General features: G+C 43.2%; 1 protein-coding gene across 1 annotated transcript; it reads right to left on the reverse strand.

Moving 5' to 3' along the window:
* Nucleotides 1-37,723: 37,723 nt before the first annotated feature.
* On the reverse strand, nt 37,724-44,881 carry GDF15 (growth differentiation factor 15). Its single transcript, XM_040322668.1, has 2 exons — nt 44,465-44,881; nt 37,724-40,132 (listed from the first exon to the last, which is right to left on the reverse strand). The coding sequence occupies exons 1-2, from the start codon at nt 44,760-44,762 to the stop codon at nt 39,330-39,332; spliced, it is 1,101 nt and encodes a 366-aa protein (XP_040178602.1). The 5' UTR covers nt 44,763-44,881; the 3' UTR covers nt 37,724-39,329.
* Nucleotides 44,882-72,089: the final 27,208 nt, after the last annotated feature.

A 72,089-nucleotide genomic window follows, 5' to 3' on the forward strand; every position in this document is an offset into this window, starting at 1 on the left:
AAAATAATCCACGTTTTTTTGTTCCAGGTGTAATACACACAGTTAATCCATAAGAAACTACAGCCTGCCCAAACAGGCTTGATATCTGTAGTGCAAATCTTTACCTTTTTTATTTTCTTCAATCTACGAAATAAGACATTTTCATTTTTACTTCGAGGTGCAATGTGCTTGCTCTTTATTATCCAATAAAGGCTTCAAAAATGTAATGTAACCTTTTTTATTTTTAATCTAACACAAAAAAAGATGCATTTTTTTAATTCAATGTGCAATGTGCTTGCTCTCTCCCTCAGAAATTGTAGCCTATGTAACAAAGGCTTCTAAGGTGTCCCACAAATCTGTGCATTTTTTTATTTATTGAAAAAAATATAGACAATTTTTTTCTTTCCACATATACTATGTCTGCTCAATCTAAAATTGTGGCCTGGCAAAAAAGGCCTACAAGCTGGGGTGCTAAATGTAAAAATTGTGGTTTTTGCAGTCTCTAAATCAAATAATAAAAAGACAATATCTGTGCTAGATGCAAACAAGATATAAAGAAATTCACTAAAAACACCCAAGTCAGTAAACCAGCCACCAGCAGAAAAAAAAACGATATAGAAAGTTTTTATAGCAAAGTATACAAATACTGCAGCAGTGGTAATGAGACTCCTCCAATGCAGTCATTATAAAAAAAAAAGTCTTTCAACATTGTGTCTTTAATAAAAGTCCCAAGTATGTAGCTTCATCACTCCACTCCAATCAAAATAGATTTTCCGCAGTCGGGGTGAGAATGAGGCTTCTGTGAATACCAAACCAGATACCTTCACCCAGGGCTGTATCTTGGCCTAGGCCAACAAGGCCTAGGCCTAGGGCGGCACCTTGCGGGGGGCGCCAAAAAAGCCGCCCCCACGAAAAAAGCTCCCCCCGAGTCCCGGCTACTGCGGCCACCTCCCGCAAATACAGCCCCCGGCATCGGCCAGCTAGGTGTGCGGCACTTGCTAACATTATGGGCAGGGATCGGTGCTTGCAGTGTTAGCGGCCGCCGCAGAGTGTTTTTCTTTTTTTTTGCTGATGATGACGGTTGCTCTCCTAGGCTGTACTGTATGGGTCTGTGTAACTCTGGCCGGGGAGTGGCTCCGACCAATCCACCTGACTCCTGCTGCGGAGTGATCTCTGAGGGAGGGCATGGGCTCCTGTACAGTGTCAGCAACGCGGGTCGCGGGCCTCGAGGCGGGGGAGGAAGGAACTGGAAGCCATCACAAGCTGCCCAAGGAGCCGACTGACTGACTGACTCTGAGTGAAGTAGCCAGAGAGTAAGTCATGAAGGGGAGGATTGTTGTTCTTCTGACTGAGGGAGCACGGACAGTCACAGGACTCAGGGAGGGACTGGTCTGGGACTGCGGGTCAGTGCAGGAGAAAAAGCACAGAGCCAAGGAGGAGGAGGAAAGAAGGTGCTGCTGCAGATCTGGATACCTACCTAAGTGTTTTAGCATGTGCAATGATAATGATTGCATCTATATTCTGCAATCATCAGTACAGGCCAGGGCCTTGCTAATTGAAGTGGTGATTAACTCATTCAGGAAAACATGGGCAAGTCTGTTTTATGCAGTGCCAAGCAAAGCAAATGCTTCCCTGTAAAGTTTGGAAGTTTGCAGGGAAGCATTTGCTTTGGCACTGCATAAAACAGACTTGCAGCTTCTGCAAACCTGCACAGTGATGCAGCAGCCCATGTTTTCCTGAATTAGTTCATCATCACCACTTCAATTAGCAGGGCCCTGGCCTGCACTGATGATTGCAGAATGCAGATGCAATCATTATCATTGCACATGCTAAAACACTTAGGTAGGTAGGTACCCAGATCTGCAGCAGCACCTTCTTTCCTCCTCCTCCTTGGCTCTGTGCTTTTTCTCCTATGCTGCGACAGCCACTGCACTGACCTGCAGTCCCAGACCAGTCCCTCCCTGAGTCCTTCACTATATTTTGAAAATGTCTGCCCCAGTCTTGGTTCGTGCCTATCCCTGAGTATGGGCCCGGGGGTTGGGAGCGACTGACACCCCCATAAAACGGCAGGTGACTGGCCAGACCGGGCGCACGTAATTGAACTGGTGGAGGCAGAGCCTAATGCTCCACCTACCCTCCTCCTCGTGGCACCCTTACAGTACATATTCTGCCTGGTTCTGGTCTCTCTGTGACGATAGGAGGAGGAGAAAGAGGAGGACAACTGTAACCCCCAGGCGGCGGCCAGGACAGCAGGTACAACAATTACTATTACTTTTGTGCGTGTGCCAAGCAGAATACAAAGTGCTAAACGTGGATAATATATAAAAACCATATTGCAATTAAGTGCTCCGTGCATGATACAAACTCATTAAAAATGAGTTTGCATTGATTTCAATATGTGCAAAGGGCTCCATGCTATAATGAAAACCTAACTAATATACACTAATAAGCTGTTATATTATGAAACTGATGAGGCGGCACTCTTAGGCTGCACTGGTGGGCACTGATAGGCTGCACTTGTGGGCCCCGATTAGGCTGGACTCATAAGCTACACTGATAGGGCAGGTCTTAATCAGGAATGGGTGTGGCCTTGACAGGAAGGGGTGGGTCGTATTTAAATTAGGGGGTACATTCGTTTAGTCAGGCCTAGGGCAGCACAAAACCTAAATACACCTCTGCCTTCACCACAATTAAAATAAAGGCTTACCAGTAAGTTCGACCTCAAAGCCTAAAGGTCACTATGGTACCATACCCACACAGGATTTAGGATTAGGAATGGAATACAGCCACTGCTTTGATGCAACATGCCCATTTAGTCATTATGGTGCAAATCTGTAATAGTTTTTTGTCTTTGTACCATTGTCCGTTCTGTCTGTCATGTTGCATGTTTTTTCAATGTCCAATTGATCATTGTACTCAATTGTCCATTTCCCTCTAGATAATTATTTGATCACTGTACTTTACTATACTTATATATTCTCAACATTTTATTAATTAATACATTTTGTATATTTATACCTTGAATATCTCCTGACCAATCACTTCCTGTTGCTCATAGTAACTTCTTTTGGCCTGTCCTTGGCCGCCCTCCTTCTCTTCTCCCCTCCTCCCCCATTTCTTAACATACTGTATAGCCAGGTTACAGCAACAGAACCCATGTGGGTTTACCCCCTAATCGGGGCACATTACTCTCCATTTGATTATTTCATGGTCATCTTGCGCCATCCCTATCCCCACCATTCCCCTTTTCATTTTACCAAATCTGTAATACATTTACATCTTCATTCTCCTGATATTTGTTTTTTTTTTATTTCCGGATGTGTTTGCTCTCTCTCTCTTAGAAATTGATGCCTATCCATGAAAAGGCTCAAAGCGTGTGCTGTAAATCTGTGCATTTTTTTGTCTTTTAAATTCAAAACAAATAGACACTATTTTTCCCATATTCAATATACCTGTTCATTCTCACTAGTAAAATGCAATTGACCTCCAACTAAACTGCATTCACCTGCTTAAGGTTGCTATTGCATTGTGGAGACCTATGTGTAGAGACAAATGCACATTAACACAAGCCCTAATAAGAATTTTAACACATTTTTTAACACATTTTTTAGTTAGGTAAAACAGTCATTATATATATTATATATTCACACACACATACATACACATAGTATAATTAGCCTATTCATTTTTTTAATTTGTACTCTCCTATATTAAGATGTCCTTATTTGATCCTCTGTAATTTGCTATTAAAAATCACTGTACCGCTGTACCTATTTTTACTTAATGGTGTATGAATAAGGAATTCCTCATTTGCAATAAACAGATGTAAGTATCTGGCATGAACACACTTGGCTCATCTGTTTATTTCACATGATATTTGACTAGCAGTCAGAGACATCCCAGAAATACTCCAAATATAGCACAGTTCTTAGGCAATAATTATTACGATATTTGAAGAGCATACCTCTCTTTTCCAGTAGCTGTTGTTCCTAAAAATACAAATACCATATATATACACATTTAAAAAGTCAGATCTTTTTTTAAAACACATTTAATGATAAAACATTGGTTACCCTTAATACAATGAGCATGCTACTGAAAATATTACTTTTCTGACAAACCAAATCCACATTTGCACTTAGGTGGATACCACTAATTAGCTTTTTTTTTCATTAGTTTATGTTTTTCCATAAAAGTAGAACATCCTAAAATCATAGCATGCATAGATTCATTAACATTTTTCAACCAAAACTTTGTTTGTTTTTTAAATAGAATATGAATGGGTCAACCCCTGATCAAGTTTTTTTTTCCTGCCTGTGTCCCACTGAAGAAATTACTTTCACTTCCTGTACTGGAGATGCAACCAAAAAAATTAAAATATTAACACTTTTAGATATTGCAAGTTTTCAAAAGACATGTCTCTTTATTAGCTATGGTGTCCTTTCCAAATGTCCATTCAAAGCAGCATCAAAGACTACATCACCTGCCATACTAAGGGGGTGGTATATTTACTCTATTGTAAGTGTGGTCTCCAGTATGTGGGGAGGACCACATGTACATTGGGGATTAGAGTGGGTGAACATTTGGCCAATATTAGAAAAGGCTTTGTGGGACACAGCTTATCAAAACACTTTAAAAATAAGCTTTTTGAAGTGTGAAACGTAGTGGATCTTCGACCTCAAATGTTATCGCCCATGGGGGCTTAACGTAGAATGGGATATCAACTCATTTATTAATAACAACTTAATTAGATTATACACATCTTGTGGGAACGTTGAGGCCTAGATCCCTGGTGTTTTGCTTTTTACCACAGAAAAGTCCTGTCAGAAGTGTTTATTTGTTTATACTTTTGCTTATCTATTTTGTTTTTTCCTTGCCATATAGTGAATTACAGGGTAGTGAAGTTAAAATATTTATGCCCTAATCAGAGTATTGCTACAGGTAAACTTGTTTTGAGGTTATCTCTTATATTTCTATAAACATCACAAGGTAGAATCATAAGGTAGTGAAATAAAAATATATATGCCCTAAGTAGAGCATTATAACTGGTAAACTTTTTTCCGAGGGGAGGTCATCTCTCGATATATTTTTTTTTTTTTTTTTCATTCAAATTTAAGTTTATTTTCAATAAAAGTACATACATTTGTACTATAACAGCAGTATACAAGTCAGTAATACACAGAAAATAATAAATCAAATGCATTGCTTTACATATTAGATGGTCCTGTCGTAGAAACTGTCTATCATATACAGCCATATCATATGCTCATCACCATACGGTGAGAGTATAACAGTTTGTAATAGCTAAGAAGAAAAGCTAGGTTTAACCAATAATTTATAATTAAATAAATAAAAGGATATTTCCATATACTATATAATTCCTTAGGGTTATTGTTGTCACACAATAAAAAACCCCATGTGTGTACTGGATCTAATTTCATGGAACGAATAAAGGATAGGATTTCTGGAGAACAATGACCTCTCTGACACCCCTACTGGGAACTGTCTGTGCCCAAGAGGTTAAGTAAACCTTTCAATCCCCCCTCCCTCCCTCCAATAATTATCACTAATACCCACCGGTATCTGTAAATATATATTCTCAAAACCCTTAACATACCTAACATCCCCAAAAGTTTGGTGGAATCTTTTAACAACCTAAACATAGGCTAATACAAATGTTTATATATATCTTTTTTTTTTTTTTCTAAACATAACACTCTGAGAATGAGAAATAACAAGGATTTTATCCTCGTATAAAAGACAAAAATATCAAATCAAAGAACAATCAATGAAAAGAAGAGAGAAAAAAAAAAGACAGAAGACAAAAAGAGGAGCAAAAAAGAAAGTACGAAGAAGATCAGGGGAAAGTAAAAGGAAAAAGAAATGGCAGCCTGCCTGCCAACGAACAACATCGTCCTAAGGATATAAATATCATCACAGCCTTTATGGGGTAAAAGATATTCCCATAAATTTCATCCACGGTTCCCATATTTCATGGAAAAGAGTAGACATATCCAACATGGAACAGACCCTCTTTTCTTGTTCCATAATCCATGTAACCTTTTGTTTCATATACCGGATGGAGACAGTAGACTTTTTCCACGCAGCTGCGATTGTGATCCTGGCACCTGTCAGAATGTATAGGATGAGTTTTCTAGTAACCTTGGAGGTTTGGGGTAACATCCCGTGAAGTAAAGCAATAGTGGGGGATTGATGCAAATTACAGCCTGTGACACGTCTTATTATGTTGAACACCTTATTCCAGTATCCACGTATTTTGGGACATTCCCACCATATATGTACCATAGACCCCAATCCCTGACAACCTCTGAAGCATAGGGGCGAAGTTGACAGATACATGGAAGCCAGTTTAACGGGAACTAAATACCACCTAGTATAAATTTTTACATTAGCCTCTACAAGGGATATATTCACATATCCTTTAATGGATCTAGTATAATTACTACACCAGTCAGATAAATCCCAATTGTTATTAAGTTCCCTTTCCCAGGCCAGCATATGAGGTAATTTGGTGCAGTTATTAGCAAGCGATTGATATATGATTGAAATATTCCCCTTCCTGATCAAACCCTGATCACAATTACTTTCATAAGGTGTCAATAGTCCAGAGATCGAGTCACTATCCCATAGGCTTTGTGCATAGTCATGTAGTTGAGAAAATCTTAATTTTTCCGAGACAGGAAGACCTAGCTTGTCAATGAAGTGTTGTTCAGGAAGTGGACCCGAGCGTGTAAAAAAGCGGCCTATACGATACAACCCTTTGTCATGCCACCATTTGAAAGAATCTATTTCAATTTTAGAAACAAAGAGTGGGTCTAGAAAAACACTCGATAAAGGTCTGCCTTTAGAAATTAGAGAGGGATTGTTTTTAAGTGAATCCCATAAAACTAAGGTTTGAGAAAGAGTCGGAGATAAAATAGAAGGCCTATTCTTGGTAGGACTCCACATTAACTCCTCTATCGTTAGATTCGGGGTCGCCTGCTCTTCTATATCTAACCAGTCAGGGCGTTCATGTTTAAGAAAAGTTTCCGATAACTGTGCCAATCTTGCTGATTGATAGTACCATAATAAGTTGGGTACCCCCAGACCACCCTGTTCAGGCAAGTTATAGAGAGTGCGAGATGGAAGGCGTGGACCCTTATTGTTCCAAATAAACTTGATAATCTTTCCTTGAAAAGATTTTAGATGACTTTTAATTATCGGTATGGGTAATGATCTAAAAAGATACAAAAGCCTAGGGAGAAGAGTCATCTTAACCGAGTTAATTCTACCAATCCAACCTATATTCTGAGTCCCCCAATCTTTCAAATCTTTCTCAAGTTTTCTATACATAGGTGGATAATTGGCCAAATACAAATTTTGGATGTTGGGGGTCAAATAGATACCCAGGTATTTGATATAAGAGGTGTCCCATTTGAATCCATAATTTTCCTTCAGTAGAGAAACCGTGGATTCAGAGAGAGAAACATTGAGGGCCCTAGACTTGGCCATATTCACAGTTAGACCTGAAACCATAGAAAATTTGTCTAAAAGAGAATATATTTCCGGTAGGGATGTATCTGGAGCGGTCAAAAACAGTAAAAGGTCATCTGCAAATAAGGCACATTTATGCTCCATTTTGGCACATCTAACTCCCCTGATGTTTGTGTTTTCACGAATAGCTATAGCCAGGGATTCCATAACTATTGCAAACACCGGGGGAGACAGAGGACAACCCTGCCTAGTACCCCTATGAATCTCAATAGGTTCCGAAAAAATACCCTGAAAGCGTATATTAGCTTTAGGATGAGAGTAAAGTGCAGATAAGACTCCAAGAAATTTCGTGCCAAACCCCCAACGTTTCATCACTTCGAACATGAATGGCCATGATACTGAGTCAAATGCTTTCTGAAGATCAATAGAAAGAAGCATTCCCCTTTGATTAGTATCACCAGTCCAACCCGAGTTCAAAATAGAGATCAGATCCACAGCCCTCCTAACCTGATCAGGACCTTGCCTTCCAGCGATGAAGCCTACTTGATCTTTACTAACATACTGGCCAATGAAAGAGGACATTCTATTGGCCATTATCTTAGTGAGTATCTTAAGATCGTTATTAATGAGAGATATAGGTCTATAGTTTTCCACCAGGCTATGGTCTTTTTCTGGCTTAGGGATAACCGAAATATAAGCCAAATTAAGTTGCCTGTCTATGGGAACTCCACCGGTCATGTGGTTGAAAAATCTAACCATGTAGGGTGTTAAAATGCTCGAATATGTTTTATAATAAGCACTTGAAAATCCATCAGGGCCCGGGGCTTTATCTAATTTTAGGTTTTTAATTACTAACAATACTTCTTCAGCTGATATGGGAGACTCCATCATTTCTCTATGTATTTCAGTCAATTGAGGAAGATTCAAATTGTCCAGAAAATCATCCATTCCCTCTGAAGAAGAATCATCAGTGGATGCATAAAGCTTAGAAAAAAAATCATGAAAGGCCTCCATTATCTTCCTAGGATTCAGGGTAAGAGAACCATCAGTCATCCTTATTTTAGGGAGAGACCGTGATTGAAATCTAGGTGAGAGTTTATGAGCTAGCATCGGGCCTATTTTATCTTTAAATTTATAGAAATTAGCTCCAGTCCATTTCATGTCTTCCCCTGCTTTAGTGGTAAGTACCAAGTTTAGGGCAGATCTAGCTGCATCAAGTGCCTGAGTAGGAAAGTTAAGAGGATCAGATTTATGTTTTTTACGGAGCTCTAGATAGTTGTTTTCCAGCTTCCTTATGTCCATGTTTCTTTGTTTCTTGAGGCCAGCGGCCACTTGTATAATTTTGCCTCTGATAGAAGCCTTGTGGGCAGCCCACAGAGTTTCAGGGGACACATCTCCTGTATCATTATGCTTAAAGTATTCTAGAAGAGATCGCTCAATATCCTTCATTAGGACAGGGTCCTTCAAAATAGACTTATTTAGTGTCCAATGAGACACTTTAGGAGAAGTGTCCTCTCTCCTCAGTGACAATAGAACCATCGAGTGATCTGACCAAGAAACATCAACTATATGAGACTTAATGGCAGCTGGGACGTGATGGTTAGAGATTAATATATGATCTGTACGAGAATAAGAGTGGTGAGGGTTAGAGTAGTGAGTATAGTCCTTAATTTTGGGGTTCAACTCCCTCCAGATGTCAGTTAATCTAGACTGATGTAGAATGCGTGCTACTTGCAGACTAAGTTTAGTCGGTCTGACGATTCCATTGACAGAAGGTTTGGACTTATCCAATCCCGTGTCAAAAGCTAGGTTAGAGTCTCCACCCATAAGAATGATCCCCTCCATAAATGGTCGGAGGGTATCAAGCATCTGTGAGAAAAACTTTTTCTGACCTCTGTTAGGAGCATAATAAGAAATAAATGTGTACAGTCTGCCATCAAGGCTACCTTGTAACAATAGAAACCTACCTTCCGGATCTCCAAATTCTTTAGTCAGGTTAAAATTACAATACCTAGAAAACAAAATGGCCACACCCTTAGTTTTGTTTTCTGCTTTAGCTAGGTAAAACAATGGAAAGTGGGCATGCATAAAGGAAGGGTTGTATCGTCTAGGAAAGTGGGTTTCTTGAAGGAAAACCACATCTACACGGAGAGACTTGTATACTTGAAAGGCTTTGCGCCTCTTAACAGGAGAATTCAACCCCTGAGTGTTGTGAGTAACAACACTAAGGGGTTTAGATACATCATTCGATCCAGCCATAAGTCTTGTCAACATCTATGAACATGCAGGACCGTACAGATATCATCAGTAGTCTCGCAAATACGAACAATGGCAGGCAGGCTGAAAAAATGAAGAGAGTATGAAGAAGAAAGAAAAAGAAATGAAAAGGAGAGATAAAAAGAGAAAAATAAAAAAACATATAGCACAATAAACTATTAGATCGTGCAAGGTCAATTCGTGACCCAGAATGGGGGAAGAGAATGATTCTCCTTCCCTCATTCAAACAAGAAATTTTTGCATAGTCCCAGAAAAGGACTATATTCTTACCCATTGGGTCGACAAAGTGTCGACACAAGAGGTAAGTTGAGGTTCAATACCTCACCGTCGTCAGTTGCCGACAGATTAAACATTACACCTTAAAACAAATTTAAGAAAAAAGGCATGTGAATCATAGGATGACCAAAAAACAATAGGAGAATAATCTAAAGAAAAACGGCATTAAACTAGACATGCAATCCCGGAGTCTTCTTTTTTAAAAAGCTTCCGGGATAAAAATTCATCTGAATTAAAGATTAAGAGATACGTCCTGGGTAAGTCTATTCAATATCAGGGTGCTTGGTCACCTCCAATTTTCCTGTATTTGACCTTGTTCCAAGGATTTTGAGTCGGACTAGTAGGTGTGTTCCTCTTGGCAGATGGAAGTTGAGGCGGATTAGTGTCCATGACAGGATCAAGAGATATAATTTTCAGATCAGACAGAAGTCGTTCACCTTCTTGGAAACTATGTATTATATGGTTTCTACCATTATAATTGAATTTTAAGGCGAAGGGGAAAGCCCATTTATACTTGATGTCTTTGTTGATAAGGGCAGACAATAACGGTTTCATTGCTCTTCTTTTCTGAATGGTATATGGTGAAATGTCAGAAAATATTTGTATTTTAGTACCTTGGTATTGAAGATTCTCCTGTTGTCTGGACCGTTTCATAATGTCCTCTTTGGTGGAGAAATAATGAGGCTTGACCACCACATCCCTGGGCAAACCATCTCTTCTCAGTGGACCTAATGATCTATGAGCCCTATCAATTTCCAATTTTATATCAGGCACAGATGGAAGGAGGATTCTCATAATGTCTCGTATTGCTGAATGAACGTCCATAATGGACTCAGGAAGACCCCTAACCCTGAAGTTTTCTCTTCTTGACCTGTTTTCCAAATCGTCAATCTTAGCCTGAGCGGCCTCCAGTTGTTCTTGTAGGAAATGGATATGATCATCATGTTGTTCAGTTTTAGAAACGTTAGTGTCCAATTTATGCTCAACTGAATCAATCCTGTTGCCAAGACATTGGAAGTCTGCCCTAATATCTTTAGTAATTTTCTCAGCCGTGTGAGCTAAACCCCTTTCCAGCATTTCAGATATCCTGTTATAGAGATCAGCAACATTGAAAGAAACTTCTGGGGCAGTTTCAACGTTAGCAGTTACTTGTATAGGGTCATGTGAGGGAGAAACCATAGGAATCCCGTGATCAGTCATTGTAGGTATTATTCCCTCCCTTACTACAGATGAAAATAAAGCTGAAGATGTAGTAGAACCTAAGGGAGGAGGTGATGAGGAGGGTGTCACATGAGACGAGAAATGTTCAGTAAACTTAGGATCCACCACAGGCACCTGAGGGCTTGTATGAGGAGGGGTGTCCATATCAAAAAGACTCTCCTTGATAATTGAGTTCTTATTTTTTTTGCCCTGTTTCCCCTTCATATATAATAAGTGTTATAGTGAATTCGTATCAGCAGAGGTAGAGTTGCTCTATATTGTAAAATCAACAGTTCACTCCTATATCAGCTCCTATAGGCATAACAGTCTTATAACCACCATCATACAGTGGGTATTACTTATGTGAACAGACCAAGCCCAGATTTGAGCCTTTACAGTAAGTATTGTGAAAAGATCAGCATCATAAAAATGCCTCAAATTACATATCATGCAGGTGTTATATTAGCGGATTGGTTTGTAGCTTTTGTCGACTAACATCGGACGGTGTGTAGGAACACCTCAGCAAGTTTCCATAGCAGGGACAATCATAGGATAATTCCACACTGTAAAACACAGACCCTGGGCATCGTATTCAGTTGGTAACCAACCTTCGACTACTGTTATTAGATTATCATTGCAGTCAGGTAGCCAGTGAACTAAGAATTACCTCAGTTTAGAGAAAAAATAAATATAATAAGAATTCCAAATAGTATGATACAGTGGATTATGTATGTTTCAGGATGTCACGGTGACCTGTGCATAAAATTCATCCAAATACTATCAGATCCTTATAGAAATTCCACAGTATAATGGTCACAAGTCACTACACTCTGAGTTTAAATCACTGAGGCGGAATATGAGAGAAAAGTGGTTAATTGCAGTAGTTTTTGCCACAGAAAAGTGTCTATAATATTTTCAAATTAGTAAGAAATATGCAGGCTGTTAGATGGCGGCTTGCATTATATAATCTCAATGCCTTTTACAGGAGTGAGGTAATATAGAAATTGCAGAGTCCAGGATGTGCTTGGGACCGTGAGGAGAAGGCCTATTGAGATACTGTCAGGCCTTTGTAGATTTTCAGTCACTCAACTAGCCTTCTATATATCCCTCTCTTAACGTTATTTTCCAGAGGATGATTTAATGTGTAAAAAGGACAATTCCAGCAGTATATGTCACAGTATATGATTCCTACTGTAATAGACCTGCAGGCCACAAGATGGCGGTGTCACCTCTGCAGTTGTATTACATTACATACTGCGTCAGAGGGCCTCCGGTAATGAGGACGGGCGCCTCTTCTAATCACCTGACGGAGGTTTGCTCCGGGCACCCTCAGCAGAGCTTAGTGTAGCAGGCGGGAGTGAGTCAGCGACCGATTCGTCCGCCCTCCCTGTCCCACTCGATCGCGGCGTCTTCCGCGGCTTCCCAGGCCTCAAGATGGCGTCGGAGTCCCAGTGCTGGATTAGGCCTCGGTTCACACCTCAGAGAAGGTAGACACCCCGGACATCCAAAAAGGTAAGGAGCCGTACAGGGAGAGTCCCGGGTACCGGATGATAGATTTGGGGCACTGTAACGATAGAATAGGAATCAGATGGCTACCGATTCTATTAGGTCAGACGGAGCTCATCTTAAGAACGTCCTGCGCCATCCTCGTCCAGCCACGCCCCCCTCTCGATATATTTTATATACACTTTTAAGGTTTAAAGTTTTTCTTTAAAGCAGAACTCCTGGAAAAAAAACGTCCATGCCCTTGTTGCTGATCTCCTACCTTCCTAGACTATCCCATCCATCTTCTTCTGAGGTCTCTATTTCCTCCTAAACATTAATCACCTGTGATTTCCTGTTTGTAAGACCGCTGGCTGCTATTCCTCCTGTACTCTCAGACAGCACAGTCTTGGCACTTCCCACTTGTAGTTCTCTATAGCAAGCAGGGACGTCTACTTCCATCCCTGCTTGCTGTAGTGAGCAGAGGGGTCTCACAACCCTTGGTCTGTACCGCCCATGGAGGTGGTGTCCCTGTCTTCCTCCTCCCTCATCCTCTGCTCCCTGAAGCTTATTGAGATTGGCATATAGTAGATGGTTCCACCGTTATTATGATATTGATTAGTAAGTTAGCTGTGTACTTTTTTGTTTTTTTTCTCATGCCGACATTTTGTTGCCGATGTAAAGCAGCATGTCTCGGCTCTTTCTTACTTGTGCGGCTAGGGATGTGCTCATACACCATACAAGCACTGAGTGATTGCTGTTAGAAAAATCTCAAAGCTACAGCAGGAGGAGAAATATTTCTAATACTGAATTACAGCAGAGTGCAGTGTGCATAATATATACCTGTAATTATGGGTATGTGTCTACAGTTCAGTAATGATTATATCAAAGCAAGTAAGGGCAATATTTTATCTCCTGTTGTAGCTTAAGGGGGAGAGCACAAACATGCGTTGCATTTATAAGGCTGTAACCTACCTATACTGCTGCATGTTGCCGAGTAGGCATGAGCTGAACAACCCCCCCACCATTCGGTTTGCACCAGAACCTTTGAACGGAACGATCGTTCGTGCGAACTTTAGAACCCCATTGAAGTCTCGAACGTGGGACTCGAACGTTTGAAATCAAAAATGCTAATTTTAAAGTCTAATATGCAAGTTTTTGTCGTAAAACGGGTTTGGGGACCCGGGTCTTGCCCCAGGGAACATGTATCAATGGAAAAAAGTAAAAAAAGCAGTGATTTTAATGATGCTTAAAGTGAAAAAAAATTCCTTTAAATATCGTACCTGCTGGGTGTCTATAGTATGCATGTGAAGTGGCATGTGTTTAGAACTGTCCCTGCACAAAATGACATTACTATAAGAAAAAAGTCATTATGGATGAAAATCATTGAGAAAAAGAGCATGGGTTTCCCCCCCTCCCCCCAGGTCATTACCATCCCCTTTGGCCCTATATACTTTGAACGGCAGTATACAGGCGGTGCAAATAAGACAGGGACTGTAGGTTTGTTGTTTTGCTGTCTGTGTGCATCTGTTCAGAAGATTGCACCTCACTTTCTGTCCCAATGACAAATGTTTTTTAGAAAATGTGTTTTTTTTAGTGAAACAAGGATTGGTGATAAAGCATCAGTGGACAGGAGACACCTCTTACAGAAGAGAATTTCCCTTCCTAGGGGTAGATTTCCTCTCACTTCCTGTTGTCTCCTTCCGTTTGCAAGTAGGAGTCGTTTGTAAGTTGGATATTTGAAAGTAGGGTCCTGCCGTATATACTCTGCAGAAATTTGGGCCCTAGGTGTTGGTGTTGCCACAACACTGTAAGCCCTCACAGTTCGTCTTGGTGGGCGCTGGAACACCCTGCTGTGAACTATTATATCAAGAATTGTAATTTCATGCCATTGTCGAACAGTGGTAGAAAACTTGGGCCTTAGGTGCTGGTGCTGGCGCTGGTCCCACAACACTGTAAGTCCTCACAGTTACTCTTGGTGGGCGCAGGAATGGGCCCTGCTGTTAAATATTAGATCAAGAATTGTAATTACATGCCCCTGTTGAACAGGGGCAGAAAAATTGGGCCTTAGGCACTGGTTCCACAACACAGCAACCCCTCACAGATACTCTAGTTGGAGCGCACTAATGAGCCCTGCTGCAAAGTATTGCATCAAAAATTGTAATTACACGCCCCTGTTAAACAGGGGCAGAAAAATTGGGCCTTAGGCACCAGTGTTGGTGCCACAACACTGCAACCCCTAACAGATACTCTATTTGGAGCGCAGAAATGAGCCCTGCTGCAAAGTATTGCATCAAAATATGTAATTACACGCCACTGTTAAACAGGGGCAGAACAATTGGGCCTTAGCCACTGGTGGCGGTGCCCAGAACCAAAAATGTTCTTACAAGCTATCAGCATGATCATTGAGGAGGAAAAGGATAGTCACTCAGCATAACCGGATAGTCACTCAGCATCAGCATAGGCAGTCTTGAAGGGATCTGGCATTTAAAAAAAAATATTCAGTTACATCAGCATCAGGTGCTTGGTAACTGGTGGTGATACAAGCCTGATTCATTTTTATGAAGGTCAGTCGATCAACCAAATCGGTGGAGAGGTGCACCCTGTGATCGGTTACAAAGCCTCCAGCAGCACTGAATGTGCGTTCTGAAAGAACGCTGAATGCAGGACAAGCCAGTAGCTCAATTGCGTACTGTGCAAGCTCTGGCCAGTGATCCATCCTCAAGACCCAGTAAGCCAATGGATTTTCGGTGGGAAAGGTGTCTAAGTCTGACCTTGCCCCTAGGTATTCCCGCACCATGTAAAACAAACGCTGGCGATGGTTGCTGGAACCGGTCATACCTTGGGGCTGCGGACTAAAAAATTGTCTGAACGCATCGGTCAGACGGCCATCTTCTCCACCGCTCCTTCTGTGACTGACGGAAGCCTCAGCAGCACGTTGTCCAGGACCAGGATTTTGTAATCTCCCAGTCTCTGGGAACGCGTTGCACAGACCTTTCTGCAAGGACTCCTGAAGATGTTTCATCTTCTGCTCCCTCTGCGCCGGCAAGATAAGGTCAGCAACCTTACCCTTGTAACGTGGATCAAGGAGGGTTGCCAGCCAGTAATTATCCCTCTCCTTGATAGCACAAATACGAGGATCCTTCTGCAGGCTTTGCAGGATCAGGGAGGCCATACAGCGTAGGTTTGCTGAGGCATTCGGTGCAGAGTCCTCTGGGTCACTGAGAAAGACATGATCCGCAGCCACCTCGTCCCAGCCACGTACAAGTCCATGGGTTTCTTGGGACTGTAATTTATCCCTTAAAGACTGCTGCTGATGCTTAGTGCTAGGCTCCACCTCCATGCTGACACAATCCTCCTCCTCCTCGTCCTCTTCCTGTGTGATAGGTGGGCAAGCAGGAACACTGTCTGGATAAAGGGGGCCTTGAGAGGTAAGGAAGTCCTCCTCTTCCTCCCTCTGTTCTGCCTCAAGGGCCCTGTCCATTATTCCACGCAGCATGTGCTACAACAGGTGGATAAGAGGAACAGTGTCACTGATGCATGCACTGTCACTGCTCACCATCCTCGTGGCCTCCTCAAATGGTGACAGGACAGTGTATGCATCCCTGATCATGTCCCACTGGCGTGGGGAAAAAAAATTCTCCCCTAACCCTGTCCTGGTGCCATATTGGCACAGATACTCATTGATGGCCCTCTGCTGCGTGTGCAGCTGCTGCAGCATGGCCAACGTAGAGTTCCACCTGGTGGGCATGTCACAGATTAGGCGGTTCTTGGGCAGGTTGTATTCCTTTTGGAGGTCTGCCAGCCGAGGACTGGCATTATATGACCGTCAGAAATGCACACAACTCAGGCACCGCATGGCATCTCTTTGCCTGCGTACCTGTGTAGCCCCTTGAACGCTTACGGAGCACCGCTGGTTCAGAGGACACATCAGCACAGGAAGAGGCCACAGAGGAAGAAGAGGAGGGGGTGGAGGAAAGAGGTGTGTCACAATCACCAGTAGTAGCATTTTGGAGGCGTGGTGGCGGAAAAACCTCCAACACTACTGTACCTTGTCCTGCATCCTTCCCAGATGCCAGCAGAGTCACCCAATGCGCCGTGAAAGACAGGTAACATCCCTGTCCATGCCTGCTGGACCATGTCTTAGCGGTAATATTCGGTAATATGCACCTTACCACTGACCACCCTGTCCAGCAAAGCATGGACATTGCCTTCCACATGGCGGTAGAGAGCCGGAATCGCCTTTCGTGAGAAAAAGTGGCATTTGGGAACCTGCCACTGAGGTACCGCACATTCCACAAACTCACGGAAGGGGGCAGAATCTACCAACTGAAAAGGCAGCAGTTGAAGTGCTAGCAATTTAGCTAAGCTAGCATTCAACCGCTGGGCATGTGGATGGCTGGGAGAACTTCTTTCAGTGCTGCAGCAGCTGGGGCAGGGAAATTTGCCCGGTACAATGTGGCGTCGGTGGACCGATAGTAGATTGCCCGCAACTACAAAAAGGACTGAAGGTATAGTGGGGTTGGAGATCCCTGCAGATGAGGAGCAAGGAGAGGTCCGCTTTGTTCTTTGGTGTGGGTCTTTGAGGTACGCTTGCCAACAAACTGCATGGCAGGTCGACATATGTCTGGTCAAGCATGTGATGCCCAAGCGGGTGATGTTTTGGCCACGCGAGATAGGCTTGCGACATATGATGCAAATAGTCTCAAAAATATTCCAATTGCACACCTTCCTGGAGAGTGGCCAATAAGAAAAGAGGGTGCTGAAGCGATCACCAGCTGGGAACTGCAAAAGCGATCATGTAGATATATCAGGCAAGTGCATGACGAAGAGGTCCTGTGCGACTTCGAAACGTTGCTTTTTTGTGATCGTTTCTATGCATTAAGACATTTTTGGACGTTTTTCTAAATGATCCTCGGTGTGCTGGCGAATATATCTATATGTTGCAAATAGCCATTTGATGCACTCTTCTCAAAAAAGTCCCACACCAAAGAACTTTTGGAATAACTCAGAGAGACAGCAGCACCCTGCACATGCGGAGCTCTGCGTTGTGATGCAGTCGGTGTGCTGCCCTTAAGCTGGCCCCTGGAGGTCATCCTGCCTCATTGGAGATGTGCCTCCTCCTCTCTCCTATCAGGCACCCACGTGGAGTCAGTGAGCTCATCATCCTCTTCCTCCTCATCACTGTAGAAAACCTGGCAGTATGCTGCAGCTGGGGGAAGATTGCTGTCCTTCTTGGGCACCCTCTCCTTTTGGTCTCACACTACTGCCTTCCTATGGCTGTGTACCATCATTGGAGCCTTCAAAACGCTGCACATCCTCCTGCAGCATGTACCCAACACTGTGGTCAAAGAGTTCGGGGGACTCGTCAGGAGGACATGGTGGGGCTAGGGAAGGAGTAACTGATGCCATTGAGCAGAGGGAAGAGGCCGCGTTGGCAGCTGCTTTGCCAGACAAAGTACCCTGAGCCTGGGTGAGAGAGGATGAGGAGGATGAGGATGGCTTGGTCATCCACTCTACCAAGTGTTCGGCATGTTGCGGCTCAACACGGCCAGCTGCCAAAAAAAAAGGCGAGCGTGTCCCAAGGCCACGTACTGATGAGGATACACCGTATCCACGACCAGCAGCACTGTTGCCTCTAGACGCAGAGCCTGCTTGCATTCTTTTAAGGGCTCGTGACTCTCTGCCTCTCCTTGTTGTCCTTCCAGACATACTAATGGCCTGCAGGGAGATGTAGCTGCACAAATACTGACAATACTTGCTGATCAGTCACTGCCTGTGGTATTAATATGAGAACAACGTCAATTGTATTCTGTATTCACGTGGCTTAGGGTGCACACTGTGCAGAGGACACAGTACACCAAGTGAAAATACTTGCAGATCCCTACCTGTGACATTAATATGAGAACACCAGCAAATGTATTGACGTAGCTTTAGGTGCACACTGTGCAGAAGACACAGTACACCAAGTGAAAATACTTGCAGATCAGCCACTGCCTGTGGTAATTATATGACAACAACAGCAATTGAATTCACGTGGCTTTAGGTGCACACTGTGCAGAGGACACAGTACACCAAGTGAAAATACTTGCTGATCAGCCACTGCCTGTGGTATTAATATGACAACAACAGCAATTGTATTCATGTGGCTTTAGGTGCACACTGTGCAGAGGACACAGTACACCAAGTGAAAATACTTGCAGATCCCTGCCTGTGGTATTAATATGAGAACACCAGCAAATGTAATGACGTAGCTTTAGGTGCACACTGTGCAGAGGACACAATACACCAAGTGAAAATACTTGCTGATCAGCCACTGCCTGTGGTATTAATATGACAACAACAGCAATTGTATTCACGTGGCTTTAGGTGCACACTGTGCAGAGGACACAGTACACCAAGTGAAAATACTTGCTGATCAGCCAGTGCCTGTGGTATTAATATGACAACAACAGCAATTGTATTCATGTGGCTTTAGGTGCACACTGTGCAGAAGACACAGTACACCAAGTGAAAATACTTGCAGATCCCTGCCTGTGGTATTAATATGAGAACACCAGCAAATGGATTCACGTAGCTTTACGTGCACACTGTGCAGAGGACACAGTACACCAAGTGAAAATACTTGCAGATCCCTGCCTGTGGTATTAATATGAGAACACCAGCAAATGTATTGACATAGCTTTAGGTACACACTGTGCAGAGGACACAGTACACCAAGTGAAAATACTTGCTGATCAGCCACTGCCTGTGGTATTAATATGACAACAACAGCAATTGTATTAACGTGGCTTTAGGTGCAGACTGTGCAGAGGACACAGTACACCAAGTGAAAATACTTGCAGATCCCTGCCTGTGGTATTAATATGAGAACACCAGCAAATGTATTGACATAGCTTTAGGTGCACACTGTGCAGAGGACACAGTACACCAAGTGAAAATACTTGCTGATCAGCTACTGCCTGTGGTATTAATATGACAGCAACAGCAATTGTATTCACATGGCTTTAGGTGCACACTGTGCAGAGGACACAGTACACCAAGTGAAAATACTTGCTGATCAGCCACTGCCTGTGGTATTAATATGAGAACAACAGCAATTGTATTCACGTACTGTAGCTTTATGTGCACACTGTGCAGAGGACACAGTACACCAAGTAAAAATACTTGCTGATCAGTCACTGCCTGTGGTATTAATATGAGAACACCAGCAAATGTATTGATGTAGCTTTAGGTGCACACTGTGCAGAGGACACAGTACACCAAGTGAAAAGACTTGCAGATCCCTGCCTGTGGTATTAATATGAGAACACCAGCAATTGTATTCACATAGCTTTAGGTGCACACTGTGCAGAGGACACAGTACACCAAGTGAGAATACTTGCAGATCCCTGCCTGTGGTATTAATATGAGAACACCAGCAAATGTATTGACATAGCTTTAGGTACACACTGTGCAGAGGACACAGTACACCAAGTGAAAATACTTGCTGATCAGCCACTGCCTGTGGTATTGATATGAGAACAACAGCAATTGTATTAACGTGGCTTTAGGTGCAGACTGTGCAGAGGACACAGTACACCAAGTGAAAATACTTGCAGATCCCTGCCTGTGGTATTAATATGAGAACACCAGCAAATGTATTGACATAGCTTTAGGTGCACACTGTGCAGAGGACACAGTACACCAAGTGAAAATACTTGTTGATCAGTCACTGCCTGTGGTATTAATATGAGAACACCAGCAAACGTATTGACATATCTTTAGGTGCACACTGTGCAGAGGACACAGTACACCAAGTGAAAATACTTGCCGATCAGCCACTGCCTGTGGTATTAATATGACAACAACAGCAATTGTGTTAACGTGGCTTTAGGTGCACACTGTGCAGAGGACACAGTACACCAAGTGAAAATTCTTGCTGATCAGCCACTGCCTGTGGTATTAAAATGACAACAACAGCAATTGTATTCACGTGGCTTTAGGTGCACACTGTGCAGATGACATAGTACACCAAGTGAAAATACTTGCTGATCAGCCACTGCCTGTGGTATTAATATGACAACAACAGCAATTGTATTCACGTGGCTTTAGGTGCACACTGTGCAGAGGACACAGTACACCAAGTGAAAATTCTTGCTGATCAGCCACTGCCTGTGGTATTAAAATGACAACAACAGCAATTGTATTCACGTGACTTTAGGTACACACTGTGCAGAGGACACAGTACATCAAGTGAAAATACTTGCTGATCAGCTACTGCCTGTGGTATTAATATGAGAACAACAGCAATTGTATTCACGTATCTTTAGGTGCACACTGTGCAGAGGACACAGTACACCAAGTGAAAATACTTGCTGATCAGCCACTGCCTGTGGTATTAATATGACAACAACAGCAATTGTATTCACGTGGCTTTAGGTGCACACTGTGCAGAGGACACAGTACACCAAGTGAAAATTCTTGCTGATCAGCCACTGCCTGTGGTATTAATATGACAACAACAGCAATTGTATTCACGTGGCTGTAGGTGCACACTGTGCAGAGGACACAGTACACCAAGTGAGAATACTTGCTGATCAGCCACTGCCTGTGGTATTAATATGACAACAACAGCAATTGTATTCACGTAGCTTTTAGGTGCAGAGGACACAGCACACCAAGTGAAAATACTTGCTGATTAGTTACTGCTGGTGGTATTAATATGAGAACAGCAATTGTATTCACAAGGCTTTCGGTGCACACTGTGCAGACGACACAGTACACCAAGTGAGAATACTTGCTGATCAGCCACTGCCTGTGGTATTAATATGACAACAACAGCAATTGTATTCACGTAGCTTTAGGTGCACACTGTGCAGAGGACACAGTACACCAAGTGAAAATACTGCAGCTAGCACAATCACCTGACTGCCTGTCAGTATATTAGGAAGAGCGGATCTAGCTAAACTCAATACAGTGTAAAAATATATATACAACACCTGGGATGCATGTATATCCTCTACACACTGTAACTCTAACTGACTAGCCTGCCTGCCTGCCTGCTCTATCTAACTCAAAAAAATTACACGCTCTCTCTCTGTCTTAACCACCGCAACACACTACACAACGCCGACTTCCAGGTGCCCTTATATAGTGTGGGGCGTGTACTAAACCCCCTGAGCCATAATTGGCCAAAGCCACCCTGGCTTTGGCCAATTATGGCTCTCCGTTTTTTGCGTGCTGTGATTGGCCAAAGCATGCAAGTCACAGTGCATGCTTGGCCAATCATCAGCCAGAAATGCATTGCGATGCCACAGTGGATTATGGGCTGTGACACGCCACTCGAATTTGGCGCCAACAGCCCATAACATTCGTAATTTGACGAACGATCGAACATACGATGTTCGAGTCGAACACGAAGCTCACCCCTATTGCTGACTAGTATGGTTGGCTGGCTGCAGAATGAGGGGCGTGATTTATGTTGAAGTGGGTTGTTCACATTTACAGGCCTAGTGTACCCGCCCACATTCTCTCCAATTCCCAAAGCATGATGGGAAGTGTAGTTTGATTATGGTGTAGAGAGAGAGGAGAGGATATGATGCCATTACTGTTCTAACAGCTCCTCCTTGGCGGAATAGATGCTGCATTTTCTTAATTACAGAGATGACATCCCGAAAATTTGACTTTTCTCTTCAATGTTAAGAAATTTCACAAATGTAATAACTGTTTAGTGTTTTGTGTAGGGGAGTGTACTAATAGGGGATTTTTTGCTGATCCCAGAGTTCTGCTTTAAAGACAGTACTTTTTATATATATATGGTGTATCAGGATGGTTCTGGAAGTAGTTAAATGGCAAGTCACAGTCTATTGATTTTAATGGTACCCGTTCCCATCTATGCAACTTTGAAAATCAGCGACTTTGAAAAGGTACCTGCAATGCTTTGATGCGACTTTGATCCAGAGAGTGTAAAGTTGGATCAAAGCTGCATTCAAAGTCGCACTTTAAATCATGCAACTTTGTGGTTGCAATAGTGGAAACGTAGACTAGGCTCCACTAGTATGAATTGTCATGTGACTTTGGACACAAAGTCACATAACAAGTCACAACCCATTGATTTCAATGGCACCCGTTCCCTTCTATGCAACCTTTAAAATCAGCGACTTTGAAAAGGTACCTGCAATGCTTTTATGTGACTTTTCATGCAACTTTGATCCAGAGAGTGTAAAGTTGGATCAAAGCTGCATTCAAACTTGCACTCTAAATCGTGCAACTTTGTGGGTGCAATAGTGGAAACCTGACTTGTCATGCGACTATGTGTCCAAAGTCGCATGACAAGTAACAGCCCATTGATTTTAATGGTACCCATTCCCATTTATGCAAATTAGAAAATCAGTGACTTTGAAAGGGTACCTGCAATGCTTTTATGCGACTTTGATCCAGAGAGTGTAAAGTTTGATCAAAGCTGCACTCAAAGTCGCATTAAAGTTGCACTCTAAATCGTGCAACTTTGTGGTTGCAATAGTGGAAACGTAGACTAGGCTCCACTAGTATGAATTGTCGTGCAACTTTGGACACATAGTCGCATGACAAGTCACAGCCCACTGATTTCAATGGCATCCTTTAACATCTATGCGACTTTGAAAGTCAGCGACTTTGAAAAGGTACCTGCAATGCTTTGATGCAACTTTTATCCAGAGAGTGTAAAGTTAGATCAAAGTCATACTCCAAAGTCACACTCCAAAATCACATTCTAGCCTTAGGCTATGTTTCCACTAGTGTGACTCCAAAGCGGTGCGACTTTTAGTGCAGCTTTAATCCAACTTTACACTCTGGATCAAAGCTGCATCAAAAGTTACATCAAAGTAGTGCAGGCACCTTTTCAAAGTCGCATAGATGGGAACGTTTGCCATTGAAATCAATGGGATGTGACTTATCATGCAACTGTATGTGTCCAATGTCGAATGACAAGTCGCACTAGTGGAAACAGAGCCTTAAACTCATTACTCACATGTAGCTCCCTCAGCTGGATGTGTACCACACCATGCACACAGTGCCATCACAGTGCCACACCATGCACAGAATACCCACCATAGTGCCGCACCATGTACACAGCGACCACCACAGTAGCACACCATGCACACAGAGCCTAACACAGTGGCACACCATGCACACAGCGCCCACCACAGTGGCACACCATGCACACAGTGCCATCACAGTGCCACATCGTGTAAACAGTGAACACCACAGTGCCACACCATGCACACAGTGCCATCACAGTGCCACACCATGCACACAGTGCCACGCCGTGCACACAGTGCCCACCACAGTGCCACACCATGCACACAGTGCCATTACAGTGCCACGCCATGCACACAGTGCCACACCATGCACACAGTGCCATCACAGTGCCACACCGTGCACACAGTGCCCACCACAGTGGCACACCATGCACACAGTGCCCACCACAGTGGCACACCATGCACACAGTGCCTACCACAGTGGCACACCATGCACACAGTGCCTACCACAGTACCACGCCATGCACACAGGGCCTTCACAGTGTCACATCGTGCACACACCATGCACACAGTGCCCACCACAGTGGCACACCATGCACACAGTGCCTACCACAGTGGCACAACGTGCACACAGTGCCCTCCACAGTGGCACACCATGCACACAGTGCCTACCACAGTGGCACAACGTGCACACAGTGCCCTCCACAGTGCCACACCATGCACACAGTGCTATCACAGTGCCATGCCATGCACACAGTGCCAGCACAGTGCCATGCTATGCACACAGTGCTATCACAGTGCCACGCCGTGCACACAGTGCCATACCATGCACACAGTGCCACGCCGAGCACACAGTGCCCACCACAGTGCCACACCATGCACACAGTGCCATCACAGTGCCACACCGTGCACATAGTGCCCACCACAGTGCCACACCATGCACACAGTGCCATTACAGTGCCACACCGTGCACATAGTGTCCACCACAGTGCCACACCATGCACACAGTGCCATTACAGTGCCACACCGTGCACATAGTGCCCGCCACAGTGCCACACCATGCACACAGTGCCATCACAGTGCCACACCGTGCACACAGTGGCACACCATGCACACAGTGCCTACCACAGTGGCACACCATGCACACAGTGCCTACCACAGTACCACGCCATGCACACAGGGCCATCACAGTGTCACATCGTGCACACACCATGCACACAGTGCCCACCACAGTGGCACACCATGCACACAGTGCCTACCACAGTGGCACAACGTGCACACAGTGCCACATCGTGCACACAGTGCCACACCATGCACACAGTGCTATCACAGTGCCATGCCATGCACACAGTGCCATCACAATGCCACGCTATGCACACAGTGCTATCACAGTGCCACGCCATGCAGACAGTGCCATACCATGCACACAGTGAAATCACAGTGCCACACCATGCACACAGTGCCATCACAGTGCCACACCATGCACACAGTGCCATCACAGTGCCACACTGTGAACACGGTGACCGCCACAGAGCCATGCCATGCACTCAGTGCCATCACAGTGCCACGCCATGCACACAGTGCCATCACAGTGCCACACCATGCACACAGTGCCACACCATGCACACAGTGCCCACCACAGTGCCACACTATGTACACAGTGTCATCACAGTGCCACACTATGCACGGTGCCCACCATAGGGCCACACCATGGACACAGTGCCATCACAGTGCCACACCATGTACATAATGCCCACCACAGTGCCACACCATGCACACAGTGCCACCACAGTGCCACACCATGCACACAGTGCCCACCACAGTGCCACACCATGCACACAGTGCCCACCACAGTACCACACCATGCACACAGTGCCCACCACAGTGCCACACCATGTACACTTCACATGCAGAGCCCGCCAGGAAGTCTCAACGGCGCTGCGCTAACCACAGGCAGGGAGACATTTCCCGATCTCTGCAGCCGCACATCAGGACATGGTCTCCCTGCCTGTGATTAGAGCAGAGCCGTGCAGACTTCCTGGCGGGCTCTGCACCTGGACTGTGCAAACACGCCGGAGCTCATCCCTATTCCAAAGCATGCCCCCCCCTATCCTCTGTCTCTCAGGAGAAATTGCTCTCCAAAAAGAGGCTGTGAAGACAGGAGGAGATCTGAGAAGGAGAAGAGGGATGTGGGCGGGGTGTGTATCAGAGAAGGACAACGTTTTTAGGAAGTGAGAGGCCCCCATGCAGAATTCAGAAATAAGGAAGTAAGGTTGTCCCTGAATTACCAGAAGAAGCTGATTGTCTGGCTTTGATTGGACTTTTAAAGCTGGGCAATCAGCTATACAGAAAATAAATAAAGTCAAAGATAAAGATATTTTACATATAATTAATAGAACATTTTTAATTTTTTCCGCTTTAATGCTTGTGTTGGCCAAGGTAGTGGTTGGTCACTACTAAGTGTAGTGATTACAAAGAAAAGTTACTGTATTTGCTGGCATATAAGACTACATTTTACACTTAAAAAAAATGGCCAAAAAGCAGGGGTCGTCTTATACGCCGGGTCAGCTGCTCGGATGCCTGCTGGATGTGCGGTAATACTGTATGTAGCTTCGGCTACATACCGTATATACTGCTTAGCCAATCCCGGTAAAAGTATGTATTCAAATGAATACAGAGCCTGCTCGGATTGGAGTAACAACCTCTGCCAATCCGAGCAGGCTACATACAGTAGCCTGCTCAGATTGGCTTTGAGAGTCAGAGAGGCATGGGCTGATGTTACAGCCTCTGCCAATCCAAGCAGGCTTTGTATTCATTAATAGAATACATCGCTTGCTGTGATTGGCTCCAGCAAGGAGGAAGAAGAATATGGCTCCAGCTCCAGCAAGAATGAAGAAGAACATGGCTCTAGAAGGAAGAAATATGAAGCCTCGGAAGGGGGTCGTCTTATACGCACGGTTGCCTTATACACCGGCAAATACGGTACTTGTCACCACCAAGTGGTGATCTGAATGCTTTCCTTTCTAACTTCTTTTCAGGAACCTTTTTTTTATTTATTTTTTATGAGACTATGTACCATAAACTTAGACATAGAAGTCTTGAACAGATCATATAATAATAGTTACTTGGATTATTTCCAGCAGTTATGGGCTTTATGTGCAACTGTGCTAACAACAATTAAGTTAGACAAACAGTGGTAAGTGGTTTAACGAGTTGTTACCGAATCTTGTGATAGTTTTCTGAGGTTGATGACCAAAAGTGCATTAACATGTAGTCAAATGTGAATGTTTCAATGTGCAATACACATGTCATAAAGGAATAGATGTGTCCCGTGTACAGTATATGCATAAAAGTAAAATATACTGTTAATATAGCTGATAATGGTATATACATATTGATTAAAAACATAAAGTTACTTCCAAAAATAAAGTTTTAGAGAAAGTGGAAGTGCAGGCAGATATTATGGTGGAACCTGTACAGAATGCTCAGACTACATTGGTATGCTCCCGGGATTAGAAAACTCCATAATTCAAAAGTACCACAATGCAATATACAGCCAGGCTTGGTAACAGGATTCACAGCTACTTTCTGGGGCAATGCAAATAATGGTTTGCAATGGTGACATAGATTTAAAGTGAAGTGGTTCCACCATTGTAGTAAAGATGTGGTTCCATCCCCCAAACTCTGCTTCACTACAGGACTCAGGATCAGTGGCGGCTGATGCTCAACATTTTTTTGGGGGGGGCGCAAACAAAGAAAAAAAAAACATCAATTGCAGCCTCACTGAGCCCATCAATTGCTGCCACTGTGCCCATCAATTGTCACCACTGTGCCCATTAAACGCAGCCACTGTGCCATAAAATTGTCGCCACTGTGCCATAAAATTGTCGCCACTGTGCCATGCCATCAAACGCAGCCACTGTGCCATGCCATCAAACGCAGCCACTTTGCCATCAATTGTTGCCACTGTGCCCATCAATTGTCACCACTGTGCCATGCCATAAATTGTCGCCACTGTGCCATGCCATTGTCTCCACTGTGCCATCCATTGTCGCCACTGTGTCATGCCAAACGCAGCAACTGTGCCATGCCATTGTCTCCACTGTGCCCATCAATTGTCGCCACTGTCCAATGCCAAACGCAGCCACTGTGCCATCAATTGTCGCCACTGTGCCATGCTATTGTCGCCACTGTGCCATGCCAAATGCAGCCACTGTGCCATCAATTGTCACCACTGTGCCATGTCAAACGCAGCTACTGTGCCATGCCATTGTCGCCACTGTGCCCATCAATTGTCGCCACTGTGCCATGCCATTGTCGCCACTGTGCCATGCCATTGTCGCCACTGTGCCCATTAATCACTGTGCCCATTAATCACTGTGCCCATCAATTGTCGCCACTGTGCCCATCAATTGCTGCCAGTTTGCCCCTAAAATGCCGCCAGATCCCCCCCCCCCCCTCCTGGCACTTACCTTTCTCTGTCAGCCATCCTCGGATCCTCCTTGAGGATCCCTCAAAGTAGTCCCGCCCTCAATGTCGCTTCAGCCAATCAGGTTACCGGTAAACCTGATTGGCTGAGATGCCTGTCAGTGTTAACCAGGTAACGCACACCTTGTGCGTTCCCTGGTTAACTATTTGGAAGCCGATGGCTCTGATAGACACTTCCAAAGCCAACCAGCTCCCGTTATTCAGATGGCCGGCGCTCACCAGGGGGGCGGCCATCTGAATAGTGGGCAGCGGCGACAATACATAGATTCATGCAATGCAATGCATGATTCTGTGTATTGTTTTTCAGTGGCGATGCAGGAGCGAAAGGGGGTGGCGCTCCTGCGCCCTCTATGGACGCACCGCCACTGCTCAGGATGAAACTACAGCATGTGGTTTGGGGCCCCTGATCTAGGATATAAACAATTTACCTCTAAATTCAGTAACCTTTATAAATGCACAAGACTGAAGGCTTTTTGTATTAATATGCACAGAACTGCCTGGTGAGTCCTATACATTGTTTTTATTATCCCCTAATTTACAATTGGGGGTCACCTGATGTATTGCTATAGAACAAGAAAAGTGCCTGAAGGAGAATGTCAGCAAAAAAAAGCCATGACTTTGGCGCGCATCGATGATGGACGCTTAAACAGGGAGCTCCGACAGAGCCGCAGCCTTAGCCGGTCTTTCCGCACTCGATCCGCTCAATAATGAGCAAAAAGCACTACGGCACACCCCGCACCAGATCCCGGAGGCTATCCCCAGCTTACCAGGGGCGGAACATATCAGACCTCTTCAGGAATCCGCCGGCGGCCCGGAGCAGCTTGTCTGGAGGCAAGATGGCGACGCCGCGTGTCGAGGAGGATTTTATTGAAGACTCAGAGTCGGCAGCCGAGGATAATGGTAGGGGACTCCCCCACCCTGATCTCCCCCTCACGTATGCTGGCATGTCGGGGTTAGCTGCCGACATTAAGGCAATCTTCTCTGCGGCCATCACAGACCTCAAATCCAGCATATTAGTGCTCACTGACAAAATGGCCACTGTGGAAGCTGCAGGACGGCGCATAGACAAGGCTATACCGAGACTGGAGAAAGTGACATGCTCCCAATCCCAGCACTTTATTGAGATCAATAAACATCTCAAGGATTTGGACAATAGGGGAAGGAGGAACAATATTAGGGTACGGGGATCCTCGAATCAGTGGAAGCAGACCAAATTACTCCAGCCCTGGAGAGGGTGTTTAATAGCCTCCTAGAGCGACCAGAGGACACTGCCATTGAATTTGTGCGAGCCCACAGAGCTCTCAGAGCTAAAGGCCCAGACAACATGCCTCCTAGAGATATAATTTGCTGTCTGCAAAACTTCTTACTGAAAGAGGATATTATGAAGAAGGCACGCAGGAACGAACGGATAATTTTTAACGGTGAAACCATTATGCTTTTCCATGACCTGTCCCAGATAACTTTAAAAAATCGCAGAGCTCTGAGACCCCTGCTGGAGAAATTGAGAGAGATGGACCTGCGTTACACATGGCGATTTCCGTTTGCTTTAATGGTTACCTACAATGGGAAACAGCATGGCCTACGCTCGCCGGATGACCTCCCTGAGTTTTGTCAGGCTCTTCAGCTGGATCAAGTGGAACTACCAGACTGGTATCAAGAATTCCTCTTGCCCGCGGCAGACTCCAACCAGGTTCTCCGTTCACCTGACAACCACCAACATAAAAGAATGAAGTCCTCCCGCGCTGGTGGATCGCAGGCGGGAACGCCACATCATAGTCCTCACCCATCCAGAGGAGGGGAAGACATGTGAGGACTGCTCCAGGAGAACTGGTACAATTCTGGACTGTGGGTGACATTTTTTCATTTTTCATTTTTCTTCATTTCATCTCACTTTATTTTATTTTATGTTAGTTGGATTTGTTTTATTTTTTCATCTCAACCTTGATTTGGTTTATCGTGGCTATGGAGTCAGACTGCCCTTTAATGGTTTGGACGCTAAACCACTTGCAATTATTTGACCTCTTTGGAGAGAAGAAGGGGGAGGTGCTCTCCACTGCCATTGTGCTGTTTGACGCAATACCTGAAGGAACTTTATTTAGAATCTACAGCACCCTAAGCAATATGTACGTTGTTTGGGTTTTTAGTCAATGCATACGCATAATCACTCTATCCTCCTCCCACCCCCCCTTTTTTCTTTTTCTTTTTTTTACCCACAGGAGCCTGAATCTTACCATCTTTTTTCTAGAAAGGTGATACCCTTTCTCATGTGGTTCCCTTTGAGCGTTCAATGCTGTGCATACAGATGAGGATTGGGTTGAGTTTTTCATCAGCCAGCTAGCGGAACCTGAGTACCTGTGTACAGGGCCCATGGTTATACCACTACGCTCTGTGCTTCCATGCTATTTGAGGCCTGATGCCACTTATAAATTACTGGATGTGTTTCTGTTTGTTTAGAAAACATTTTTTGCACGTTTGTTGTGTTTTTTTTCTTTTTTTTATTGCCCAGTGAATATGGAGAATCCTACTTCATTTTGGGGGTGGATCTCCTGTTTCCAGTTGGCACAGGGTTAATTTGCAGCAATAAGATGTTTTTCCGTTAGTGCCTTAGTCAATTTTAGGTTACAGGTGTTGTTAGAACACCTTGGGTGCGGATATGATCCTTTCAACTGTTATCTGTTTTATTATAGGCTGCGGCCTGTCCAGGTTCATACAGTGATTTGTTATTCTTTTTACAGTTTCACTGACTGTGCTTGTACAGGACAGCCAAAGTTCACTACCCTCTAAAGTGCTCCTGCAGAAAGTCCTGGTCCTGCAGAGACCACAAATTTCTACACTTTGGGAACGTTTTGTGTCCCAAAGAGCTTTCAATATCTCGTGCTAACTTTCTCTTTGCCTTTCTTTCAAATTTCCTTTCATTTCTTGCTTCACTCAGTTCCCCCCTTTTTTTTTATTGAATTTTAATTTGTTTCTTCATTTATTTATTTTTATTTTTTATTTCTTGCAGTAGAGTGTGTGTGCATTATTGACTTTTTGTGAGCTCCACTTCCAGATACCAACTCGCCGCCCGCCACTGAGTCTGCAACATGACCTACTCATCTTTGGGTAATAGCCCCACGGTGGTTTCACACAACGTTCGGGGCCTAAACATTCCTGAAAAGCGTACTACTCTCCTGAATGAACTGAAGAAAGGTAAGCCACATTTTGTCTTCTTACAGGAGACTCATTTTAAGACCCAACAGATTCCCAGACTGGCTGACTCATATTTCGCACAGGCCCATCATGCAACTAATGACCTTGCTAAGTCTAAGGGTGTTTCCATACTTGTCAGTAAGGATGCCTCTTTCAACCTTATAGAGAAGCTTGTAGATCCAGACGGCAGATACATCTTTTTGAAAGGGACGTGCTATGGCACTCTCATTTGACCTTCTGCAGACATGTGATAGAAACGCTTAAAGGCTTTACTTCGGGCTGCTTAGTTCTGGGGGGAGATTTTAATGTGCCTTTAAATCCCCTCACGGACACGTCCACTGGCAAAACATATATTACTTACAGAATCCTTAAAAGCATCAAGCTACAAGTGCAGTCTCTTCAGTTGATAGATACATGGCGCTTTCTCCATCCGGATGATAAGGATTTTACTTTTTACTCAATTCCTCACTGCCGTTATTCTAGGATAGACTACCTCTTTATCTCCCAGGGAGACTTAGACAAGATTTCTGGAACACATATAGGGATTCAGTCCCTTTCTGATCATGCCCCAGTCTCTTTGACTTTGAGCACACCTCCCTCCAGATCTAACACGTGGAGGTTGAACTCGTCCCTGCTCACGGATCCTGAATTGTTGCCACAAATAGACACTGCACTCAAAGACTATTTTGCTCTCAACACTACGCCAGGTATGGACCCCATGGTGGTTTGGGAGGCCCACAAATGTACTATTCGGGGCGTTCTCATTAAGTTAGGGGCTCATCACAAAAAGGAGAGAGAATTGGAGATTAAGCGTCTTTCGGGTAAAATTCACCTATTAGAAGCAAAACACAAACAATCGCTGTCAGAACAATCCTCCCTTGAGCTTTTTGAGATGAGAAAGGCTCTCCAATTACTATTTGACACCAGGGCCAAATGCTTTTTATTTTTCTCCAAAAAAATCTAATATGAGAATGGGGATAAAACGGGAAGATTTCTTGCGAGAGTGCTCCGAGCCACCCGCTCGAGCCAAAATATTCTAGGCATAAAATCAAAAAAGGGGAAAATAGAGGTTTCCACCACCCAAATAGCACAAATATTTCATGATTATTACTCTTCTCTTTATAACCTCCCTCGGCAAAATGGATCGAATCAATCCCAGGAGGAGAGGCGTCATATCATCCACAATTACCTAACAGAGTCTAACCTACCAACCTTATCGACTCAGGATGTTGACTTATTAGATAGGCCCTTTGAGGCGATAGAACTCCAGTGACCTCAAACAGGGAAAGAGTCCAGGCCCGGACGGTTTTTCCGCCATTTATTATAAGACCTTTCAAACCACTTAGCTTAGGCCGCTGCTAGATACATTGAATTCAATGTCACAGCCCAGAGAGATACCACCTACTTTTCTTTCGGCACACATAACAATCCTTCCCAAGCCAAATAAGGAACTTACAGATTGCGCTAGCTACAGACCAATTTCTCTACTGAACCTGGATGTAAAGCTCATGTCAAAGAACATCGCTAATAGGCTGAAGGCTTCTCACCTTAATAGGTCCTGAGCAGGCTGGTTTCATGCCTGGTAAAGAAACACGAGACAACGTATTTAAAGGGCTCAACTTGTTCCACGCTGCTGACTCGGGTGACATCGAGGGCCTTCTCCTGTCCACAGACGCGGAGAAGGCCTTCGATCGAGTGGCTTGGGACTTCATGCTGGAGACATGTAGGTTTATTGGCTTGGGGACGCATATGATGGCCTGGATCTCCTCTCTGTATACAAACCCATCCGCACAGCTTAAAATTAATGGTACCCTATCAAATACGGTTACAATTACCAACGGAATGAGACAGGGTGCCCCCTTTCTCCTCTTCTGTTTATTCTAACACTAGAACCCTTTATCAGACGAGTTAAAGCGGATGATTCAATCAAGGGATTTGTGGTAGCCAAACAGGAATATAAGGTGGCGGCCTACGCAAATGATCTGCTATTTTTAGTAACTAATCCACAAATTTCGCTTCCCTCCCTGTTGAATGAATTTTCAATATATGGCCAAATTTCTAATCTGAAAATCAACTTCTCCAAATCGGAGGCTATGAACATATCTGTCCCAGCTAACTCCCTTGACCACATAATCGCCTGCTGCTCAGTACCCTTAAAAGTATTTGGCATATATGTTTTATTAATGCAGCCACAGGAAGTCAGCACAGCACAGGGATGGTGAGAACCCCTCATAATGAGCACAGCAGGGGTACAGCCACAGGAAGTCAGCACAGCACAGGGATGGTGGTAACCCCTCATAATGAGCACAGCAGATACTATTGCGTCCAGATTTTTAAATTCATCATAAATAATGTTGGTAATTGTTATGAAAAGTGAACGAATCTAACTAAAATTCGTATTTCGTACGAATCCGAATTGAGTTTCGGGCACAAAATACAAAATAACGGCTAATGCGAAACGGAACTAAACAAAATGAATTTATTGACAGTGCACATGTCTAGTATATGTATAGTATATGTATACACACTACATATATAAAAAGATATATATATAATCTCATTATGTAGATATATCTGCACATAAACAAATTATTTAGTATATTTACTGGTTCCTGGAAGGTGAGGTTTGCATAGATAAGGGGCGGCAACTTCCTCTGACACTCCCGTTGCTATTGAAACCTGATCTGAAACCTATTACACTGCTTGTGCAGCACTGAGCATGTGCGAGATCTGCAAGGCTGAAATCCAGGAAGTCATACAGTCTGACTTCATGATGCCCACACTTAAGATGGCCCCAGTCAATTTCTATTTTATAAAGTATCTAGATGCTGTAACAACCCAACAAAACGGACCTTAGTTTACAGACTAACTTTACTAGAATACATTAAGCTTGTGTATTACAGGGAAATTTATATTTAAAAAGTGAAATTGTGGCCTGAACTCCACTTTAAGTGGGTTGAATCAGCACTTCACTACCTGGGGATCTGGCTAACCCCCAGTTTTCATCAGCAATACGAGCGCAATTTTGTACCTTATTAAAACAAATTAGTTTGGATCTACATACATACATATATATACCTGGCACCCACGATATTTTTCTTGGTTTGGGAGGGCTGCAATATGCAAGATGGTTATTCTGCCTAGGGTTCTTTACCTATTCAGGAATCTGCCCATACGGTTACCCCAAAGCTTTTTTAAAACCCTTCATTCAACTCAAATGCGCTTCATTTGGGCACACAAACATCCCAGAGTTAAGTTCGCTTTGCTATCCCAGTCCAGAGAAAGAGGTGGGATGGGAGTACCTAACTATAAACACTATTACTAGCCTCTCACGTCACCAGGATCATAAATTGGCATTGTCACTTTAGATTAAAAGATTGGGTGGAGCTGGAATACGTTTCTCACCTTGGATCCCCTGGTCAAAATACCCAGCGGCCCTAAAATCACACCCATTCATAGGAACTACGCTAGCAGTTTTTCATGACCTGACCAAACTGAAACAATTGTCCTCGCACTTGAGTCCTTTATCACCTCTGCATAACACTCCAGATTTTTTACCGGGAATGAGAAACACACTTTTTCTCCCAGCCAAAAATACCCCACTGTTGGCCAAACACTGTTTTGAAGATGGTAGGTTTAAGGATCGTGCAGCCCTTAGGTCAGACAATGATATGCCCGACTTGCCAATGTGGACATACTTTCAGTTACCTTAACCAGGCGCCCAACAAGACTGACTTTACCAGACCTTTGACTGAACTGGAGACAATTTGCTTACAAGGAGAACCGATCAACAAGGCAACCTCATTAGCTCATGGCTGGATTCAGGAGGGCGGTAACAGGGAAGATTGCGGACTCAGAGAGAGGTGGTCGGCAGAGCTTGGAGTTTCACTCACAGATAAACAATGGCGGAAGGCCTATATTTTCGCTCATAAATGTTCTCTCAGCACCAGAACCCAGGAAACAGCTTACAAGCTGCTAACTCATTGGTATGCCACTCCCGTGAAGCTTCATGCTTGGTTCCCTCAAACATCAGATACTTGCTGGCGTTGTGAGGGAGATAAAGGCACATTGCTACATATCTGGTGGCAGTGCCCGAAATTGCAGCCTTTTTGGTCAAAGGTAAAGGAAATTATTTTTCAGATTACAGAAACAAAGCTGAAGCTTGATGCGAAGTGTTGCATCCTGCATATCACAGATTTCACCATTAGTGCGTATAAACGTTCCCTCTCAAGACACTTGCTGAATGCAGCAAAATCACTTATACCTCTTTTCTGGAAGTCCTCCAGAGTGCCAACTATTCCAGATTGGTTACGCAAAGTTTCAGAGATCTGTGAGATGGAGGTCACTGTCGCCCAGTCGAGTGATGGTGTTGACTGGTTTCATGACACATGGTCACTCAACTAGAACTACACCCTTTCCTTTCGATTCTTCTACCTTTACTAGACGCTGAGGCTTATTACCAAGTTGGATTTTCACTGTACTGAACGTGGAGTACTCGACAATTTGTTTTCTATATGAAGGACGGTAGCGTCCTTTTAGCTCACTCCTATAGTTCAGACACGTCAAATTAGGTTATTGTAATTTTCATTTTCTTTTTTATACTGTTTGATTGTATATTTTGAGCATTATCCAATTACTCATTGTATACTTTATCCGTGGAGCTGTGACTCTATGTTTGTATTTCTATGTTTCAATAAACTTTTTTTGATGAAAAAAAAAGCCATGACAATTAATAATTATACTCCCAACTTGTCTAGTGCAAAAACTATTAATGAATCATCATGACTAAGGCAACACCATTAACCATAATGAACCTATATTGTTACGACATTTAGCTGCTGACAAAAGTCTTTAAAGACCATTTAGATATGTAATGTCATCCACTAGGGCAAGGCTTGCCATGTGCCATGCTGACAGATATGACCTTTTCAAAGTTTGCACTCAAGAAACCTCTGCTTTCATTCTAAAAATAGTTTATTTGAAAGACATGTTATTACAATAATGTTAAACACAATATTTCCTCTTAAATATATGAAAAATACATTAAAATATATTTCATTTAAAATACAAACAGCATTCATTAAAAATTCAAACAATAAATTACCAATAAATAAAAAATGCATAAATAACATGTTTTGTTTGAAATATTAATATTAGACATGATAATACACAATAATCTTAAATAGCTATTACTTTTGTAACTTTTCTTTCAAGAGAATAAAATCTACTTATCATTTCAACTGACATTTCACATTGACATGTTAGAGACAACACAAAATTGGAAATGAAACGATAGCAAATAGTTTAACCTGATTTCCATCTTGGACTTAGTGCTGTATGTATTAGTGCTGCAAAGATGTATAATAATAATAATTCAAAAGATTCATGGTAATATTTAAAAAAGAGGAATGTAAAGGATGTGTATAGAGCAACCAATCAGATTAATGGATTCATTTTACTAAGAAATGAAGGCAAGAATTTGTCTGGTCATTATGGGCAGCATCTATAATTTTCAATTTGAATGTTAAGTCCTAAGCCTCAAAACGGCAATGACATTTATTGTACTTGTGATGGCACTGATCCACGGAGCTATGCATTTGATGTGGAATTGCCCTAATATTAAGCACCTAAGAATGTTATCACTCTATAGAAGAGGAAACTCAGTTCTGTATAGCTGAATCCTATTTTATGGCATTTTGAGGCTATAATTCCTTTCAGACTGACAGCAAGATCTATTGCAGAAAATAAAAGAATGCTGAACAGACAAAGAAATGGAAAAAAAAGCTGTGGCCTTTGCTATAAGCCATGTGCATTAGTGAAAAAGGCTTGCAAATTGAATATGTTATTATGCATGTTGCTTTTAGATTTTGCTAGTTTATAAAAACAAAATGCTGATTTACTAACACAAAATTGTAGATTAACCCATACTAAAGCAGGCACATCCTGCTAATTTCAATGCAAGCCTAAGAGCCCATTCACACAGAGGCAACACGACTTCTAGCACGACTTTGGGAGGCAACTTGGACATGACTTGAGTATGAATCATCAGGCAACTTACAAGGCAACTTCAAGTTGCCTCCAGGACAGTACAAGGCAACTTCAAGTCGCCTCCAGGACAGGAGGCTTTCCAGTGGCCAATCAAACAACAATCAGCTCTGTGGGAGGGAGGGGGAGGGAGGGGTTTGCCTGAGAAACGTATGTTGACTTCCATTGAAATCAATGGGTACAAGTTGCCTACAAGTTGCCTAGAAGTCGGATTGAAGTAGTACAGGAACCTTTTCTGAAGTCGGCTCCCATTCACTTCCATTCATTTTCTCGACTGCACGACTTGGGGCAACTTGGGGCGACTTGAAGTCGGATCCCAGGTCGCCCCAGTGTGAACCGGCTCTCATTGTTTTTTTCTTCTTTTTCATTATATTGTTTACCAATCAGTCTTCCTTTCGCTATTTATTCACTTTGCTTTGTAACATTCTATTTCAAGTTTTTATGAACTGGAGAACAAAATAGTGGCAGGATAGACCAAGGTGCAGCTTAAGAGGAGCAATTATCCTGCTGATCTTTAACAAAAGGCCCTACAGTATTAAATGTACAAACCTCAGCAATGGGTAAGAAAGAAAATATATATCAGTTCTTTCATATCCTTTTCATATTTCTTTCATAGAAAATAAATAAAACTGCAAAATGCAATACGTTTAAAATTCCTCTATTTACAATAGAGCTTCAGTACTAAATTCTTACGAAAATAATGGAAATGTACTAATGGAGTTGAAAATATTTACACAATAAATAGAGTGACAAATTATTTCAATTCTAGAATCGTGTAAAAAGCAAGTTGCTATTTATTTCATCTACGTATTTTTGGATATTCAAAGTGAACACATCTAAAATTTGAGTGAAAATTTTCAACTCCTTTAGTAAATCAACCCTTTTGAGTTTAATTAAGCTTTCCGATTCGTTTTCAAGTATATAGATACCAAAATAAATATATTGTTTGCTTATCTTTCTCAAAGAAAACAGTTTTACACTATGTGCACATTTTCAGTCATAGCCCTTCATTTAGTTACATTAATGACAAAATATATATTTGCAGCCAGATTCTGTAAATGTATGTTTAAGTATTTACATGGTGTACCTGATTTGTAAACTCAGTGGCAAAGGAAAAAACAGAGCTTTTATAGCCCAATGAGATAATAGCTCTCATGTACTAATCTCCAATAAATAAACATCAAACTTGACTGGTTGTTATAAATAGTGAATCTACTTTTCTTTGTTTTCTCTTCTTTGATATACAGAGCACACATAATATAATTTTTTGTCTAGATTGCATGTATTATTTTCAATACATCCTGCATAATTGTGTGAATGTCCTGAAATCTTGGTTAAAAATCAGTGCATTTGTTTAGTTGGTTTACCCTTATAAAGCCCTTTCCTAGTATAGATTTTCTTTAGTAATAGTGCAATAAAATTGTACAGTGTAAACAAAAATGACACGGGCTCTCTGCCTTTGTTCCATGACGGTTACGTAACCACAACATATTATCTACCATGCCCACTCATTGATGTCCACATATTGATCATGGGTACAATAATATCCAGAGCTAAGATTTTTTTCAGTTCTAGAAAATGGGTAATTTTGCAAATTCTACTTACAAATAGTAAAAAAAAATGGTGATTAAATGGTTGCCACTTTCCTATGAGTATCCACTATGCATCAGTAATCTATTTTTACTTTGCATTTAAACTCTTAACATTGCCTGCTTTTTTTTGTATAACAACTGAATAGTGGCTAGATAAATCTGAGCCTATTCTGAAACTGAGAATGTAGGTAAAGCATAGATGGAAATTGTAAAAGGCAGGACAGGTTTTTGTTTGGGCAATTGTTCTGATGTATGTGCTTACCAAGCACTTCTCAATCTTCCATTTACCGGCACTTTTGGCACCACTTCAGGCACAGTGGCACTTTCGAACAGTCATGTCATCGAAGACTGTAAAAACCAGTTTGCGCTCAGAATTATAATGCATGAGTACCATGGGGTCATAACTTCCCGGAACACAGCATGGTGCTGGAGTATCTCCATTAATGTGATGCATTCTGTATTTAATCTGGGCATGCATGCTGGCTGGTTTGTAGTTATGTGGGCAGGATCCATCACAAAAATGCATTTCATAGGTGGATGGATGAACAATCCAGTCGCTCCAACCAATCTGTTCAAAGGACACCAGTAAGGACTTGCGGCAGCATTTTTTCTCACTCTTTTTACAGTCTTCATCTGCAGAGAGGGACCTAGTTCTCCTTGTTTTTGAGTGTGCTTGCTCCTGCGTCTCCACTTCTAGCACAAGGGCATTGTCTGCTCCAATTTGTTTGTTACCATCATTCACAAAAGTCTTGTCCAGTATAACTACTAACTCAAGCTGCAGACATTTTTCAGAACTTGCAAGCCAATGCTGTACGGCAGTATCTACATTTAATGTCATCATATCTTTGTCTATGGGTTTAGAATCAAGTAATCTATATTCTTGTCCTCCATTAGCATGACTTGATTCTGTCACTTTGTAAATGTTCACCATAGGCTTAGATGTTGAGTTGGCTGCAGCTGATTTAAGTGCAGCTAATACATCTTTGCAGAGTTTCAGTTCAGCTCTCATCACGCTCAACTGTTGATGTATTGTCTGTGTCCTGTAGAAGATCAAATTGTAGCGATGACTGTTGCTTCCATGTTTGCCACATTTCTTCGTGCTACGTTCTACTGTAATACAGAATATAGGATTATGATTTCTCAGTAATCACAATGTAAAATGTCTTTTTACTCAAAAAAAATTTCCAATTATTAAAAAAAGAGCTTTCCCAAAAAGAACTATACACATTTTAGTGTATGTAATCCCTAAATCTATTCTTTAATATGTTTGGTATCATGCCTCACTGTGTACGATTTTCTTGAGCAATTTGTTAATTTTTTTATTAATCTGCTGTTTCTTATCTGGAGATCTTGGAAAAAAATATCACTTTCTGTTGCTAACTGACAACACTAAAACGCTGTCTTGCAATTAGCAACATTGGCAGCCTGCCATGTGCACTTCTTTAGTTGGCAATTTCACTTACTAACAGGTCTACCAGAAAGGCAGCCAAACAGCCTACTTAAATAGCCCAAATTGAAGGTTGACAACCCACTACTAATTCTGAAGCAGCAGCTTAGTGTTGTTAGCTTGCTGCTGGAAATGCTGTCACTACCAGAATCTCTAGGTAAGGAACCTTGCAAAAGATTCACCAAAAAATGATTTCCTCAAAGAGCAACTTCAATTTTGCTGAGGAAAAAAATAATCCCCTCTAATATATGTAATATTGCAAGGAATCTAAGCTCTTTACAACCAGCTGCCATCAAATGGCACAGTGGCTCGCCTGGCGCGAATCGCCGTAGCTGTATGGTGGCTCGCGCAGGCTTAGTTGCGGGCGAGAGGACTTGATTCTACACAGGCAGAATGGGTCTGACACTTGACACGACAGGGATCTACTGTTCCTAGTAGTCGGGAACAGTGATCTCTGTCATGTCCCAGTAAGCCCATCCCCCCACAGTTAGAAACACTCATAGGGAACACAGTAAACCCCTTGATCGCCCCCTAATGTTAACCCCCTCCCTGCCAGTGACATTTATACAGTAATCAGTGGCTTTTTTTAGCTCTGATCATTGTATAAATGTCACTGGTCCCAAAAAAGTGTCAAAAGTGTCCAATCTGTCCGCCACAATTACATAGTTAGTCAGGTTGAAAAAAGACACAAGTCCATCAAGTTCAACCATAAGAATGTCACAGTCCCGATAAAAATAGCTGATTGCCACCATTACTAGTAAAAAAATAAATAAAATAAAAATGCCATAAATCTATCCCCTATTTTGTAGACACTAACTTTTAAGAAAACCAATCAATATACGCTTATTGCAATTTTTTTTACCATAAACATGTAGAAGAATATACATTGGCCTAAACTTATAAGGAATTTTGTTTAAAAAAAAATAAATGTGGGATATTTACTATAGCAAAAAGTAAAAAATATTGTTTTATTTTAAAAAATGTACGTTATTTTTTTGTTTATAAAAACCACGGAAGTGATCAAATACCACCAAAATTAAGCTCTATTTGTGGGAAAAAAAGGGCATAAATTTTGTTTGGGTACAACGTTGAACGACTGCACAATTGTCAGTTAAAGCGACGCACTGCCGAATCGAAAAAATGCTCTGGTCATTGAGGGGGTAAAACCTTCTGGGGCTCAAGTGGTTAACAAACTTTGTAGTAAAGTCCTACCTCTTTCTGTTGTTCAGAAAACACTGTATGCTCCACTATGTCATTGGAATACACATTCCTGAATAGGAGTGTCTGTGTTTAAAATAATCAGCTGATGCACTTACAGTGTTCTAATGAGGAATATAGTAGCATTGGTGTCTCTTTAGAAGTAACTCTTAGGAATTATCTCACCAAAAATATAATTCATGTTGCAGAGGACAACTAAAACATTTTATTTATCTTTGTGTAGACTTTTGTGAAAATCAGTGAACCAATAACTCAAGCAGGAAATTATATTTCCGGGAAAGGCCTGTACATCAGAACATCCAAGTCGCCATATTGCATTGAATTTTACAGAAAATCACAGCAACGCAGATTGAAAATGAGAGGTAATTTTTTTAGTTAATTTAAAGTAAAATATAACTCTTTACTTTTCCTAACTGAGTCAAATCTTTATTCATTTGTATCTTACATTGTCCCCCTCCCAGACCCTACAGCTCATGGTGAGAAGGATTCAGCAACAGAGGCAGTGCTCTTAATTGAGAAAGCAGTGAGCAGAACTAGGTGTGGCCATATGCTAATTGAAAAGCTTGAGTCAGCAGTGTAAATTCTGATTGTCAATCACCTGCAACATCTTCTCATCCTACCGTAGTGCAAGTGGGCACACCCTACATGAGAGTGGCAACTCTGCTTTGAATTCAGGAGTGGTGCAGCATGATTGCCTTCCCATTGGAGGAAGGTGTATTTGGTGCACTTCACTGGCAGGCTCAACAGGGATTTGTGGGACTTTGGAGGTAGACTATGAGGAAACTGTAAGTGCAGATGCAGTTATAATTAAGTGCTGCATCACCATTTTTTTAATGGAAGACCAGAGTACTGTTTTAAGAAAACTGAATAGAGTTAGCATGATACCAAACATACTGCACATGGATGTAGGGTTTACATATGCAGTGAAGCCAAAAGTGAAAACTGAGCATTAGGATGCACACAGGAAACACAGCCTGCCTACACCACCTTACTCCCTTTTGTCTCTAATCTTGGAAAAGGCCTGCTTGTAATGCTGGATTACCCTCTTTGCTTCTTTACAGAACACAAAAAGACTGATGTAAAAATGTATATAATAACAGACACCAATCATAGTCATGTTTGAATGTGATTGGTGATAGAGAAGAAAGGAGGAGAGAGAAGGGTACATATATAACACAGACATCGGGAAGTATGCTCCCACTGCCCTCCTACTAACCCTTTGAGGTGATCTACATGTGTTGTGGCGGCATTAGACAGAAAACTCACATTATGGAAATATTTCTGGTTTTAGCACCGCTGCAATGTGCTGCATGCCATTAGTAGCTCACTAACTAGGTTGCCTGGAATTTCTCTTCAAATATTCCTGTATTAAAAAAATGTTCTTTTGGACAAAGTGGGAAAGGGTTATTACTACCATAAGGTTGAGGGGATTATTTTGGCAAAGTTTAAATATTAATTGAGCCCCTTCATCTATTATTTTTCTGTCCTACATTTTCATCTGGGCAGGAAGTGAGGGGAAATCTCCCTCATGGGAACATACAGCAACACAGCCCTCACACAGAAAATAAAACCCTTTTTATTCCACCGATTTTTATTTTTTTTGTTTGCTGCCTTTCAATTTAATTTCCGGTCAGTTTGGCAAATGTCAAATATTCCCACTTCTTATCTTTCTTACTTCCTTCAAAAAGTCAGGAAGTAGGGAAACGTTTCCCAAATAGGGACATAGGGAGTAATAAAATACTGCCAGAAACTTGAACCAATTTCTAGAGTTGGGTTTTACGGTACACAATCTTATCAATGTGTGTAAATGTATAAAATATTTAGTTTCTATGAGGGTGATCATCTGCCTTCAGTATGCTCACTGATCAAAGCAAGCATGCAGCAAGTGAAGTCAGAAAAACTGATCATTACACTAGTTCCAAGTCAGTGAGAACTTTTAGAAAAGGCCAGCAATTGCAGCCTCCATGTTGCTTTGCCGGAATTATAGCCTTTACCAATAACAGTATGTATGTAATTGACATGGTGCCTGTTATACCCCAGAAACAATCAGTTAACCAGTGGTGTTCTATTGATTCACAGGGAGATGCTTGACTTTGGGACTGGGTTCATGTGTACTTTTCTGGTCTCATCTGCACAGTGCATTTTTGAAAAATCTATTTTTTGTACACATTTTGAAAAAAAAAAAAAAAGTGGATGCCATAGAGGTAAATGGAGGTGCATGTAAAATGCATTTTTCAAACCTAACCTTGAAAACTACATACAGAAAAAGTATGCTAGTATGCAAAATAAATGCATATTTGCAATACATTTATTTTTTAAGACAGTAAATATACCTTATAGTTTGAACTAGTTCTCATTGGATTACAAATAACTGTCACTTATAAAAAAAAAATGGATCATTATCCTGATGTGTGCATGGTGAATTGAGCGTTAAGTATTGATAGTGTCAATGGTTCAATGACCAGAAAGAAAGTACAGTAAAATATGTATACATAGAAGAAAGGGTGCTGATCACGAAACCAGAGTGCTCTGAATTGCAGTAAACTAGTCCCAGAGATAAAGGTAGCGTACAAAGGGAGGATATTGTCCTGCTTCATGTTAATAGATGTTACACATACATGTCTATCAGTCTATTTATCTATCTATCTGAACCCCATCAACATAAAAAATAAGCTTTTGAATAAATAGAGTAAAATATGTAAAAGCAAATAACAAATAGATTGTATCTTTTCCAATAAAAGCTTAGGTTTCATTATAATTTTCTATGGGCCACTCACATTTTGGTGTCAGTATATGCACTCTTCTCTCTGGTGTCTCGTCCTTGCTTGTATTTCCCCGCAGCTCCATTAACTTCTCCTGGTATAACCAATACATTTTGCGCATTTCATCTTTGTTCATTTTTTCCCTGATAACAGGAGGTTTGTGTAAACCCAAGCGATCCAAAATGCTTTTCTTCACTGCCTCCAGCTGAATCATTTTCTCCTGCTCGCCCAAGGGCCTAAGCTTGACCCCAGTGATGGATAAGAGAGTGAAGCACAGAGTAGCACACCTGACCTTCCAAGGAGAGCTCTGCATTGTGTGCAGTGTCACAGCAAAAGGCTTGTTCAGCACACAGCTTGTGAGCTGTCTTTCAATGAATGAATGAAATTCTCCAGCCTCTCTCCTTTATAGCTTTCTGAACTGCACGCCCCTAGACGCACACTCACTGCTCTGTGAAGTAAACATTGTAAATACCAAAGAACACTTGTCACCGATTCTTCTTCTTTTTGACACCTTAAAGATGCAGAAGCACCATAAAAAGAAGGAATAAGAATAAATTCCTTGTAAAGCATATATAACGTAGTAATTGAATATGTGTATTGTGTCTCTTAATTTCTGTTGTAATTACAAACTTAAATTTCTTAATAGTACAATTGTTTCATAGGGTATCTGTGCAAATATTCTGCTATTTTAACACAATGCTGTGCAGCTACTTCAGTGATCTCCTTGCCACACTAGTGGTACAACTGAAGGGCAAAGTCTGATCTTTTCTCAAAAATACAGCTTTTTATCCGGCATGGATTTTCCCGAACACTTTTAAAGCTTGGACAAAAACAGGAATACTGACGTTAGATGACTTACATGGTCACTTCAAAAAACTATGGGGCAGATCCACAAATATCTGCCCCGGCGCAGCGTATTAGAGATACGCTACGCCGCCGTAACTTACTTGTGTTATCTTCGAATCCTTAAAGATTTCGCGCTGTAAGTTACGGCGGCGTAGTCTATCTCTGGTGGCGGAATTCAAATCGGCGATTAGGGGGCGTGTTTCATTTAAATGAAGCGCATCCCCGCGCCAAATGAACTGCGCATGCGCCGTCCCTAAATTTCCCGCCGTGCATTGCGCTAAATGACGTCACTAGGACGTCATATTTTTTAACATAGACGTGAATTGCGTCCATCCCGATTCACGGACGACTTACGCAAAAAAAAAATTCAAATTAAACGCGGGAACGACGGCCATACTTAACATGGCAAGTCTAACTATACGCCGCAAAACACCAGCTTTAACTATACGCCGGGAAAAAGCCGACTAGAGACGACGTAAAAGAATGCGATGGCCGCGCGTACATTCGTGGATCGTCGGAAAAAGCTAATTTGCATACCCGACGCGGAAAACGACGCAGACTCCACCCAGCGGACGCCGAAGTATTGCATCTAAGATCCGAAGGCGTACAAAGCCGTACGCCTGTCGGATCTAACCCAGATGCCGTCGTATCTTGGTTTGAGGATTCAAACTAAAGATACGACGCAGGAAAGTTAAAAATACGCCGGCGTACTCTCTCTGTGGATCTGCCCCTATGTACCTTTTTCTACACTCAGAGAGAAACACGATTTACCAGAAACAGAACAGTTTAGATATCTCCAAATTAAAAGTGTATTTTCTCTACTTTTACAAGTTGCAACACCACTGACCCAATTATCTAATTTTGAAAAAAGTTGTAAAAAAGATCCATTAGCCAGAGGAACGATATCAACCCTCTACACCCAACATCTTATAGACCTCAATTATGACAAACCAACCTATGTGCGGAAACGGGAGGAAGACTTGGGGCATACCCTAGATGATGCTGAATTGATTAAGATTTGGTCAACCATAAAATCAGAAGCAAATTACAAGGTCCTGACGCGGAGGTACCTTGTACCTGCTAGACTGGCAAAATTTGCGCCTACACATTCAGCTCTTTGCTTTAGGGGCTGTTCAGATTTGGGTACTTACTTGCATGTATGGTGGACGTGTCCGATCTTTGCAATAGCCTCTAAAATGTTCCGACAAAAGATACAACTAGTCCCGTTTACGGCACTACTTAACCTAAAACAGGAATGCTTAACATTTTTTTAAATTTAATCTTTTTATTCCACTTCTAACTGCAGCAAAACAAACGATAGCCAAAGCATGGAAATCCCCAACTTTGGGGTTGGCAGAAAAAATTCATAGAATGAACACCACAATGTCATTTGCCAAAATGATAGCCACTGACAGGGACCAAATCCCAAAATTCAAAAAACTTTCGCTCCCTTGGATAAAACACTATTTACCTCCAGATTTCAATTAGGTCCTTCTGCCATAGTAGCTGATAATTTGCTTCAAGGAAAACCCCATATACCTAAGAAATGGTAATCATTACACATCGTACTGGTTCTTGGATTGCCCTTGTGGACTTTCTCTCTCTCTCACACTACTCTTTTTTTTTTCTTTACTCTCCCTATTTATTATAGATATATTGTTCTTCACTACAATAAGTTTAAGTTGTTAGGTCACAACTCATGTAGTTAATATGACGGTAGTTTAATTATACTTTAAGGCATGGTAGTCATGTTTACAATGCTACTCACCGACTATCTAGTTAGTGAAGATCTAATTAATTCTCTTTAAATATTCTATGTTATGCATTATTAATTTAAGAAACCTTTATGTAAATGTCATTATATGTATCCTTGCATAAATAACCAATGTATGTACTTATTATTGTGTAATCAATAAATATTTTTGACAAGGAAAATATCCCACAGTATAAACCTATCCTCAATCACATCATCCAGTGATGTAAATGCAAGGGTTATTATTATGAATGACACCCAACAAATGACAATCCACAAATAAGATCAAGGCGCAATGATTCTTCTCTCAAAGGACTCTTTCTGTAAATGACAGCAGCCTGGTATGGATTTAGAGGTTGAAAGATGTGGAGTCCCCCCAAAATCTATACCAGACCCATATCCAGGCATGCAACCTGGCTTGTCAGGAAAGGAAGGGTCAGTGAGCATGCAGCCCACCCCTATTTGAAGCATACCAGGCCACATGTCCTCAATATGGCAAGGGTACCATGTCGGGGGACTCCCCCGGCAAGGCACCTTGTCTGCATGTTGTTGGTAACAAGATCCTCATTCTCCACATCCCTAGCTTTGTGGATGCGGAGGTCTGTGAAGGAGACCTATTGGAATTTGGATGCTACCTTGAAAGTAAGGGAACCTCCAGATATTTGCCTTACCCAACTGCATGAGTAAGGGGTACATAAGACCACTTGTTACTCATTCACAGAAAAAAATTAAATGTAGATAAATACACCTAAAAAGAAAAGTCCCATGGTATAAATTCATCCTCAATCACATTACCCAGCAAAATAGATCCATGGTCAATCATGATGAGTGGCACCCCAATGATTCACTGACGCAAGCACAAAGATCAGCATATATTAATCCTGCTCTGGATGGACTATAACTGGGCATGACCATATTTGGTCAATGACGTCAGCTGGAAAACCTGCTGGTGAAACAAGCAGCAGGTGGGACGTGAAATAATTTATTTAGTTGGCAGTGGTAATAATGCCACTAAAGCAGCAGCCAGAGGTTCAAGGGTGCACAAGCCAAATCTGACCTTTTAGTTCACTCATTCCTGAACTATTTTTTAACCTCAAACATTTACATGCTCCGTCGACCAAAACGCAAGGCTAATCCCTAATCATTACCATTGATAATTCCCATTGCCTTTGGTTTATGTCATTGTTTATTGCATGCTGTTACCTATCTACATATCCAGTTTTTAATGGTAGTGACATTACTATTGTCAAACACATACACTGGACATTGTCAATCACACACACTGAAAATTAAATAGAATTTGGAGGCTTACAATTTTCTGCTTCTCCTCTATGTTGTTCAAAAACACCAAGCTATTCCTTACAAAGAGTCACCATTAGCATCTGCACATATTTTTTTCAAATTTACGTAGCTGCGGCAAAGCATTATATTCCGTATACATTAGGCTTCTTTGACAAATATGTTCTTGCAGGGTCTGATGAAAGGAAATAGAAAAGAAAAATGACCCTGATATTATTGTTGTTGAAGCAGCGAATACCATTCATGCTGTGTTTTTGTTTTTTAAGAGCTTTATCACAAATTTAATTTCTTTTTTTAAACATGTTGGAGTACAGTAAGAAAATCTGTTATTCTTTCAGAATTTCAAAAATCTGATGTTTAATCACTTTGTCTATTAAATTATAAATACAAATGACAATTACGTTTTCTGATTTGTTTTTGGTGTATGTATGTGTATGTAGCACTACCCCCGGAGGAGCTGCTGTTTTTTTTTGGGTGGCATGTTACCTCTATTTCCTTGCCGTCTAGGGTATGAGATGAGAGCTAAGAAAAGTTGAATGTCCACACCTTGCACTTCTTTTTCTAAGATTAATTTGCTGAACTTGGTAAAAGAGTAAAATAAGTAGTTGAAGAGGTGGAAGGGTAACAGGTAATAGGTTCAGGTGCATAAGCTCAATCGGGAAACACTCCTGCTTCCAGTAACACAGCTTTTGTCGCCACTCTAGCCAGAGTGGGTTTTGCGCACCCGGACAGGTTTCTCTCACTAGCCTAGCAGCCGGAATGGCGCACTGAAAATGGTACAGTCTCTGCTACAGACCTTCCCACAGGTGGAGATATTTTCGGTCCAAAATCCTCGTAGCACAGGATTCAGCACCCGGAAGTTCAAGGCCTCTCCTGAGATACCAGCCTCGTGCTTGGTGCTCTCCAAGATAGGTTCTTCATCGAGTGTCTTACTACCTCCAGGACAGACAGCACAGGACCACTCTGCAAACATAGACCCAGTCTGACCACTGGGCCCACTTATGCCGCGTACACACGATCAGTCCATCCGATGAAAACGGACCGATGGACCGTATTCATCGGTTAACCGATGAAGCTGACTGATGGACCGTCGCGCCTACACACCATTGGTTAAATAACCGATCGTGTCAGAACAGGGAAACGTAAGACACGTACGACGGCACTATAAAGGGAAAGGACAAAACCAATGGCGCCACCCTTGGGGCTGCTTTTGCTAATTCCGTGTTACCGCGTGTTAGTAAAAGTTTGGTTAGAGCCGATTCGCGCTTTTCAGTCTCCGTGCTTTGCAGATCGTTTTCTCGGGTTCAGTTTGTTCTTGTGGGTTTGTATTTGTCATTCAGTGCTTGCAGTCAGGTCATATCTGTTTTGCAGTGCGTTCCTGTCCGCTCGTATCTGTTTTTCAGTGCGTTCATTACAGGTCTTGCTGTATTTAGGTGCTTTCTGTTTTAAGTGCGTTCTGACCAGCCGACTGGTTTGAAGTCATGTTGGAGGCGCGTTCTCATGCTCGAGTTCGTGCTGCATATGGGCTGTCTTCTGCAGTTCATGTTGTAGCTAGATCTGTGGCAGTGAACAGGGCGAGGAGGAGTTCATGGGCCAATAATTGGTTGCGCCAGCATGACCAATTCTCTCATATGCCTCTGCTTAGAGAAATCCAGGAGACATGACGGACCCCAGAAATGACGGACCCCATTTTCCACCGTCTTTTAGATCTTCTGTCCTCCTTTATAACGAGGCAGGACACTGTGATGCGCCATCACGGCCGAGCAGAGGCTTATTGCCACGTTGAGGTACCTGGCGACTGGGAGGAGCCTGCAGGACCTCAAGTTCTCGACAGGCATCTCCCCCCAGGCGCTGGGGATCATCATACCGGAGACGTGTTCTGCCATCATCCAAGTGATGCAGGAGGACTATATTAAGGTAAGTTTTCTCCTTTCACATCACAATCTATGTCTTTAATGTATGTTAATGTCTTGTTTTTCTTGCATTATTCCCTAATTACCCTGATTGTAATATGCTGTTAATGTCCCCTTTTTCCCCATGCATGTTGTAAGCTTTGAATGGTCCTTTTGTGGCCTACATGCATCTTTCCCTTCACTAACCTGTCCATCATGCTATCCTAGGCCCAAACACACCTAGCCTATTCTGTTTACAACCAGATTTTTGTCTGCTCCATTGTAGTTCTGCCCCCCCCCTTAAAATGTGTCCCAATGTATTTTTGCTCATTCAATTTAGGCAGAGTGCTAGAGGTTTTTTTTCTGGGCCTAAACTCAGCTAGAACCCCCCCCCCCCCCTTAAAATGTGTCCCAATGTATTTTTGCTCATTGCTCATTAATGGCCCATCAGAGGGGTGAGGAGTCTGATAAGTGGGCCTTTTTTATTTTTGGCATGAAATACTCACTCCAATAATAAATGGTATACTGATGTTGGACAAGGATGTCTTTTTGTAATGTGATTGCAATGTTTATGTGCCAAAGTACTAATTTTTTTTTGTTTGACTCCACAGTTTCCTGCCACGCCACAAGAATGGCAGACTGTGGCTTCCCAATTTGCCCAGCGGTGGGGCTTTCCCGAACTGCGGAGGGGCAATAGACGGTAAACGCGTCTGAATAGTGCCGCCACCCCGTTCAGGGTCATACTATTATAACTATAAAGGTTTTAATAGTATTGTGTTGATGGCGGTGGTGTCGGCACAGTACGAGTTTTTGTATGTGGACGTGGGGAAGAACGGCCGGATGTCCGACGGCGGAGTGTTCGCGCACACGGCGTTCGCCCAATGTCTCCAGACTGGTGGCCTGGAACTGCTACAGGATGAAGAGAATGTGGAGGGACTCCCTTTCGTGTTTGTGGCGGATGAAGCGTTTGGACTGGGACCACACCTGATGAGGCCGTTTCCCCAAAGAACCCTCACCCCGGAGAGGAGGGTTTTTAATTACCGGCTGGCCAGAGCCCGGAGGGTTGTCGAGAATACCTTCGGGATAATGGCCAGCCGGTTCCGCCTGTTCCAGACAGCAATGAACATGGCGGAATATAAAATGAACACTGTGGTGTTTGCCTGTTGCATTCTGCACAATTTTTTGCGCAGGCATTCAGACACATATCTAACGAACATTGGGCCTGAGGCCGGACAACCATCACCGAACCTAATTGGCCTGAACACTGGTCGTACTGGCTTGGCCCCCCGAACTGCTCGTGATGCACGAGACAAATATGTGGAATACTTTGCGGGTAGGGGAGCCATTGCTATGCCAGACCACATTTATTTTTAATTAAAAAAATAAATAAAAATAATTTGATCTTTGAAATTACAGTTTTGTCATTCTTGCTTGGGTTTCTGTCATCTGTCTCCCTGGTTCTTCAACTAGTGCACTTGTAGTGCCAAATGTATTTTTCTGTTTTAGTAAATAACCACAATTGTCACAGTAATCACTCACTTTTTAAATGTACAAACTGGTTTTGAGCATCGAAAGAAGAAGCCACACACATGTTTTTTTCTGTGCACAACTTGTGCGTTTTTAAAAATTTCAGGTAAAAAAATGTATTTTTATTTTTTTGTGGCCTAAAACCAGGCTTTTTACAAACGAACAAATATCTACAAACAATGGAACTTGCAAAGGTCAACCTTATTAGAAACACATGTGATGGGGTAATGTCACCCCGGAACAAGCCAAAATTTTAAGATGCACACATTTTGAGAGGCAAAATGGGGTTTTGTATCCTGACCCATGCCACATGTGAACATGTGCAATCTGCCATCATGGGGGATCAATGGATGTGTTTTGGGGTTGCAAACCCTCCTTCTCACCTACTTGAGTAGCGAAGAAGGGGTTGCACTCACAAAGCACAGACAATAGATACCCTGTGATCGGAGATAGCACATGTTGACACACTGTGTGTATCTTCAAATTTTGGCTTGTGGATTATCCAGTGCAAATTTTGGCACATAACACAACATAGAAAAATGTTTGGGGGGGGGGGGTCAGTCTACTATATGGCCCATCATATCAATGATGTTTTTATATTTTTGTTCAATGACATTCATCCTATTCCTCATAATGTCCATTTCACTACTGCATTCCATTATTTCTTGTATCACAATTTTGGCACTAGCACTGGAGAAAGGTGTCCTAGTAGATGCTGTGATACCACCATGTTCATCCCCTAAAAAAAAAAATGGGTTTATTAGAAATGTGCAGGCCTACCTACATCTCTTCTTCCCTGTGAAGCTGTGGTGACAGACACTGACCTGTTGTGCTGATAATCTCCACCTCCCCTTGTTCCACACCTCCTTCTTCCACCTCCCCTTCTTCCATCTCTATTTCTTCCACCCCTCCTTGTTCCACACCTCCTTGTTCCACACCTCCTTCTTCCACACCTCCTTCTTCCAACTCTCCTTCTTCCACATCCACCTCCTCCACATGCTGAGGTCGGTGGTGTTTTTCCTGTCTGTGCTTTCTTGCCTCCTCCGAATGATGTCCTCTTCTTTCCCTTAATCAAATGACAAAAAAGGTATACTCAGCACACAGATATTGTAGGGCAGAAATAGAAAACATTGCTTGGATGTGGGGTACAATTGTCTGTTTGGGATCATTCCTAAAAACATCACTTTTGTTTTTCGGAGTTTTCCCAAGCTGGAATACTGACGCTTTCTGTCAAAGTGACACACATGGAGGCACCCCAAAAGTATCCTTTGTGTGAGACCATAATAAAAAGGTGATTTATGGGGGACACAAAGGTGATTATTATTCTCTCCTTTACACTGTGTAAATGAATCCGGTTTGCATTTCATATTCTATAAGGTCGAACAAACACATCAGTTTGCCAACAATGTTTATAAACGTTGGTTTACGCCAAATAGGCATGGCCACGTGTGCTTTTCCTGGATCTGCGAAAAACATCCGATTTTTAGTGGAACGATGTTTACTACGAACGGAAAATACTACACTTTGCCCAGTTTTAACCTGAAACTTGCCAAGTTCAAAACTACAACCAGGCCAAACAAGCACATGGAGAAAAACATGCAAAGATATAATAAAAAATAATTGCAACAAACACATGAAAAATACCTACTTTTCTCAATAATTTTCCTGATCTTCCTATACTGCTCTGGCTCCCGCAACTTCAGGTCAGACCACCTTTTACGGAGCTGCTCCTTGGACCTCCTGACCCCAAATTTATTGTAAAGATTCCTCGACTTTGTCCATTATTTGGGCCTTCCTCCGATTAGGGGTGTGGTATGGGCCATGATCGCCATCGTAATCTTTCCTCCACAGTATATCCACCATCTCCACCATCTCTTCAAGTGACATATTCGTGGCTTTGTAGCGTCTGGGCCTGGATCAGGAGGTTCCCGCCCCCGGGCTTTCCTCGTCGGGGCAGGATCTACCACGCACCTGTGACACCGCCATATTGTCGTCTCACAATGATTAGGGGCGTGGAATAGAGGAAAAGGTCCGTCATGGGCGGGCGAAGAGGGTGGTGTTTCATGCATGCGCGGGGTATATAAGGAGAACGACGTTACTACGTTGGTTACGCAGAGTCTGGACGAGCGGAAGTGACGACCGACTTAAACAAAGGTAAAAATGAGAATGGGGCCAGCAGAGGCCTATATAGACTTGAGTCATGGGATGGGGGTTTTATGTTGATTGGACCCTTGAGCAATTTTATCTTGGGGCCCCCCATGCAATTTTGCTCTCCATCTTCTCGGAGACATCTCCAATATATATATGCGAGACTCCAAAACCTCTTTATTTTACTGTGTATCAGATCAGGCAATGATTGTGATTGTTGGACAGAGGTAATTAAGTAGTGTATCATCTCATCAATGCTGAGGGGCATGATATCTACACATGAATGGTGCATTGATGAATGCTCTCATTACTTTTGAATATTTTAATGCCACTTATTTATTTACATGTAAACACAGGGTCTGCAGTTAAATCATCATTACACGACAATGGGGCAGAGCTGGGCAGCATTATAGTAGCAGCAGTAGACACTGTGTTTAAAGGTCAAAAGATTGTGATTAGGACGCGCCCCACTAGAGCCAGCTTGAATATTGCCCGTACCCTTCATAAACAGGGACTGATAGACATTTGGAGGGAGTTGAACCCAACTAAAAAGTATTTCACCCATTATTCAGCCCCTCATAAGCTTTACGCTAGAATTGACCATATTTTGGTTCCTCCTAATCTTATTCCCTCTACTACTAAGGCTACTATTACTGATACCTCCTGGTCGGATCACGCTATTGTCTGCTTGTCAGTGATGAATGCTCTTTCTAAATCTTCAGGAACTTATTGGCGTCTAAATGAATCCTTATTGAGCGACCCAGCAGTGTCCAAGGAGATAGAAAATTCCCTGAAAGAATACTTCATTCTAAACAATGTCGAGGATGTTTCTCCTGAAGTTCTCTGGGCAGCTCATAAAGTGGCCATTAGAGGGAAAATAATTAGCTTGGCATCACGTGTTAAATAAGAAAGGCTTCTTGATATTAGGACGCTAGAAGATAAATATGCAGTTTTTAAATCCCAACATAAAAAGTCCCCCACCAAGGAATCGGCGACTCAAATAGATTCCATCAGGTTAGAGCTAAATTTGCTGTTGACTGTTAAGGCAGAAAAGGACATACGTTGGAGTGGGGCCAGATTCTACCACCAGAAGGATAAAATAGGGTCCATGTTAGCTTCCAAATTGACCCCACGAACTCGAACCCTCTCCTTTCCTAAGATTAGAGATCGGAACCAAAATCTCACGGCTAATCCCAATAAAATACTCCAAACCTTCCAGGAGTTTTATTCCAAACTATATAGTTCATCACAGGGTGATGGAGACCAGGGGATTGCTAACTTCCTTCGAGAGCTTCCTATTCCCGAGCTTACGTCAACTCATAAAGATATCTTAGAAGCTGATTTTTCGGTGGAGGAAATTGCGGAGGTCATTAAGAACCTGAAAACGGGATCGGCCCCGGGTCCAGATGGACTGTCAGCTCCGTACTATAAAGCTTTCTTGGATACACTGACACCTTATATGGCTAGATTTTTTAATGCAAAGACCAAGGGAACCCCTCTAGACCCTCACCTCAATACCACTTTTATTACGGTAATCCCGAAACCCAACAAAAATCCAGAGGAGGTGGAAAACTATAGGCCAATTTCACTCATTAATAATGATTTGAAGATTCTGACAAAAATTTTGGCCAACCGTCTCTCATCCTTCATAAGTAGATACATTCATAAAGACCAGGTGGGATTCATCCCAGGCAGACAAGGACCTGATCAGATAAGGAGGGCTGTAGACGTGGTCTCTATTCTGCAATCAAATTGGGAGGGAGGTCCCAAACAAAGAGGAATGCTTTTGTCCTTCGACTTACACAAAGCGTTCGATTCTATTGAATGGCCCTATTTATTTTTTCTATTGGAACGTTGGGGGTTTGGTCGTAAATTTTTGGGCATACTTAAATCTCTGTATTCCAAGCCAAGAGCACTAATACGTCTTTTGGGACATTACTCATCTCCTTTTGATATCTCAAGGGGGACTAGACAGGGGTGCCCCCTCTCGCCCTTGGTCTTTGCCATTGCCATAGAAACATTAGCGATTGCTATCCGCTCCAATCCCAATGTGTCAGGCGTCTCCTGTGGTTCCCAAACCCATAAATGTGGTTTGTTTGCGGACGACATGTTACTTTTTATTACTTCCCCGGTCACTTCTCTCCCGAATTTATATAACATATTGAGGGGTTTTTCTAAAGCTTCTGGCCTCCAAGTAAACTATAAGAAATCCTTTGCCCTTAACGTTTCCTTGCTTCCTAGCACGGTGGAAGCTCTGAAGGCTTCCTTTGATTTTAAATGGAAATACAACTACTCAGAATATCTCGGGATTAATCTTCCTTCCAAAATTGAATTGCTATATTCTTCAAATTTCCCGCCTACAGGAAACTAGAACTAGATCTGAAAACCTGGGCTAACAGTGGACTATCTTGGCTAGGTAGGATTCACTCTATTAAGATGACCCTTCTTCCCCGTTTGTTATGTTTGTTTAGGGCCATCCCAATCACAATAAGGAAGGATCACCTCCACACCCTGCAGAAGAAAAATATTCAGTTCGTTTGGGGTGGGTCCGGACATAGATTACCCCGTCATACCCTCCTTAGACCCAAGAAATACGGGGGTTTAGGTCTACCAAATCTAGTCTGGTATTACCAAGCAGCGCGGTTAGCGCAACTTTCGACGATTTACTCTAAATATGAGAAACCAGACTGGATTCGGATAGAAAGACAAGCCGTCCCGTCGTATACGTTGGACTTTTTATTGTGGGCTCCCCCTAGGAGTAGACCCGCTATTCTCGCCCCGGTCTTATCGCATTCCCTTTTACTTTGGGATGGGTTGAGATCTATTCCAACGCTAACCTCGAGCTGTAAACCGCTTTGCCATATTTTTAATAATCCGGACTTCATCCCAGGTTTAGATATTAATTCTTTTAAGTGGTGGTTGGACAAAGGGCTATACCGAATCGGACATTTTTTTTTAGCTTCTGGACCCTTGACTCTTAATCACTGTAAGAGGCAACTTAAGCTCCCTGATTCAGAACTATTTAGATATGGGCAGATACAACATTTCCTCCATAAAATATGGAAGGAGAAACCTCTACCGCCGCATTTCACGACTTATGAAACATGGTGCGGCAGTGCGGAGGAGCAGAGGGGTGGAATCTCTATTATATATCAGTGTTTAGCGTACCAGGACCGTAAGACCCCCTATATGTCAGCTTGGGAAAAGGATTTGAAGTTGGATTGGGATTTGGATTCATGGTCTTTAGTCTTTTCGAGAGCATATAAAGGAATTCTGAATGTCGCTCTAATAGAGGCCAATCTTAAAGTTCTATCTAGATGGTATCTTACCCCTGCCAAATTGTCAATCATGTATCCTTCCTCGGAAGCTATTTGCTTCAGAGGATGTGGCCTATTTGGCTCCATGGCCCATATATGGTGGAAATGTCCCAGAATTAGACGGTATTGGAATAACATTTTTAATCTTATCTATAGAGTTACAGGCCTGCAAATATCTAGATCCCTGGAAGTAGCTCTCCTAAACACTCACGATCCCAAGACCCCAAAATTTTCACGGAGCTTGATCCATTTTATCCTGTTGGGGGCTAAATCTACTTTAGCTAAAGCCTGGAAACAGCCCAAGATGTCATTTCTGGCTGCCAAGCGCAAAATTTCATGGATTATGACCCAGGAAAAACTTTCTAGTATTTTGCTTGACTCCAGAGATAAGTTCGAAAATATATGGGAACCATGGGCCCACCATGTAGGTATTTCCCTGCGTCCAGGTATTCCAGCATAGCATATGCTGAACAAAGGTGGATCTCTATTCCACTTGCTCTCAGTGGTTTCTCTTCAAGGAGTGTCTCTGCAAGCTGACTCGTCTCTTTTCTTCTCTTTGCTGTTCTACTAGATCTCGCTGTGTTTCCTTTCTCTGTCCTCTTTTCCTTTTCTTTGATTAGATTGTGTTTTTCTACACGATATCTTTTCAGTCTTATTTTTTACTTTTATTTTTTAATTTTTTTAAATGGGAACGTAAGGCCCCATGCACACGAGACGCTGCTAAACTCGAGTTCAGAGGCATTTGGGCATTTTTTTCAACTGCCCCTGAACACATTTAATGTTATCCTATGTGTCCATGCACACGATCACGTTTTTTGGCGTTTCAAAGCAGTTGGGTTTAGGGCCGTTTTTCCAAACCCAAAATTTTGGGTTCAGAAGCTTTCAGCTTTTGCGGTTTAGACGCAAATCGTGGCAAAACGCCGCTAAACGCGGCAAAACACGGCACAAATAGTTTGATTCTGAGCTTGGGGAGGGTCTACAGTGTTTTGGGGATAAACGCTGACAGCCGCAAATCGCGGTAAAACGCCGCAAATCGCGGCAAAACACCGCGCAATTCGCGGCAAAAACGGGCGTTTTAAATGCCGGTTTTTGCCTTTGAAAGGCTGAGATTAGAGGCGTTTGTAATAGCGTCTCGTGTGCATGGGGCCTAAGACATGTCTTGTAATTTATGTAATTGTTTACTTTTCAAACTTCTCTGTTAAGGGAACATTACTCATCAATAATAATATAATTTAAATTTTATGTGCTTAGAGTCTTTCTATGGATATCAGGACAGGTTTGCATATATGAATGTTATAGGTCTAGGTAGCGATCTATGATCTTTTGTGCAGCTGGTTTCGGCACAGTTTGAGCCCAAATGGGGTGCCTAGTTGCTATAGTGCCGAATATTCTCTATGTTCAACAACTATGATCCTGACTAGTTATGTTCCTCTGTTTCGGATTTATCTTCTGTTTAAGCTAACTTCTAGGTTATGTATGCCTATATCTCAATGCCTTATATTGTGATATTTTTTTTTCTTCCTTTCTTGTTTTTTTCTTTGGTTCAGATTATTGTCTTATGAGACACGGAGAAGTTTATATGTCTTAAGTCTGAAACTTATATTATTGCTAACTCGATAATATGTTTTTGCTTTATTTTTATAATCGGGCATGGATATGTCTTTTGTGCCCTATGCTTGTCAATTCAAACTATCTTGTATTTTTTTTTATGAAAAATAATAAAAATCTTTGAAAGTAAAGATTGTGATTAGATTCTGTCAATGTAAAGCTGACCCTAGTGTTTATATGTTTTTGGTTTTCTCTTCTAGAAATTTATCGAAGATGCAGAAACTCAATGAGCCAGAAAACTTATTGTGCTTCATTGATAAGTATAGGGAGCACAAGTGCCTATGGGAGGTCAGAAACCCATCTTATCATAATAACAACGTCCGAAGGGCATCAATTGCCCAATTGGCCACTTATATGCAGACCTGGATACCAGAGGTCACTTCCACCATGATCAAAAACAAAATCAATAACATCAGGAATGCTTACAATAAGTGGTTTAAACAGGTCCTTGCTTCTCGGAGGTCAGGAGCAGCAGCAGATGAAGTACAGGAGCCCAAGCTGTGGTACTATAAACACCTCTGTTTTCTGGATGATCAGATCAAGGCCCGGGAATCACTTTCGAGTCTTCCTTCCACCCTTCCCTCCACCATTCCCTACAGCGTTCCTTTCACTGTTCCCTGCAGAGTGTGCCGAGGAGCTGGCTGACATTGAGGAGGCAGATCTGCACATCTTCAGTCAGGTATAGTAGTTTCCAACATATTTCCTGGCCGCAAAAAAACAACGCATGTCCCAGCTGGAGGAGGAGTCTCTGCGCATTATTAGGGAGGCAGCTGAAATCATGAGGGCCCCCCTTAACCCTGTTGAGGGCTACAGCTCATACATTGCAAACAAGCTGCAAGCAATGGAGCAGCGACAAAGGGGCCTGGCCCAGGATCTGATAGCATCTGTGATACAGAGGGGGAAAAGGGGCCTGCTAACTGAGACCACAAAATTCAGTCTCCTCCTCCTGCTGCCACATTCCCACCACCTGAAAGGGGCCGTGGAGGGAGCCGTGGAAGGAACGCTGCAGGGAGCCGTGGAAGGAAGGCTGCAAGGAAGACCAGAAAGTGATTCCCTGGCTTCAAGATGATTTCCCAGAAAACTGAGGTTGTTGTAGTACCACAGCTTGGGGTCATGTATGACATCTGCTGCTGCTTCTGATATCTGGGATTTGGGGAGCACATTGTGACCCAAATTAGAGGGACTCCTGATGTTATTGATTTTGTTGTTTATCATGGTGGAATGGGCCTTTGGTGTCCAAAGTCTGCATATCTTGGGTGATTGGTCAATTGTTGCCCTTCATGTTGATTTTTTTTATCCAGAATAAATGGAGATTTAATTGAAGTTAAATACTTGTCTAGTGTGTTTTTCTGGTGAATAGCCATCAAACATTTCCGAAATACAATGTGTAATTAACAAAGGACACAACCTCCTTGAGGGGGGGGGGGGTGTTGTGATAACTTGATAACAAAAAAAAAATTCTCCCCAAAAAAAAAAACATTGTTGTGATAACTTGAAAAAAAAAACATGAAATTTAACAAAAAAAAGTGGATTGCAAAAAAATATTTTTGAGATCTGGCTTTTTTAAACAAAAAAAAAATATTCATAAGATCACAAGCAACAAATAAAAGAAGTCAGTATGGGAGAACTCTGAATAACATCAGCAAAACAACGTCTTTATTCTAGCAATAGAACAAAGAAAAAAATGCGCTGCAATAAACGGGGCACTAATTTTAAAAATGTAGAATGTGCCATCTCCAAAACTAACGCAAGTTTTACCAGAACGAGCGCTCCCATCCCCATATTTAGTCTGAGCATGCGTGGATTTTTAACCGATGGTTCGTGCCTACTAACAATCGGTTTTGACCTATCGGTTAGGAATCCATCAGTTAAATTTAAAGCAAGTTTGCTTTTTTTTAACCGATGGTTAGATAACCAATGGCGCCCACACACGATCGGTTTTGACCGATGAAAACGGTCCATCAGACCATTCTCATCGGTTTAACCGATCGTTTGTGTATGCGGCATTAGGCAAATCACAACCCCGGACCAACGTGGTCCCCGGAGCCAGGATCACAGGAACACGCACCCCCGGCCAGGATGGCCACACACAGGGGGTGGTGGGACGACAGACCAGCGATCGACGACCCCGGACCAATGACGTCTGTCCCTTAAGTACCCCCCCCCAGCTTGCACAGCAGGACCATCAACTCCACTTATTTGCTTGCTGAGGGGGAACACCCAAATCACCTTGACCTGGTTGCTGCCACCCTTGGCCTGGGGTGGTAATGGCACCCCAGACAAACAATAGTGGTCACTCACAGCACAGCCATGGCTGGAACAGAGGCCCAAATTTGTCAAATCATGACTGTCTGAGTCAACTAACTCTCAGACTTCCCTCTAAATTTAAAGCAGCGCTAGCTCAAAAGGAGCAAGCCGCTACATGTATATACAGTAATGCAATGTACACACGACCGGTTTTTCTTGACATGCCAAAACCCAACGTTTTTCAACACTTGATTCCTCTCAAGCTTGCCTTGCATACACACGTTCAGTCAAAAAAACATTTGACCAAAGCCCGTTGACGTCCAAAACATACGACGGCACCCTTTGGGCTGCTTTTGCTGATCCTCGTGTTAGTAAAAGTTTGGTGAGATATGATTTGCGCTTTTCAGCCTTGTGCTTTTCAGTCCGTTACAGCGTGACGAATGTGCTATCTCCATTACCAGAACGAGCGCTCCCGTCTCATACTTGATTCTGAGCATGCGTGTGTTTTTTTCCCCTCGGAAAAGGATACACACTGTCATGAAGATCCTGCCAGAAACAGGCACCTTTGCGGTTCCCAATTGTGGCTGCAACCCCGCATGCGCGTGCGTGCACGTGTGCACACCTCTGTTTGAGCCAGGCAGGTTATTTAAGCCGGCCACTCACACACCATCCCCGCTGTCTGCTCTACAGCGTTTGTGTATCTGAAACCTGATCTGTGACTTAACCTGTGAAAGATCCCGGCTTACCTGTGACTATTCCAAATCGAAGCCCCGGTATTCCTGACCCTGTCATTGTAGACGGGGAAGAGGAATTTGAAGTAGAAGCTATCCTGGATTACAGAAGGAGAAGGAACCAGAACCAGTTTCTGATTAAATGGAAGGGGTATGGACTCAAAGAAAATTCTTGGGAGCCCGAGGGGAACATCCACGCCAAGGGCCAGATTCAGGTACATTGTCGTATCTTTGTGCCAGCGTGGCGCATCTCATATGCGCTACGCCGACGTAACATTGAGAGGCAAGCTGAGTATTCACAAAGCACTTGCTCCCATATTTACGCCAGCGTAACGTAAATAGGCCGGTGTAAGCCCGCCTAATTCAAAGTAGGCAGGTAGTGAGCGTGTTGTATTAAAATGAGTCGTGACCCCATGTAAATGCATGGCCGTACGAACGGCGCATGCGTGCGCATGCTCAAAATCACTTTGCATATACTCCCTAAGATACGACGGCTCAATGCATACGACGTGAACGTAACTTACGCCCAGCCCCATTCACGTACGACTTACGTAAACAACGTAAAATACGACGGCTGTTCCGACGTTTCCGACGTCCATACCTTAACATGACTTACCCCTGCTTTATGAGGGGTAAACTTACGCCGGACGTACGCCTTACGTAAACGGCATAGATTACTGCGACGGGCGTAAGTACGTACGTGAATCGGCGTATCTTGCTCATTTACATATTCGACATATAGAGTAGACATGTGCACAGAAAATTTTGTATATTCGGTTTTTTTTGTTCTGTTTCGTATCGTACCCGTAGGTTCGTTTCCGTTCGTTTTTCGTAAGACGCCCGTTGTCCTGTTCGTTCCCGTTCGTTTTTCGTACGACGAGATTTTTTCGTATTCCGATCGTTTCGTATTTTAGTTACCGTTTTATTTTCGTAAATGCGGGATGGTTCGTTATTCTGTTTAATTCATGTTCGTTACTTGTTAGACAATAATTTTCGTGAATTTTCGTCAATGATTTGCATTCTGTGTTTTGGATTCCTTTTTCTGTTCGTGTTTTCGGTCGTGTGTTCGTGTGACATCTATGACAATTTGTTGTGGATGTCATGTGGGCATGCGACTGAAGATACGAACAGAAAAAGGATTTTCGTAATTTTGTACTTTCGTAAATATATCGCGGGATTCGCGGCACTTTCAACACGCGGCTCATCCATATTAACGATTGTTAAGCCCCATACACTTGGTCAGACTTTTTTAACAACAAACATAAAAACTATCGTTTTCCGTTCGTTCTCAGAAAATTTGTTCGTTTTTAAACTCCATCAGAAAACCATTTTTGGGTTCAAAAGTCTGGCCAACTGATCTCCCTTCAGATGAAAATCCACAGAAAAGTTTATTTGGCTTTACTGTACTACTCAGCACAAAAGAGAAGCTGCTTTACTAACTACACTCACTGCCCATTAAAAAAAAAAGGAACATTACATCTGTGGCAAGGGATTTGCATTCTGTGTTTTGGGTCCTTTTTCTTTTGGTGTTTTCGGTCGTGTGTTCATGTGACATCTGTGGCAAAAGATTTGCATTCTGTTGAATCCAAAATACGAACAGAAAAAAGGAATTCAAAATACAGGGTGCGGGTCTTTTGTTGTGGATGTCGTGTGAGCATACGACTGAGGGTGCGAACAGAGAAGGGATTCAAACAAGATACAGAGTGCAAATCTTTTGTTGTGGATGTCGTGTGAACATACGGCTGAGGATACGAGCAGAGAGGGGATTCAAACAGGATACAGAATGCAAATCTTTTGTTGTGGATGTCGTGTGAGCATGCGACTGGGGATGCGGACAGGGAAAGGATTCAAACAAAATGCAGAGTGCGGGTCTTTTGTTGTGGATGTCATATGAGCATACGACTGAGGGTGCGAACAGAGAAGGGATTCAAACAAGATACAGAGTGCAAATCTTTTGTTGTGGATGTCGTGTGAACATACGGGTGAGGATACGAACAGAGAGGGGATTCAAACAAAATACAGAATGCAAATCTTTTGTTGTAGGTGTAATTTTCGTTCTTTTGCCGTTTTCGTTTTGTCGTATTTTCGTCAGATCGTTCGTTCGTATTTGCGGTTGTTCGTTATGCGGCTCATTTGTAATCCCGTCGTTTTCGTATTTTGGTGCTTTAATTTTTTCGTATGTACACATTATTCTGCGGGTACGAAAATGAACATTTTCGTACGAAAATAACATTCGTACGAAAATAACATTCGTACGAATGGGAATGCACATATCTAATATAGAGGCCAGCGTAAATATGCACCCAAGATACAACGGCCTAGGAGACTTATATCGGTCGTATTAAGCCAAAATTCAGGCGTATATTGTTTCCTGAATACGGCTCATAGATACGACAGCGCATCCTAGAACTTACGCGGCGTATCAACTGGCAAAAGTTGTCTCTGAATCCGGGCCTAAAAGTCTGGTACAGTCCTTTAAAAGGTCTCATCCTGAAAAGTTTGCCCGGATGGGCATCTGGAGGCTGCCCCTTGGGGGGGGGGCAATGTCATGAAGATCCTGCCAGAAACAGGCACCTCAGACTTTGCGGTTCCCGATCGCGGCTGCAACCGCACATGCGCATGCGTGCACACCTCTGTTGGAGCCAGGCAGGTTATTTAAGCCGGCCTCTCACACACCATCCCCGCTGTCTGCTCTACAGCGTTTGTGTATCTGAAACCTGATCTGTGACTTAACCTGTGAAAGATCCCGGCTTACCTGCGACTGTTCTGACTACCCTTCTGTCTGCACCTCTGTACCTCGCCGACCACCTGATAACCGACCCGGCCTGTCTGACCATCCAGTCTGCTCCAGTCTGCTGAACGGTTCCAGTCTGTTCCTAGTTCCAGTCCAGCTGAACAGTTCCCGTCTGTTCCTGCCCAGTCTGCTGTCGATTTGTCTGTCCTGGTTCCAGTCTGCTGAATTGAGCCTGTTTGTTCCTGGTTCTGGTCCAGTGATCCAGCTCCTGTCTGCCTAACCTGTCAGCTGCATCAGCTTCCCAGTTCCTGAGGAGTTCCTGAACGTCCGGATTACCTCTACCTCTGTTGATCCTGCCAGGCACTCGTACCACTCCTCACTCCTGCGCCTCCTGTTACTTTACCAGGGGCCGAGAGTAGGAGCCGTAAGGGAGGCCTCCCTCTGCTATATCGGGCTCACCACCATCAGGTACGTGACACACACGAGTGGTTTTCGCGACGAGGAAACACGACGGGAAAAAATAGAGCAGGTTCCAATTTTTTTTGCGGGCAGTTTTCTCGTCGGGAGCATACACACAACCGGTTTTCCTGACCAATCTAAAAAATGGCAACTTTCTCGTTGGGAAAACCGGTCGTGTGTATGAGGCAATAGTCTTTATATGTGTGTATGTGTACACACATGCATGCGTGCATGTATCGGCTGCTGGGCAGCTCTCTGTGCACACATGCTATCTTCCTCTCATCATAGCATGCATAGCAATGTACATTTTTGTCTCAAGTGTGACAACAAGAGAAAGGTTTGTGACCACATGTTAACCTTGAATACTCTTGATCTATCTGGTTGGATGGGCACCACTGGTTAACAAAAATGTTCAAGTTTTGCAAAGTATTCTCAACACAATATATACCTTGGTGTTAAATTAGACATTTTTTTAGGTTCTTTGAAGTAAACCACTCTATTGAGTGTTTGCTGCCCTTTTTATGCTTGAAAGCAAACCTCTGATTGGGTCTCTTGCAGGTAGAAAAGGTTTTCCATATATAAATGCCCTGTATCTGGCTAGCTTGGCTCTGTCCTGACCAGTTTCCCATCCCTGACAAAGAAAAGCATCTCTACAACAGTGCGACCAGTGCACATGCTTCATCATTAGGACATTGTTCTTTGGTTGTTGAACAGTGTTGCATTTTAGCCACACAAAACAGTTTGCACTATAGATAAAAGGTAGACTTTGGTCTCATCATATCAAATAAAATCCACATTTGCTGTGTCTCTCAATTGTCTTTTGGCAAACACCATATGGGACATTATAGAGTGTTTTTCAGCAGCAACTTTTTTTTTTTGGTAACTCCCCCTAGAAACATGGGGCCAGATTCACATAGGCCGGGCGCAACGTAACTTAAACGATTTAAGTTACACGTTCGCAAATTGCCCAAGTTAGTGCCCGATCCACAAAGCACTTACCTGGAAATTTGCGGCGGTGTATCCTAAATCAGTCCGGCGCAAGGCGGGCCAATTCAAATGGGGCGAGTCTATTTAAATTAGGCGCGCTCCCGCGCCGGACGTACTGCGCATGCTCCCGACGCTATTTTCCCGACGTGCTTTGCGCGAAGTTACGTTGCGCCGAGGTTTTGTGAATCGCGACGGGTAAAAAAGAGTTGCGGCGGGAAAAATAAAAAAATTCAAAAAAATTTGACAGCGACGTGGGAAAGACGGGTATACTTTTACATGGTGTACTAACTTTACACTTTGTAAAAGGTACCCTATCTTTGCGACGGCAAACTAACACTTACGGCGACTTCACGAAGGGAAAAAGTTTCGTGGATCTCCGTAAGTGCTAATTTGCATACCCGACGCTGGTTTACGACGAGAACTCCCCCCAGCGGCGGCCGCGGAACTGCATCCTAAGATCCGACAGTGTAAAAGAATTACACCTGTCGGATCTTAGGGATATCTATGCGTAACTGATTCTATGAATCAGCCGCATAGATAGAAACAGGGATACGACGGCGTATCAGCAGATACGCCGTCGTATCCCTTTTGTGAATCTGGCCCATTGTTACCAGGAACCTCTGGGTTATCGAATTCCACTGACAAAATTGTGTATAACTGCAGCTTCTTCATAGTAACCATACTACTACCATCTTAGATGCTTCTCTAACTTAAGTCCTAGACGACGCGTTTCGCCCTTACAAGAGCTTTGTCAAAGCTCTTGTAAGGGCGAAACGCGTCGTCTAGGACCCCTCTTAATATCCCCCTTTTATGATGGAAGATCCTATTCATGCATAAGAACTTTTATATCCGATTATTTTAATCGCCATGCAACGCTGTTGATTTTTCAACAAGCGCATACTGCATTTTGCCCACTGGAGGGCGCCTAAACTTCTCCCTGCAGTACAGCTGGTTTACTGAGACAACGTCTCAGACGTGGGACGCTTGCATGTTCACCCAGGGAAAGCGTCCTTTCTGATAGGCTGATCCACCCTGTGTCTCCAGCAGTCACATTTATCGGGTCTGTGAAGCTTCCAGACCCGCATAGGAGAGAGCCTAGGATCCCGGACATTGTTACATCAGCCAGGAGAAGGACATTCGATCGATGTTTACATCTGGCTGGGTAATGTACTGTGCTCACCATTTGCACTAATGATGTCTTGCTAGACAGCCCACAAACTAAAACCGCAAGCTTTAACCATTTGAAGTCTGAAGAGGGTGCTGGTCTGATGCTGTAAAAATGACAATGGCCCCAAAAATGTGTCAAAAGTGTCCGATGTGTCTGCCATAAAGTCGCAGTCACGATAAAAATCGCAGATTTCCACCATTACTAGTAAGAAAAAATAATAATAAAAATGCCATAATTCTATCCCCTATTTTTTAGACGCTATAACTTTTGCGCAAACCAATCAATATACGCTTATTGCGATTTTTTTTAACAGAAATATGTATAAGACTACGTATCGGCCTAAACTGAGGATTTTATATATATATATATATATATATATATATATATATATATATATATATATATATATATATATATATATATATATAATATTTTTTTTTGGGGGGGGGAGATATTTATTATAGCAAAAAGTAAAAAATATTGCAATTTTTTTTAAATTGTCATTCTATTTTTGTTTATAGAGCAAAAAATTAAAACCGAGGTGATCAAATACCACCAAAAGAAAGCTCTATTTGTGGGGAAAAAAAGGACGTCAATTTTGTTTTGTCGCATGACTTCGCAATTGACAGTTAAAGCGACGCAGTGCCAAATCGCAAAAAGTGGTCTAGTCTTTGGCCAGAAAAATGATCCGGGGCTTAAGTGGTTGAGCAAATCATTTTTGTGAGTTATGTCAGTTAAAAATGTTCCTACCTGAGGGTTCTTTAAGTAACAGCAGGCTAATTGCAATGCAACAGAATAGCATTTTCAGCCAAAAACAGGATATGTTGTTACTGGCTGAATCTCTGGGCAAGAAACTTATCAACAGATTTTTTTTTAAATTTGATTTAAAAAAATATATATAGTCAGACAGGATGCCGCCAAACATTATGGGCCAGATTCACAAAGAGATACGACGGTGTATCTCGAGATACGCGGCGTAAGTGTAGATGTGCGCCGTCGTATCGATGCGCCGTACCCACAGAAGCACATACACGCGAAATTACGCTTCACCCGTCCAACGCAACTGTCCTCCGCCGGCGAAACTTAGGCGCATATTTAGGCTAGACGTATTCTTCGTTCCCATTGATTTGCTATTCAATTATGCAAATGAGGGAGAAATGCCGATTCACATGCGTACGATTGTCCGTCGTAGGCTACGCACGGTGCGCGTAAGCTGCTCGCCCGATCTAAAGTTACCCTTCATAAAAGCAGGGGTAACTTTGCAACGGACTTGCACAGGTCAGCTGGAGAGCAGCAACAGCAGCAGCGTGACAGAGGAGCTGAGCAACAACACTTGCAGGACAACACATCTGTGTGCCAACATGTCAGGGGCAGCCGTGGTCATAGTACTACGGCGTCTACAAGCACGCAGGAGGAGGAGGGCACAGGAAAGGGTACCCCGAGATCGCATGGACCTCTTTGGCATGGTTGAATCAGAGGTGTTTCGCTTGTTGAGATTTGACACTGAAGCCATCATGGAAATAGTACGATCCCTGCAGGATGACCTCACCAGCCCAACACATCGATCACAAGCAGTGCCGCCACTGCTCAAGGTCATGGCAACCCTGCATTTTTTAGCCAGTGGATCATTTCAAAGAACCAGTGGAAATTTGGCTGGGATGTCCCAATCCACAATGAGTAGGTGCGTGCACCAGGTTGTACCCGCTATCCTGAAACGGATGTCCCACCACATTGTGAGACCCACCCAGGAGGTCCAGCAGGCGAAGGCAAGAACCGATTTCTATAAAATAGCCAGATTTCCACGCACTGTGGGGGCCATTGATTGTTCTCATGTGGCACTCCAGCCCCCCCCCCCCCGTGACGCTGAGCATATGTACCGTAACAGGAAGAATTGGCATTCAATTAATGTACAAGTAATAACCGATGCTCAAGGCCTCATATGGCACGTCTGTGCTAAACACCCTGGGGCCACCCATGACAGCTTTATCTACCGGCAAAGCGACATCCCAGGACAATTTGAAGAGAACGTGTATGGGGACAGCTGGCTGGTTGGTGAGTGTCATGGGTGTCAGGCATGACTGTCCCCCCCATGATGCAGACATCACGAGGGGCACATGCATGACTAACCTCCTCCTGTCTTTTCCCTTCCAGGTGACTCTGGATATGCCCTGGGACCCCACCTGATGACCCCATTCCATAACCCACAAACACCAGGAGAAAGAAGCTACAACGAGGCTCATATACGTACCCGGGGAGTGGTGGAGCGCACGTTTGGCCTCCTGAAGTCACGGTTCTGATGCCTAGATAGGTCTGGGGGTACACTGTTGTATGCCCCAGACTTTGTGTGCCAGATTATTGGTGCATGTTGCATTCTGCACAATTTCGCCATGAGAAGGGGCCTGCAGGTTGAACTCCGTCATGACCTGACCCCCGAACCAGACATTCCCCCCCCAACCGAGGGTCCCCCGTCTGCTGAGGGAAGAGCAGTCAGGAAATGCCTCGTGGTAGGCTTATTTTCACGTGCAACACGCACATGAAACATGTCACAATGAGAATGCACGCATGCACACCACTGTGGTCCCTAACACACCCCCCAAACCACAATAAATTGGATTAGACCGAAGTACACCGTGCGGTACTTGGGAGCAGCAACGCCACGTCAAGGCTCCAATTATGTTGCTGTATCTTTCCCTGAAAATAATTTCCAAAAAATATATCCCGAATAATAATAAAATAAATACAACTCCAATCGAGTATCATAATAACATAATATCACTCATATCATGAGTATCAGTTAATAACCAAAAATCATATCGAGTATAAAAAGAAAATAATCTAACTGGCACTCATCTGGCCCGACGTGGACTACGCCTAGTGCCAAGGCTCTGTGCCCTCTGTTGCCTGGGGGCAGCCGCGGGTGGGGGGGTGGGTCATTGGGAGGAGGAACATCCCCCAGTCTCTCCCTGGCTGCCTGGATACCCTCTAAAGCCAGGGCTATGCGGGTGAGGACCGCAGTGGTCTGATTCCCCACCGCCTCAATGGCTGCTGTATTGGCCTGTATGGCCACTCCCAGGCTCCTGACCTCTGCCACAAGGCCTGAATTTGTGTCATCCAGGTCCCTAACGCAGGTCACCAACGCAGTGCTGTTGGCACTGACCTCCTGCACATTTTCGGTCATGGTGGCAGTGAAAGCAGCCTGGGTCTGCTGCATGGAGGCCAGGCTGGCTGCCACCCGGCGCATATCACATGCCACAGAACCCACATGGTGGGTCTGTCTGGCCAGGTCCATAGCCAAAGTGGCTTCTAAGGCGTCAGGATCACCCCTCGTCTTCCTAGTTGCCTTCCTGGGTGCAGGTGAGGCTTGGGGACGAATGTATGGGGAGGCCCCTGAGGGCACTTCCCTTAGGGAGGATGGGCTTCCCAAAAGGTCGGAGGCCCTTAGGGGGCTTCCCAAAAGGGTGGAGGCCCTTGGGGGACCCCACATTTGAGGGCCTTGGGGGGTTACAATGAAGTTTGAGTCCCTTGGGGGGGTATCCCCTATGGAGGTGGAGGTATGGGAGGGTCCAGCGACGGTGGTCTCATCCCCCAGATATATGCCATCATCCAGGTGCCCGTGCTCCTCCTCCACTTCCTCTAATGGAGAGGTGTGGACACTGGTATCCTGGGATGGGGTTGGTTGGCTAGCAGCCGAGGATGGGCCCGCTTCATCCTGCACATCTGTGGATGACACAAAACATTCACATGTTGGTGGACCCACACACTTGTCACATATTCACTCCCCCCCCACATGCTAGACACCAGATAAAAGATAAAACACACTCACCTGTCCTCAAGGGCTGATCAACTGACTCGAAGCCCTCCAGGCCCTCCACCTGCTCCTTCTCCAGGCACCTGGCAATGACCTCCTCATCAGGTGTCAGTCTTATCCTCAGGGCTGGTCCACCTCCGGTGCCCCTTCTGTGTTTCTTGATCTTGGCCACCTTCTCCTTCACAAGACGCCGCAGGTCGTTGATCTTCTTGGCTATCTTGTCTGGGGTCCGGTTGGCATAGCCAAGAGCACTCACCTCCGCTGCAATCTGTGCCAAGATTTGATCCTTACGGACCATGCTGATCGAGCCACTTTCCTTGCCGTGGAGGAACTTATTATATTTTGTCATGGCATCAATAATGACCGCCTTCTCCTCAATACTAAAGTTTTTATCCCTTCGATCTTTAGACGCAGCCTCAGACATCTTTTTGGATAAGAAGAAAGCAAAAGTAGCCACACCAAACGACCAAAACCAGCAGGTGTACTTTTGCACTTGACTGGCGCATGTCTGGGCGGATTTATGCCCTGGGCGGAAACGGTGGGCTGGGTTATCGTGGGGGAATACGATAGGCGAATTGGGGCGCATGCGCAGTGGGACGCGGGGCATGCGATCACGTGACGGCGCATGCGCCGTTCGTTCGGACCTTAATTTGCATGGGGTCACGCTTCATTTAAATGGATCACGCCCACCTCCTTCCCACTTTGAATTACGTCGGGTTACGCCGTCTAAATTACGTTACGATGGCGCATCGCAGCGCGCATTTGCTTGCTGAATAGGCTGCTTGCCTCTCTAAGTTTCGACGGTGTAGTGTATCTGCGTTGCGCTACGCCCGCCTAATGATGCGCTGAGCTACGTGAATCTGGCCCAATGTAAACAGATTTGGGATTTAGATATATTAATTTAGTGCACCGGGGATATTCAGAGTGTGGGATATTTTATATAACCCTACCCAAATTGATGCTTTACCTGAAATTCATTCGATAATTTGACAGATCTTTTTTATTTATGGTGTTTGTTTAGATATGTTCTCTAACAGACATTAGAATCTTCCCAAGCCACTCTTTTTATTTTTAGATCACGTGACACTTTAATTGTACACAGGTGGCCACAAGTTA

Source organism: Rana temporaria, chromosome 1 (genome assembly GCF_905171775.1).
Source record: "Rana temporaria chromosome 1, aRanTem1.1, whole genome shotgun sequence".
Taxonomy (NCBI): domain Eukaryota; kingdom Metazoa; phylum Chordata; class Amphibia; order Anura; family Ranidae; genus Rana; species Rana temporaria.

What these genes read in the sequence shown, in the direction of transcription:
- GDF15 (XM_040322668.1), bottom strand. Translation starts at nt 44,762, where the DNA reads ATGCAGAGCTCTCCTTGGAAGGTCAGGTGTGCTACTCTGTGCTTCACT. An exon ending in GCATATACTGACACCAAAAT is followed by an intron (nt 40,133 to 44,464) that starts GTGAGTGGCCCA and finishes TCTGTATTACAG; the next exon opens with TAGAACGTAGCACGAAGAAA.